Source organism: Numenius arquata, chromosome 2, assembly GCF_964106895.1.
Source record: "Numenius arquata chromosome 2, bNumArq3.hap1.1, whole genome shotgun sequence".
Taxonomy (NCBI): domain Eukaryota; kingdom Metazoa; phylum Chordata; class Aves; order Charadriiformes; family Scolopacidae; genus Numenius; species Numenius arquata.
Window position 1 is genome coordinate 75,935,054 of NC_133577.1, and position 57,127 is coordinate 75,992,180.

Sequence of the window (57,127 nt, forward strand, 5' to 3'; positions counted from 1 at the left end):
CCCCTCCAGGGCGACAGGGCAGCGCGGCTGCCACTCGGCGCCCTCCCCGCCTCCCATTGGTGGCGGCGGGCGGGCGGCGGGCGGGCGGCGGGCGGTGATTGGCGGAGCGGCCGGGGCGGGGCGGGAGGCCGGCGGCCGGGAGGGCTGCAGCGGCGGCGGCGGCATGGCGAGCTGCCGGCGGCTGAGCGGCGCGGGGCTGCGGGAGGTGCTGGGCCCGGCGCAGGGGCTGCTCTTCGACTGCGACGGCGTGCTGTGGGCGGGCGAGCGCGCCGTCCCCGGCGCCCCGGAGCTGCTGGAGCGGCTGCGGCGCAGCGGCAAGGCCGCCCTCTTCGTCAGCAACAACAGCCGCCGCTCCGTGGCCGAGCTGGAGCGGCGCTTCAGCCGCCTGGGCTTCCGCGGCGTCCGCGCCGAGCACGTCTTCAGCTCCGCGCTCTGCTCCGCGCTCTTCCTCCGCCAGCGCCTCCTCGGCGGCGGGGGGGACGGGGGAAACGGGGGCGGCCGCGTCTTCGTGCTGGGCGGCGAAGGGCTGCGCGGCGAGGTGCGCGACGCCGGCCTGCGCCTGGCCGGCGAGGGCGAGCCGGCCACCGGTCCCGCCGAGCCGGTGCGGGCCGTCCTGGTGGGCTACGACGACCAGTTCACCTTCGCCAAGCTGGCGCAGGCCTGCGGCTACCTGCGCGACCCGCAGTGCCTCCTGGTGGCTACCGACCCCGACCCCTGGCACCCGCTCAGCGACGGCCAGCGCACCCCCGGTGAGCCCGCGTCCCTTTCCCTGCTGCCCCGGGGGAGGGACAGGGCGGGCCGAGGCCGGTAGGGGTGCTAGTGGTGGGGTTGGCCTCGTTGGGGTTTACTGTCCCAGGCCTGGGTGAGGTGTTTCTCCGAGCATCAGGACGGGCAGGGCTCCCCTCACGCATCCCTGCCAGCTCCCCAAGACATGTTGCCAGCACCCAGCTTGCTCATCCTCTGGTGGGACCCAGGGCGCTGAGCTGCCCACAGTCGACACCCCGCTAGCCCACAGCTACTTCATTTTCTCCTCCTTCCTTCCCTCCCCTCCAGGGACTGGCAGCCTCACAGCGGCGGTGGAAACAGCTTCGGGCCGCAAGGCGCTGGTGGTGGGGAAGCCGAACACCTACATGTTTGATTGCATCGTGGAGCGTTTCGGCGTGGACCCGTCCCGCACCCTCATGGTGGGAGACCGTCTGGAGACAGATATCCTCTTCGGCAAGAACTGCGGCCTCTCCACCATCCTCACCCTGACAGGTGTCTCCCGCCTGGAAGAGGCGCAGGCCTACATGGCCAGCGACAGCGCTGCTGCCAAGGATCTGGTGCCCAATTACTATGTGGACAGCATTGCAGACTTGATACCGGGCCTGGATGAGTAGCAGTCTGTACATGTGAGGGCAGAGGGGTCGGGTTCCCCATCCCAGATCTCCATCTGTTCCCATTTCTCTCCCGCTGCCCTATTCCCTCAATTCCTGGTTTCTTCACATTCCAACGCCCTTCTTCAGGGGCAAAATGGGGTGGGGGGTTGGCAGGAGGGAGCAGGATTCAAGTTATCTCCTTTCTGCTGAGAGCTATCCATAATGGACAGAGTCCTCTCTCCCTCATATGCCAGCTGCCAGCATCTGTGGGAGAGAGCTGGAGGCCTTGAGGCTGACAGGGGGGTCAAATCAGTGTGTCCATGCGGCCTCTCCCCCTGCAGGGGTTAGGGACCGGCTGTCTTATTATTTTTCTCTTAGATAACCAGTGGCGGCCTTTTACTGCTGTCCCTTCACTCGTAACTCTCAAATTCTGAGCTGCATCCCTGCAGTCTTTGTGGTAAACCCCTCCTTGTCAGGGGACAGGCTGGTGTTGTCACCCACCCAGTCTCCATCGGTGCCAGGGTGTGTGGAAGGAGAGTGCCAGAACTCTGGAGCGATGAATGAGAGCATCGCTGCCTCCCACGAGTGAAAGGGAGCATCGCCTGATATCTTCTCTCCCCTGTTCCTTAGAGATGTTTCCCCTGCCACCCCCTGCCCCGACTCAGTTAATAACTGTGCCAGTGTCCATCTGAAGGACTACAGAAAGAGAAGGGACAGGTCTGAGGGTGGGATTTTTTTGTGCCAAACAGACAAGCTGTGAGTGCACACGGTGGGTCTGCGGTTGTAGCTTGTTTTCAAGCACCCTTTCCGAAGGGTCTTGTGAAGGAGAGAGGGCTCCTAGACCACGACAGCACAGCAGTAGTGAACTGTATGACTCTCCCCGCTTCCCCCTCCTCAGTGGATTTTGCCATAGTATGGTGAGAGAAAAGCGCTGATGGGAGTCTGTGCTCCAGCTGCTGGTGTGCAGGTGAGATGTTGGTGGTGTTGTCACTGCTGTGAATGTGTCGCAGCCCTCAAAATCATTCCTTGCTGCTTTGTCTTTCTACGTTTTGTTTTTTTTTTTTTTTAATTTCTTGATCTTATTTATCAAACTTATTTATTGTTCAGATACTGTATTATTTGTATAAACTATGCTGACTGGTTGCACCAAGGGGACAGGGGGTAGTGCCTTTGGGCCTCCCTTACTGTCCATGTCCCATGTTGATGTTCTTACACTCACCATGTGTCTGTATATAATAAAGTGTGAGCGTAGGCTGGAAACAGCCTCCTTTTTTTGCCTGTGGTCCCATCAAGATGAGAATGGCCCGGGTATCTTTAGATGAGGACATGGCAAGACCTTTTCTCACTCAAGGGGGTGCTGCTGGGTAGACAAGAGAGGGGTGGACAATGTCTTGTGGACAGAGCCTGCTGCTGGTTGCTGTTCTCTCTTTACTGGGGTCTCGGAACTGGAGTTGAGGGTAGAGGTGGCCGGTGGGGTTATGGCATGAGGCGCAGGGTCCAGCCAGGTGAATTGGAACAGTGAGCGATGCAATCTTTGCCAGCTACCTTTCCATTTCACAGCATGGGTGATTCTTTGCTGGGGAGTGGTGACTTCTTGTGCTGCACCTGATGTCTGCCCGCTGCTAATCAGGTAGAGCCCAATGATCTGTGTGGCCCTGCACCGCGGTGTCATGCTCTGCTAGGGCAGGGGTGAGGTGCCATCTCTATCTCCCACATGTAGCTTGCAGAGTGCTGAGAACTGCCCAGATAAGGTTTTGCTGTGACCCTTCTTGACTATGCTAAGCTTTGAGTGAAGGGGAGGTGGGTGTCATGGTACCCCTGGAGGTGACCTTCACTGGACTGTAGTTTGCCATGCCCTGCGTCCTCTCCCTGAGTTTGGCTGTGGTCCGGGGCAGGAGGGAGAAAACAGATTGGATAAGAAGAGTGTTTGAAATCTCTTGAATGTGTTTTGCCTCCCTTGCTCATATGGAAGCCAAATCCTTCCCTTTGTCTGTCAGACCCCTGTCTATAACGGTGGTGGTAACCAAGCATTGCATCTCCCACCTGAGAGATCAGCTGTTCAGCTGAATAACCAGCCTCGGTATAAGTTAGTGCTGTGTCAGCTCACGTGGCAGAACTAGATGCAACTTACTGGCCCTGGGATAATTCCAGGTGCTGAGTGTCTTCCCCTGCCCCCTTCCAAAATAACTTAGAAAACAGCCCTCCAAAACAAAAGAACATAAAAAGAGCTTCCTAAAGACTGCCTGGCATCTTAATCAGCCCCTTTTGTATGTGTCAGGTCTCTCCCTTTTGTCTTTCCCATCTCCAATTAGACAATCAGAGGACCGGTACTCCCTTAATGAGAGCCTGACCAACACTTGCATCATCAAGCAGAGGCAAGACCAAGACTTAATGTGTCTGCCAACTCCATCTGCCTAACCAGAGATACCCAGACCCTCATTTATTTTTGAGCGCTTTCGCTGTGACTTGGGGCCACAGCTGGGAATGCTCAAATTGCAGCCGCAAATTGCATAGGCTGACTACAGAGGAGACAGGGCACAGCAAGAACATCACCAGGAGATGCCCCCTTTATTTCTAGGGTGCTTTGAGGGTGAATGCTTCTTGTGCTCTCTGCCTTGTTTGCTCTGTCCTTTCTAGCTTTCCCAACTGGCAGATGGGAGGTTGGAGGCTGTGGTCTCCCAGGTTGGCATGCTGGGAAACAGAAGGGAATGCAGTAGCTCATCAGAGCGTTACAGCCTGTGTTGGGCCCTCTCCAAAGAGACTTTGGAGTTTGTCCTTTGGATCCCCAATGGTGAGCCTGCAAAGTATGTTTTTTTCACATGGCTGCTGCTGAAAGCAGAGCTCAGCAGAGGCGATGACTGATCGCTGTGTCTTATGACAGTGTAAGTTCTTTTTGATTTGCATCTCTCCCTGAGGGCTTTGCTATGAAGCAGAGGTGGACTTGGAGCAGAAGGGAAATAGGCTTTACCTGGCCTTTCCTTGGTTCTTCATGTAGCTGAGGGCACCAGGCAGGGGTGACCCGTGTCCTGTAAATGCTTCCTCTCCCCTGCAACGGAAGCAGAGGGATAGGTGTTGCCTTTAGCCGTGGGCTGCTCTTGCTTTGAATGGGGATGAGAACAGCACTACAGGGGTCCATCAGGTCTGCCAGGTTTTGGTTTTGTGTGGCCTTCCTCTGCTGCTATCACTCCTGCGCATAATGAAGGTGAGCATGAGCAGGTCTTATTAGAAAACTAGACTGGAAGGGTCCCTGAGGGACAGCGAGTTCTCCATCCAAGCCCTTCAGACATCTGTTCAACCCCTGACACTAAGGGGTCTCTGATCCTCGTGGGGGTCAGGCCTTGGTTCCCTCCGGGGTGGGTCTGGTGGGACTGCAGAGCACGTCTGCTGTTGAAACTGAAAAAAGTGATGGCTCCTGCCTGGGTAGGCTGATTTCTTCTTGTCTAAAGCAGTTTTTCTTCTTGGGTTGAGTGTTCAAGGAAGCAGTGCAGTTGCCAGAGAGCACAGGGCTGTGGAGAGTGGAGCTGAGGCAGCGCACGGGAGGCTGGAGCAGATGGGAAGCCTGGCTTGGTGTAGTGTAGGGAAGGGTATTTATTTTCTCACCTTCAGAAAACCGCATCGTCCTTTCCTGCCATGCAATAGAGACAACACTCAGGCGGGTGGCAGTCGATCCGTTACCCCAGGAACCTGGTATCCTTCATCCGTAAGTGAGGTTACTGTGGCAACCACTGCCTGGATGATGTCAGCAGCAACCTGCTGAGCATCGCCTGCTCTGGGCAAGGCCCAGGGAAAGGCTAGGAACGCCTGTGTTCCCCTGGCTGGGGGAGAGGCAACTTCATCTTGCCTCCTGGACTCCATCCATCCTTAGGCACGGATGGATGGAGGAGGCAGAGCTGCGAGAAGTCTTTCTGGCTCTTGGGAGCCAAATGTACTGAACATGATGTCTATGGTATGGAGCCATGCCCCATATACTGAGCATGATGTCCATGGTATGGAATATTACTTTTGTCCAGCTTGTCCTGCCTATGCTCCCTCTTAGCTTCCATGGGAAGCTGAAAAAGTCCCTGACTAGTGTAAATATCACCTAGCAACAAGTAAAACAGTATGTGTTATCAGCATTCCTCAACATTTTTCTCATACCGAATCCAAAACACAGCAGCTACTAGAAAGAAAATTAACTCTATCCTAGCTGAAACCAGGACACAGGTGCTTCCTATGTTCCTTCTCAAGCATACTGCTTCATTCCCCTTAACAGAATGGTCGAGGTTGGAAGGGACCTCCAGAGGTCACCTGGTCCAACCCACCTGCTCAAACAGTGCTCCCTGTGCCAACAGCCCAGGACCATGTGCAGGTGGCTTTTGACTGTCTCTGAGGATGGAGACTCCACAGCTTCTCTGGGCAGCTGGGCCAGTGCTCAGTCACCCTCACAGTAAAAAAGTGTTTCCTGATGTTCAGAGAGACCCTCTTGTGTTTTAGTTTGTGCCCATTGCCTCTGGTCCTGTTGCTGGACACTACTGAGAAGACCCTTGCTCTATCTTCTTTGCAACCTCCCTTCAGGTATTTATACACATTAACAAGGTTCCCCCTGAGCCTTCTTTTCTCCAAGCTGAAAAGTCCCAGCACTCTCAGCCTTTCCTCATAGAATAGATGCTGCAGTCCCTTAATCATCTTTGTGACCCTTCCCTGGACTCTCTCCAGTATGTCCCTGTCTCTCTTGTACTGGGGAGCCCGGAATTGGAGAGAGCACTCCAGGTGTGGCCTCACCAGTGCTGAGTAGAGAGGAAGGATCACCTCCCTTCACCTGCCGGCAACACCCATCCCAAGGCAGTCCAGGATACTGTTAGCGTCCTTTGCTGCAAGGGCACGTTGCTGGTTTGTGTTCAATTTGGTGTCCAACAAGAATCCAGGTCCTTTTCTGCCAAGCTGCTTTCCAGCTGGGTGGTCCCCAGCATTTACTGGTGCCTGGGGTTATTCCTTCACAGGTGCAGGACTTTGCACTTCTCCTTGTTGAACTTCACAAGGTTCCTGCCAGCCCATTTCTCCACCTTGTCAAGGTCCTTCTGGATGGCAGCACAACTCTCTGGTGTATCAGCCATTCCTCCCAGATTTGTGTCATCAGCAGACTTTCTGAGGGTACACTCTGCCTCATCATCCAGATCATTAATGAAGATGCTAAACAGGATCTGACCCAGTATTTACCCCTGAGGTACACTAGTTACTGGCCTCCAGCTAGACTTTATGCCACTGATCACCACCCTCTGGGCCTGGCCATTCAGCCAGTTTTCAGTCTGCTTCGCTGTTTCCTCACCCAGCCCACACGTCCATTGGCTTCTGTATGAGGATCTTATGGAAGACAGTGTCAAAGGCCTTATTGAAGTCAGGGCAGACAATGTCCACTGCTTTCCCCTCATCCACCAAGCCAGCCATTTCATCATAGAAATTTATCAAGTTCGTCAAGTGACTGATGCTTTAGGAAGACAACAAATGGGCCCAAAGATACTAGTTGGTGAGTAGATGCCTTTAATATGAGGAACTAATGATCATCCTGGCTGTTAAGTTGTTAATGTTCAGCCACATGACATGGTAAGAGACCTGGGAGGATCTGGAAGGTGTTGGGACTGGCAGGACAGAGGAGGATTTTTTGCATGGGAAAGTGCCTCCAGAGCCAAGAAAGGATCATGATCCTAGGAACTCGCTCGATACTTGCCCAACCTGATGTGAGAGTCCCCCCTTGCCAAGGCAGGCACCCTTGGCGCCACCCTGTCCCGCAGCAGCTGGAGCAGGGAGGAGGAGGAGGAGAAGGCGAGGAGCAGCAGCCTGTTACTGCCTGCCCTGGGGAGGCAGCCAGCGTTTGCTCTTCCTCCAGCATCGGTGTGGGTAGAAGTCCCTCCTCTGCAGCATAGCTTCCCTCTCCTCTCTCCTTACACAAAGCATTGCCCCCCCTCCCCCCATAACACGGGCTTTCAGGTACTCCTTTGCCATTCCCATGTCATTATCCATTTTTTTCCTTCCTTATTGCTGCCTCGTTCACTTTACGGACTCTGACCCCAGCAAACTCGCCAGGCAGCCCAGAAGACTTGCGTGGCTATACACGTCCAGGAACTGCCGCTGGGTTGTTGGACTTTGCCTGCCTGGGAATTGTGCGTGGATAATCTATTGGAAGTGTTCCTGGCGGACAAGCTATTCTGGCACTCCGTAAAATCCCTGGGAGATACTGAGCAGCTGAACCTGCTGAGAGCAATTAAAAGTCATTATTAACTCCACCAACTTAGAAAGTTGTACTGGTCTTTGTAGCTTCAGTATGCTGCCACAGCAAAGCACTGTCAGCTCTGCAAGCCTTCAGCATGGAGACAAGGGAGACGTGATGCCAGAAACGTTCCCAGGTCACAGGGCAGCTGCCTGGGACCATCCAGGTTGTTCTGCCCCGTGATTTGGCCTGCTAGATGTGCAGCTCCAGCAAACAGCAGTTTCCATTCTGTAAATAGGATATTGCTGAGCACTGAGATGCTCTCTTCACTTTTCATGGGTGAGGGAAATCTGTCCATCATTATCCATCAGGCTGCAAAGCAGGTTGTCCGAAGCCCCATGCCGGCCTCTCTGCTCACCGACTTTGCTGAACCTCTAGCCTGGGTCCCACAGAAGCTGCACAGAAAGTGGTACCTTGTTAAAATCCAGGAGCAGGAATTGCTTCCCTGCTTGATCTGTTTCAAGGAACCTGGAACAACTCAGATGATACTGTTTTCTGTTTCTTTACTCCGCTGTTGTGTATCACACACACAGCTGTCTGTGTGTGATTTAAGTGGTTTATCGCTGCATGGATGCCAGAGGAAATTGAGTCTTCACGGGCTGTAGATTAAAGATGTCCCACCTGCTAGAGCAATGTTGATTGTGACCCTGGCAAGATGTCCTTTCCTTACAAAACAGAAGTGTTACTGACTTGGTGTCCTTCTCTGGCCTAATATGTGGAGGTTGCTGATTCAGCTAACTTTGAGCAGAGCTTAGGAGCGGCGCCAGTCCCTATTTGTGTACTTCTGAAGTTTGGGGGTGGAGGTGTGAAAAATGGCAATATGCTCCCATTTAGCACTCCAGTACAACTAGGGGACCATGCACATGCCACAGCCTTGGCAACCTGGAGACTGACAAGTCTCATGAGATTGAGTGTCTGTACTCCTCCAGTGGAGAGCATACGCTGTGTTTAGGCTGAGTTTCCTGGTTCTCACTGCCTTATAATCCACCACAGTCTTATTAGTTGCCTTCCCTCAACAATTTCAGGGGTGAAAGGACCTGTGTCATTGAGCAATCCCACACTGTGTTTGACTCCTGCTTGGCCACAAGCAACTCTGAATGCCCTTGAGCCAACATTGCTGGAAATCTACCTGTTGGTGCAGGTTTTTGAGCTACTCTCTTCTCAGTTATCTGTTCAGGCAGCCTGATGTTAAGGATGCTCAGGAGGACTCTCTACAGAAGTGGTCTTCCTAATCCCAAACGTCACTTGTCACTTGCTGATGGCCTGGCGGCAGCAGCACAGTCCTTCCTACTGAAGCATGCTTGTTCCTCAGGTCATTCCAGGGATGGAGGTGGCTGGTCATTGCAAGTAGCACATGGTCCTGGCTGGCACATCTTTTAAGTCACAGGATCTGAGGCAGACCCCCTGGTGCTGCTTGCTGATGCAATACAGAACTCTGCCATTACTACTTTAGGTGTGTTGTAAGCTTTTCAGAACAGCATCTCCAGCAGCGGGATACAAACAGCAGCAGGAAAATCTGTCTGATCCCTGTAGTGACTTCAGAAGAGGCACAACTCCCTGAAAACAGGGTCTGTGAGTTACCCTGGGACGACTTCTGGCAACAAACCTCCAAGCTCAGCAGCATGGAGGTATTCTGTCCACTACCTGTATTTCCTCCTCCTGTCCTGGCAATGTTCTGCAATGCAGAAGAGTAAGGCACCTGCAAAGGATCATCCTTATCTGCTGCTTGTCTCTTGAACTCGGATGCTGTGACAGGTGCAATAAGTAAATTAGACATCTCTAGGAAGTCATCTGTCTAGGGCTTTCATTCTCCTGTCTCCTGGACTGTTGTTCCCTAGGCTGAAAATAAATCTAGAAGTAGGAGGCTTCTGCCTTGTGTTCCTGTTATGCTGGCTGGAGTGAATTGACACCAGATTTTTCTTTCATTTCATAATATTCACGTCAAATGTTCTCTTTCTTTTTTTCCTTTCTATTGCAACTGCCAGGGGCTCCACTCCCTGTCAGTGCCTTGTACAAATGGAGTGTGAGCTGTGCATCCCCACCATCATCCATCCCACCAAGACCAGTTGTCACCTTGTCCTTTAACACACAGTTGGGTGATACTTAGAGGCCTCAGTGCTGAGCACGGTAAGAGGAAAAATGCAACTGGATAGAAAGAAGCACAGCTGAAATTGATTTCCAGCAGACCTCACTGTCACTGTTGCCTGAGCCTCCTGTCTGTCTGTCTGTCTCAGGAGAAGGGAAGAAATGGGAGGTTCCACATCAGAGTTGCTCCATAGATCTGCAAACTCAAAGTAAGCTGGTGCTGCAAAAAAACCTGAGTTATTTTCATATTGGTTTGATGCTCAGCAACAGGAATGCTTTCACCATGAGAGAGAAGGCTGTGCCAGGCAGGGGCGCACAGCTGAAGGTTGGAGCATGGGATGGGATGGGATGGTCTGGGGTGTCTTCCTGGTCAATGTGAGCTCATTCACAGAAATATGGGTTGGTAAGTGGCAGCTGGATGGGAAGAGAGTGGGAAGTCCTGTCCCTTCACACATTCAAAACTCGCACTCCTCCAAATTGTTGAACAAGGCCCCTTCTCGAGAGCTGAAAAAACAGATTTATAACCACAGACAATTTTGGTCGATCTTCAGGCGTCAGCTTCTTTCCCTGGCCGGTGTCGACACTGCAGGGCCCCTAACTACTGCTGGCACCCTGGGTGCAGCCAGCCACCCTGCGGCTGCAGCTCTCCATTCCGGAGCTGTTTCTCATCACATCTCATCCCCGCTTCCCCTCACAGCTCCGGTCGGCAGCAGCTTGGTCACGCAACCATCTCTGCTCAGGAGAGGCTGGCTGCTGGTGAGCAAAGGCTGTGTCCTGGAGAGCACACGGCACACAATGTGGCTGACAGCCCTACAGTCTGCATCCAAGTCACGGCTCCCTTTTGTGCGCACTTAATCAGCTCCTTCTGTGCTGGGCTGCGCCAGGCTGTTGCTTGGCATCTTCTGTCATGCTTCCAGTTGCTCTTAGCAGGACCATGCCCTCCGTCTATGTTCTATAGTTTCAGTGCTATGGATGTATGTTTTCCAGCCTGCACATCATCCTCCCTTCAATGGTTGTCTTATGCAGTTTTTCATCCTCCCTTGATGAACGCCAGGCACCCTGCTTGCTGCTCCATTGGCTGTACCTCCACAGGAATTGTATTTGCTATTTTCCAGGCCTGTAGCATATTTTTTTGTCTATCCAAGTCAAAGGGAAGGAGGACCCAATCTCTTGATAAGGGTTTTACAGCAGCAGTTTCAGGTACCTAAATCTTTATGAATCAAACTTGAAGTCTGGAGCAGTGGGATGGGGAAAAGGGCCAGACTGGCTCTTGCAAGCCACCTGCAACCCTTTCCAAGGGGTGCAGCAATCCCAAATCCATGTGCATTGCGCCTTTCCAGGCCCGCGTGGAGGGCAGTGCCCCTTCTCCTCTGCAGCTATGCAGGTCTGGCCAGGCAGGAGGAAGGAGAGCGCCTGGGACTGTGGTTGCAGGATGCTGGGAAGCTGCACGTACACAGTCCTGCTGTTGTAAAGGCAACCCTTACCTTCATCCCAGCTCATTCGCTGGTGCCTGGCTGGTTTGCCCCCGAGGAGTGATGTTTCAAAAGGAGGAGGCCACAGACGCTCAGCTGGAGTGAGGCAGCTGCCACAACAGCAAGGCTGCCACCATGGCGTGCCCAGCCTCAAGAGAGCCAGGGCTGCGGTCAGGTGGCCCACAAGCATGGCTAGCAGCACAGTCGGGCTTGGCACCCTGGTGCAACGTGGAGAGGGAGCTCTCTGCTCCTCTGCAGGCAGAGCTGAAACACCCTGGCTGGACAAAGGCATACTGGTGAGCTGGGGCTTGTCAGTGCTTGTCCTGGTTGCAGATGGAGGCCAGGGACTTAGTCTACCCGCAGCTGGTATGGTGTTGAGATGTGACCAGCAGTGGGAGACTGGGAAGCCACCTTCGTGAGGTGCCAGGGGGAGGCAGGGCTTCCTCCAGGCACCCTGTTCTGCTGTGATAATGGCCAGTGTGCCAGCATTCTGCAAAACATCCACTCAAAACTGCTCTGGGGGGCGACAGAGGATCCCAGAACTGGGGAGGGTGCTGTGGCTACCAAAAAGGAGTGGTGGGTGTTGGCATGCCCTGAGCATCCTCCTCCCTCAGCTTGGTGGAGGCAGGAGCAGTGCAGTATGGTACATTCCCAGGGGAGGAGATGCCTTGAGAGGTTCTCAGGATCCCCATTCTCATCCTCAAGGCATCACTTGCTCACCCACCATCCTCTCTCCCTCTGGCTTAGGCCAGCTCTGACTCTGCCTCTTGTGCCACGTGCCTAAGCTGGTGTTCCCATCAGCTCTGCTGGTGCTGCCGAGGCTTAGTCCATGGTATTACAGCACTGGGTGATTCTCCTTAGTGGAAGTCACGGTGCTCCCAGAAGCATGTGCACACAACCCAGAAGGCTGAAAGACATTGCATTACAAAAGAAAGCAAGGAAGAAAAGCAGTGCATTTCACATTTCAGCCTCTTGGAGGGACCAAAGAGTATCTTATCTTCAGAAACACCCCCAGAACATGCAGGTACCCACACCCTGCCATGGTGCTGGGACTCTGTGGGGCTGGGCTGACACTCCCTTCCCTGGGCACTCAGGACAGAGAGAGGCTCTGCAAACACACAGGGGTGTTATTCGGCCTTGGGCAGAACTGTGCTGGGCCAAAAAAAATGCACAAGCATACACTTACGAGCTATTTGTGAGTCTCCCCTGAAAAGTGTGAGCATATGCCCAGCAAACCAGGCCACCCCATCTCCAGCAGCTCTCATCCCTGCCCAGAGAGTGCTGCTGGCACACTGCTTGCTGAGAGCCTGCTTTTCTCGGAAAATGTCCCTTTTCCCCATGGGGAAGTATCGCTCTGAGCCAGCGGCCACACTCCTGCTTGCAAGAGGGGTGGCCAGCTCATGGCACGGCCATGGCATCCTCACCCACTTCTGCTTCTGGGAATAGCAGCACAGAGCCCAGCATCTCAGTTTCACTCTGAGGGGTAAAACCATCTGTCCCCCAACTGAGCTGAGACACAGCCACTCGCCGGACACAGCCTGACCTTTCTGCAGTGGGAGAGCACTGGTTTCCAAATGGGGAAATGGCAACTCGGTGGGGAGTGGGTCAGCATCCAGGGCCAGTCCTGGGGAGCATCTCCTGGGCAAGCTGCATCACTTAGGTTGCCTACTTTAAAGAAGGTTGAGCCCAGCATTTTTGAGGCTGGCCTGACCCAAACTGCAGCAAGCCTGTGATTCCCAAGGGTGGATATGTGTGTGGAGGATTAGGTTTCCTCCAACAGGGATGGTCCAACTGGCCCAGTGCCCTGGGCTTCACTGCAGACCTGTACAGACACACTTTGGGACTAGCCTTGCTCAACTAGGGTCTTATTATTAGAATCATAGAATCATAGAATCGTCTAGGTTGGAAGAGACCCTTGGGATCATTGAGTCCAACCATCTACCCTACTCTACAAAGTTCTCCCCTATACCATATCCCCCAACACCACATCTAAACGGTTCTTAAACACATCCAGGGATGGTGACTCAACCACCTCCCTGGGCAGTCTATTCCAATGCCCGACCACTCTTTCTGTAAAAAATTCTTCGCTAATGTTCAGTCTAGGTTGGAATGAGGAGGCCTTGGTTCTGGGGACAAGGTTTTACCTCCATGTCCATGGACCTTTTTCTCCAGGGCTGAATGGCACTTCCCTTTGTCCCCCATTCTTGCATCCCAAAGCATGGGGTGTGATGGCTTCAAAGCATTAGACATCGCTCTCTGGGGAGATACAGTCTTTCTTTAAGGCATTTCCTTCACATGACAGCTAGCAGCTTTACAGGTGGAATAGTCTTCATCCCAAATCCCTTTATGTGCCCAACAGGCCTGGAGAGCTATGGGAGCAGAAGGTTGGAGACACCTGACGGCTGCCCCACCAGCATCCCACCACCACATGCAGCTGGATCCAGCGTAATCAAGTGATTGCAGCAACCTGGCCTGCCTTTTCCTCTGGCCAAGGGTTTGACAAACCTGAAACACACCCGTCCAGTCCCATTGCATTGAGTGAACTGGTCCCAGCACAGATCCTGACCTTGCTCAGGCCACAATACATGCAGGGCCCAGGAGCAACAGGTTCGCTGTTCCCAAAAGACAGAGTTGCTCCAAAGAAAGAAAGGCTGCTGTCAGTTCAACCCCTCTTGCATCTTTCCAAATTCTTTAACAGCGTGCAGTACCTAAAGATCCTCTCAGTCAAGGCTCAGCTCACAGGGCTTCCCTGGCCTGTCTTAAGAACTTGAACAGTTCTTTTTCAGGGAGTCTCAGCCTGACGGACACAGGACAATGCAAGAAGAGATGAAGGCTGGTGTTTGCTGAGACCGGAGTCCTGTAGCACAGCACCCTGCTCTGCCAGAGGGCTGCCCTGGACATCTGGGGATGAACATCAGTCCTTGGCTCTCTGCTCCTTTCTCTCTGATTCATCCCCAGAGCTGTGCTTGGAGCAGCAAGGATGGACGCACTGACTTTGGCGGTGTTCCTTGGAGTGTCCTGCCTGGGCACAGGGAGGTCAAGCCACTCCCTTGCCCTGAGGGGTCCCTGCAGCCAGGCAGTAAGCCTGAGGCAGAGGGACAGGGAAGAGGTAGCCCGGGACGTGCGGCTAGGCAGCCTGGTAGCAGGGTGGGATGCTGCATGGCTCAGTCTATGTGGAGGTTGTAGCACAGCTCAGTAGTGGATGTTTTGGACAGAGAGATTTCCAGGAGGTGCCAGGTGCCGTCTGGTTTCCCTGCCATGAGTGGGATCCATGAAGGGCTGGGGGAAGGAAGAGAGCGGATAGCAATGAAGTGATGGAGAGTTTGAAGGAAGTCCAACTGAGACACCCTGAGAAACAAAGCAAGTAATAAAATCCCAGAGGAAAACAGTGCTCCATGCCCGGCCAGGCCCACTCCTGGAGCTGCCAAAAAGGCATCCTTGGCTCAGAGGCAAGGCAGTCATAAACGAAGGGAGAGATTTCACAGGGAGGGAAGGTTTTACCTGTTGAGCAAGTTCAGGAGTACCTTCGCCCACCAGCTGGGAGTGTTGAGAACAGTGGGGATGTGAGGTGGGCAGTCCTCCCATCAAAGCCTTCAGCACAACAGAAGGAAGATGAGGAGGAGGAGACGGGGAGCAGCGGCAGGAGCATTTGTTTTCTCTGTGGTATCCAAGTCAAGAGACTGGCTGGGCCATTTGGAGAGGGGACCAATCCCTAGGGAAGTTGGCAGGCTGCTTCTGGTTTTGGCTACTCTCCTTGGACTCAAACCTTCATGGCTGGAGAGAAGGTCCTGTCCACTTGCAGGGCTGGCCACCAGCTGCCCTGCCCCACCAGCCCTGACGGGTCCTTCTCCCAGCCTCCTGCGCCGCTCATCCCCGCTCATGGGCACAGGTCCTCCTCAACTTGCTCAGCAGGTCAGACCTTCCCTGCCCACAAAGCTGAGCTTGCACCCCTAGGGCAATGGAATAACACGACATGTGGGGCAAGGCCCTGTTCTGCTCTCTGCTGTTTTTCCTTCCCTTTCCCCCAAATAAGCAGGCCGCCACAAAGCGAGACAAACATCTTTGTTTCCAAAGTGGGAAGGACTGTCAGAATGGCACGTCTCCCTGCATCTCATTGGGGTTAGATAAATCCCTGAGGGTCATGGGGAGCCCTGCCACGTAGCACAAGCCCTTGCTGACAGTGCTATTGTTAAGAAGGGGTGCATTTGGGGGGGCTGGGGTTTTTGCCCCCTGCTTGTTTCTCTCCAGGAAAGTCACGGCCGATGCCTGCTTGCCCAGTGACACTTCCCGCTCTGACAGCTCGCATCCTGAACAGGCACCAGCTTGGCACTCACCAAAGGGTGTGCAAGGAGGCCCCCATTTCTGGACCTCTCCACGTGCCCCTGGGCTGGCAGGCACCCCAAAGGGTGCCAAAACTGAGCTCAAAAAAAGTGGTCTTCTCTTGGGCCTGCCCAGCACCAAGCGCACACTGCTCCAACCCAACATCTGCACCCAGCAGGGCCCCTTGGGTTGCTCCTTCCAGGAGCTCGTGGGTGGCAGAGCTGGTGAAACAAGCCCAGGATGCTCACCCTGACCCAGCTGGGAGATGCCTCGCCCAGAGGTTGGCTTAGGGCTGGGTCCTCCAAAGGGTCTGCCCCCCTTGGGGTGAGTTTAACAACAGCAGACCCTGTAGGGACATTGCTTTCCCTCTAAGGTTACCTCCTTATCATGGGCTTGACCTGTGGACTTCTCGCATCTCCCCATCTTCCCTTTGAATGGGAGGAGGTGCATTATATTACAGCTTGAACCAGCCTGACTAAATTTAACCAGTGCAGGCACCAGGAGAATCTCCCTGGTTTTCCCTGTTCGGTTTGGTGAGAATGGAAATGTCACATTCTGCCAGCTTCTGGGGAAAATGCCCTAGGGCCTAGAGGCTGACACCTCTCAGATGTCTGGGGTTTTTGAAGCTAATCCACCCTACACAAGAAAACTCTTAGACTGTAGGACTTAAGGCCTTGGACTTCCAGGGCGAGGATGGACAGGAATGAACAAGACCTCTAGAGCCAGGGGCGCAGGGGACACCATGTGAACCATGTCAGTGTGATCTCTGATATGTTGTCACCAGCCCAGGGTCTGGGACAGGAGGGTAAGTCAGGCAGGTTCAGTAACCCTGTTGGGTAACCACCATCAGTAGCTGCAACCAAGAGGAAGTGATAAACGGCCCTCTGTCTAGAATGGAGCTTCGCAGGGGTCCCACTTCTGCTCCTTGATGCTTCTGTCTCAACTGGCCCACAGGGATGTGCCCAGCACCTTCCTCCATCCTCAGGCACTGCCTTCTGCCCTCCCTTTATGGGCTGCACTCCCTTGCAGCCATTTACTTTGCTTTTGCCAAGAAAGAAGCTTTCCCAGCTCTGGGGGATTCTCAGGGATCAGCAGCCAGAGCTGTAAAGGCTGAGCCTCTCACTGGTGCAAGGGCCCTTGCCCTCATGGTGTACCTGCTGTGGGGTGAACAGACAGCACTGACCTGCCCCATGATGCATGCTCCACAGACTGGCTATCTATGGGGCTGGCTAATGGACCCTCCCTTACCTTCCATGCTATAGAGAAGAGCAGGCTTCATGCTCAGGTGAGCAGCACTTGCCACCAAATCACTGGTGCGCGGATGCTGCAAGTGAATGTCCATCCTTCTTCCCCTAGGCTCTTGCTGCAAAGAGGCTAAGCAGAAGCTGACACTACGTCTAATCAACCTCTTGCCCCAACCGTGGCTCTACTCCGTGTCGAAAAATTTCCCAACCAGCAGTGCATGGGCCAGCAATGCTTCATAAAATCCTCAAAGCTGTCCCACAGAAAAGCCTCCCCACCTGTGCACATGGCCAGGCAGTCAGTTGGCATGTCAAGATCTGTGCCCTCAGCCAAAGTTTGTCAGTGTTCAGCATCAATGTCCATCATAGTGAGAGCAAGACTACAATCCTATAGAGCAATGCCATGTTGTTTACTTGGGTGTTAAGCACATCCCTCCTTTTTCCCAAGTCACCTAGTTCTGCTAGGATGTGAGCTGGTCAGTGGCTTTCTTCCAGAAAAACTAGATGGTCCTTTGTTTGGGAAAGGCTGAGGAGCACAAGGTGGAAGAGAGGGAGACTATGGCAGTGCTGCCACTGCTGCCACTGCTGAACTTGTGATCCTGACAAAATTGTTGTATTACCAGCAACAACTGCTGTTGTGAACCTGCCCCAGCTCCAAATCCGGAGGAAGGAACCAAGGAGACCCCAAGTGTGGATTCTGTCTTTTACATAAGGTGTGGACAGTTGACACCTGGACTGCGCTGAGCACCTGAGACTGGCTCTTCCTGAGCAATGCAGGAAGGCAAAACCCAGATTTGGCATCGGTGGGGTGCTTAAGAGCCTGCTCTCAGCCTGAGGAGCAAGAGCAAGCCAGAGAGGACAGAGGCGAGGAAGAGCGAGCTCTTGTGTGGTATGGATGGGTGTGCTTACTTGCAGGGGTAGAGGTGGCTCTGCAAAGGGCTTCCTCAGAGAGATCCGCTTGCAAAATCTCCCGAAAGAGCAACACAGCCTCACCACAGTAGTGATGTCCATGTACCCACCAAGCACAGAGGGTGTCTGGGCCCCACTGCAAGGGGGGTGGGAACCAACAGCGTTGCAGGAGATGACGCATCCCAGCGCTTCCCGCTGCCTCCAAACCACGATAGCATCAGAGGGGAGCGTCCTGCGCTTTCTCTCCCCAAATAGTAAGAGCCTTGGGGAAGGGAGTGTGCCAAGCCCTGCCGAAACGCCCTCCCATTTGAGCGGCTGATCCCGGCAGATAACAGACAGCTTGCTAGCAAGAGGGTAAGTGTTCCAGCTGGCTGCAGAGTGGCAGGTGGCAGCTGCCTAACGAGGCTCTGTACCGCCTAACTGTTTGGGGCACCAAGTGAGGGATGGCACATGCAGCTGACACCCCTGAGGGGGTTTTTTACGGGGTCCCCAGTCAAGAAGTGGAGGAAAGTCCCAGGGTATGCTGGTTTTGTGGACAGGAGGATGTGTCCCCATTGGGGAAAGATGAGCTTTACCACCTGTAGGACCCCAAGGGAAGGCAAGAGCCTGTTTGCCCAAGGCAATCTTCTTTTCTCCAGCTCCTGCTCCCTGGCAGGGCCCCACTGCCTCTTGGAAAGGCCAAGTTGGCCTTTTGCCTGCCTTGGTTTCAGCTCAGCTGTGCTGATGCCTTGTGGTCCCATGTGGTTTGGAGTCTCTCCAAGCACGAGATGTGCCCCTAATGCTGGCTCATGGGCCAGCTGCAGACGAACACGTTTGCCAAAGCACATGCAGTGTCCCATGCAGGGTACATCTCAGTGAGAAAAACCTGACATGCTCCAGGCTCCCCGCCAGCCTCACCTCCCAAGCAGCACTGATGCCATTTCTGCTGTGTGTGGAGACTAATATCACATCCTACATCCTAGGTACCACTTTGCATAGACAAAAAAAAAAACGAGGATGTTTTCAGGCTTCTTTGTCATTCCTGCCAGCAAACCCTATTCAAGGCAACCCTTTTCTTCAGGATTATCATTCCAGACTGGTTTTTACACACATCACTCGCTGAAAAATAGCATGCGGCTGAGTTTCGGTCTCAAGGGTGTTGCAGGAGAACGTGCCTGTATTCTACAAACATACTTCTCCTGAGCGCTGTTTCTTGGCAGACCTGAAACCTGCATCTGGGTTGCTGTAACGTGTTCAAACACGGTATCCACTTACAGTTTGCATATTAGGTACAGAAACAAACCTCTGCCTAGTGAGTCTCAGAAGTTGCTTTAACAGACAGCAACCTGAGACAGGGAATATGTCTCAGCAGGTCATTTCTAGGCTCGAAATAGGTGCAATAAATGGCAGGTTTCTAAGGCACTGCAAGGACACCAATTTGGGTATTACGGCAGCGCACAGCTGGTGGCCACAATCAGTCGATAGCCTGCAGCTCTCCTGCTCCAGCACATCAGTGCCAAAACACCTGGCCCTCCCATGTGGAGCTGCATTTCCTTGCCCTTGAACTCCCTGCACTAGCCAGCATCCCAGGAATATTCCTTAATGTCATATTTTAGCACAATATTCCCTTTCTCTCCTGCAGTGGTGGCACTGGGCTTATGTTGCAGGCCCTCTGGAAGTCATTACCCAATGTCCAGACAAGCAGGGGCAATGTTTTCTCCTCTATAGTCCACATTTGCTGAGCTTGTAGCTCTGCTTTCAAAATATGTCATTTCTTAAAGGTTAGGTTTGAATCACAGTGCCTGGACAATGCATGCTGCACCCCAACTAATTTTCACTTCTACATCTTCCTTTCTTTCTATGTCTTCAACTTGATTTATTTAAAGAAAATCGGGAATTCACTCCACCGATCAGTTTGATTTCCCATTTTCTTTAAATATTATCAGTTTCAAACCGTGTGCCATAGTTGTGTGAGGTCCCTAATTGTACTTTGCCTACAGGAGAACTTGAACCTTACTCTGTTCATCTTCCATCTTTCCCTGGTCTGCAGTCCCCTTCTGGCTCAGCAGCAATTGCCAGACCTGCTGCAAGGCTTTTCTTAACCTGCATCTGCGGCTCTTGAAAATCCTCTACGTGCAGCAACCACCCGGTCAGAGCTGCGTCGTTGCGAGGAACCTTTCTGTGTCAAAACCAAGAAAGAGCTTTCCTAAAGCATGAGGCTGACCCTCCTTGATTTGCCTTTGCTGTGCCGCCCTGGGCCAAGCGCTCTTCAACTGAAATGCAAGTGGCCTGAAGCCTTCCCGACCAGTCACCGCCTGGCTGGGATTAAAGATCTGCTAACTCCGCCACCCTAAGCCTCACAGTCAGGATTGTGCTCGTCCAAGTTAATCAAAGGCTTGGCGCTTTTTTGCTGTGCTGGCAGTATTTCTAGCACTGTCAGGTGAGGAGTCCTTCTGCCTATCACCCAGGCAGAGGAGCTAACCTAGATCAGTTGGTGACTTCTTGCTGTTCTTGCATGCTAGAAGGGCACCCGAATGGCATGGACCAAACATCTACAGGCCTGACATAGGCTGATCCGTGCTTCCCACAGCCACAACCCAGTACCCAGTTCCCTCTCTGCCCTCCTGGCCAGGCTTCTGTGCCCATCACTCAGCCACATGGATACCACCCTGGCTGGCAGATCAGGCGTACTCCCTTCCCTGCTGTGCTCAGGGAGGGTTTACACCCCAGAGGCAAGAGGAAGCCCAACGTGAACAGACAGAAGTGTGGGGAAGGAGGTGGAGAGCACAGATTTGGGGAGCTCCTGGGATGAACTTTGAGGTGTGTCTAACACATCCCGGTGTCATTAGCGTGAGCAGGAGTCATTCCCGCTTCCCCAAGCTGTAATTTCAGGCTCACCCGGATAAATCACCTTGTCCAGGTACCCTTTGATAACATTTTCAGGACTATCTTCACCACTGGGGAACATATTTCCATACTGATTTAATGAAAGCAGAGATTCTGGAGTCAGCAGGAGCCGGAGCCTCACAGACAACTCCTAATCCAGGAAATTGGATGTGGTTGGAAACGTTTCAGCAGGCAAAGCTTGGGAGATCCTGCTATGGCTCATTCCTGACGTGAGGCTTTGTGTCCACAAGATAATAAATCTGAGTTTAGTGCATTTAATCCTGAATTTAAAATACCACAGCCCACATAACACGAAGTGGCTGAACAGGTACAAAGACGCTCTCCCAGTGGAAAGATGTTGCAAATCGCTGAAGAGTAATTGCAGCTGAAAAAGGCTTTTGCCAGCTGGAGAGCAATATATACAGGTGGACTTTGGTCACGTAGTCCATTGGTTTTCCAGCCAGGCCCTTTCCCAGTCCTCCAAGGTCATGACTCAGGATGCCCCGTATATCACTGCATCCCTCACAAGCAGATTTGGGGGCAGATCTTCCCTCTTTTGCTTTGGACACTTGCCTGCCTGGGCTGTTTCTTTGGGTGACTGCCAAACCACCTTGGTTAGAGCCACCCAACAGCTCAGCCCAACAGTTCAACTCAACCCCATAGCTGCGTGCTGGACTCCAGTCCTCAGCACGCAGGACCAGTCTGGGTATGCTGAGGTATACCAGTGCCTATCAGCTAGACCAGAAGACAGGCCCTAAATCAAAGCTACTCACAATGATGAAACTCACCCTTAGCAATCATGTTTCCCTCTTCAACCTCAGCTGAATTACAGCTTGGAGTTTGGGAGGGGTAGGGATGTCCACAAGGAAAGGTTGGAGCTCAAGAAACCGTGCCATTTCAACATGGAGAGATCAGCATGGGTTCTTTGAGTGTCAAGGAGAATGCAGGAAGAACCATGCTTCTACTCAGAGAGGCTCTGGTAGAAGAGCTACAATGAAAACCATGGACAGCCCTGGTAAAAGATGGGGGTGTCTGGTCCCTTCCGTGGGAATGATGAGTCACAGCCAGCATTGGGGGATGAGCCCAGGCCCCAAAGGCAGCAGCAGTTCTTTGAGGACTGTTTGGGATTGCTCACCATACAAGGGTAATTTGCACTTTCCAAGGAGGAGTGAGCAGCCAGAGATATTGTGCAAGGAAAGGCTAAAGAGAGGGTGATGAGTTGCTACCAGGAGCCAGGCTGTCTCTGAAACACCAGCCATGGCGAAGGTGCCCAGGGTCAGGACCTGAGTGGGATGCCTAACCTCTAGCATAGGACGTGCTTGGTGGGGTCTTTGCTGTGATTTCTGGCCTTGCACACATGTGCTGGCTGCAAATTTGGTCTGCCTCTGCTATGGCAGTTGGTTCTTCTACACCCCTTCTCCTGGCTCCATCCTGTCCAGGATACACAATCCCAGTCTGGAGAACTCAGGTGCAGATGAAAACACCACCTGCCTCTCCCTCACAACTAGAGATGAGGCACTGCTGAAGTAATATCCCACAGACATGACTCCCTTCTCCACACTTGCAGCTCCCTCTGGCCAAGAGTTTGGCATGGCCAAGGGCACTGTTTGCAGCAACAGCATCAGGTCAACTCACTCCCTTTGGCTTGGGCAGAGAAGATCTTTTGCTTCCCAAGGTACGATGCAGATCAGTGTCTCTCCCTGTGATACAAAGTAAGGATTTGCAGCAGAGCTCTCCTAGTGAGCAAGAGCCTGGCTGGAAGGGTGGAGGAAAAGGGACCTATCCCACTGCTGAGTTCCCTCACAGTGGGGTAAGCCTGTGACACCAACGGCTGCTGTGATCTATCCTCATGTTCCTCTTCTCCATCCTTTGCAGATCAGATAGGACAATAACCTGCTGGCACATCCCCTAGCTGGCTGACCCACCTTACACTGATAAGGAATGAGGTGATGGGAGGTGAAAGTTGCCAGCTCCAACCAGCCTGGCTCTGCCGTTCTCAGCCCACAGTGGCTCTTCCTACACCACATTGCTCCTGAAAATAATGGGCAAGCACCTCTGCATCTTCAGTGTGGTGGAGCAGTTGTCAGTGCAGCTGGGGATACCATCCCTGTCTGTTGTGCCATCAGGGTGAGCAAGGACCTTCCCTCCCCTGAATTCAGCCATACCTTGTGAGGATGCTGATCCTGGAGCCTTGGATTTTGTCACCTCATCATGTTGGCTCCAACCCAGAGGCAGGAAGGGAGATATGACATTGTACTGATGGAGGTAGCCTGTGGCCTGAGGCAACAGGACACTCCATAGCCCCCTTGCCTGTGGTGTTATCTTGTCATGCTAATGCCATTTAATTCAAGGCTCCTTGAAAGCCAGCAGAGACACCTGGACTTCCACCAGACAAATACAGGCTGCCTGAGGTAGACTCAAGTCTGAAAGCGGAATTTCCTTGATGTGAATAGCCCTTCCGGTGTTTCCTCTGGGATGGTATCCCCTCCCTCGTTATCACCTGTTATCCATGAGCTGGTCTCTAATCTTCCCAGCAGCATGTGGAGGAAGGTCCCTGGACAGGTATGACTCAAGAACCTGGTGGCTGCTAAGGCTCAGTTACAGTGCCAAGCTGCCAGAAATGTTGCAGGAAAGGCAGAACTTACCCCTGACCTTGCCCATCTCCAGCTCTAAGTGAGCAAATATCTACACGTTTCCCTTCCCTGTCTAACATAATTCTTATAAGGGAAGAGTTCCTCCTAGTCCAGCCCCTGCAGCCTGCTAGACTGTGGCTCCAGCAGCAGCTCATCTCCTTGGAGAGGTGTCTGGGGTCTTTTTCAGGGGTTTAGTCTCACAAAATCTTGGATTTGAAAGGAACTGATTTAATTACACACACACCCTGGGCAGAGGGAAGCTGGCCCTAGCTACTTTTTCTCTTGCTGGTATGGAGAACTTCTCCTCATCCCACACCACATGGAAGGGATCAGGCTCAAGGGTTGAACCCTGAGGCAGGTTTCCAGAGAGGGGGGGGGGAAGGAAGAGCGGGTATGTCAGAGCAGAGAAGCCCACTTTGCCCTTTACACCAGCCCCCTTTTGTCATGGGCAACCTGGCCAAAGGCTAGAGCCTGTCTGTAGTGGTTTAACCCCAGCCGGCAACTAGGACCACATAGCTGCTCACTTACTCCCCGCAGAAGGGTAGGGAGAAGAGGGAAAAAAGGAGGGGGAAAGGGAAAAAAACCTCATGGGTTGAGATAAAGACAGTTTAATAGAACAATATCAGAAAAGGAAAATAATAATAATAATGATGGTAAAAGAATATACAAAATAAAGTAATACAACACAAGTCGCTCTCAGCACCCAAGTATCGGTTGCCCAGCCCATCCTGAGCAGTGATCGCAGATCCCTGCCCCCCCAGCCAACCCCCATTTATATACTGAGCATGACATCTATGGTATGGACTATTCCTTTAGCCAGCTTGTCCTGTCTATGCTCTTGCTTAGCTTCTGTGGAAAGCTGAAGAACTCCTTGATCAACGTAAATATCACTTGGCAACAACTAAATCAATATGTGTTTTCAACATTCCTTTCATATCAAATCCAACACGCAGCAGCCACTAGAAAGAAAATTAACTCCATCCCAGCTGAAATCAGGACACCGTCCATGCCCTCCCCAGCTCCAGCAGGCAGGAGGATCTCCCTGCTACCTCTGCTGGCATTGATGGCACCAACTGGAAACATATAGGAGTGACAGCCTCTGGGGTTGTGATTGATGGGGATAAGAGTGATGGGGATTATCACGTCCTCAGCAGAGGGGGAACTGATGGGCCTCAGAAAGGGAAGAAGAAAGTATTTCAGTGTGTTTCAGATCTGGGCCTCTCAAGGAAATCACAGAGTGTCTTGTGATTTAGAGACGAATATGCAAGACAAGGAGAGCTTTCAGCCACAAGCTTGGCCCACTGCCTGAATTTTTTCCCTCCTCTTTCAGTGTAATTACAGTTGAGCCATGTAGTAATTGGGTAACTTTTTCCAAAGGAATCCTTTCACCCAGAGTGAATCATACTTGCCACAAAGAGAACATAGAGGTGGAAAAAAGACATATAGATCCTATGGTTTATTGTGATAGAGCATTTTGCCCCCATCCCCTTGTTCCTCAATCCCCGAGGTGTGTCCAGGGTAGATGCAAGAACCAGGCACTGAGCTTTCCTGGGTAATCCCTCCCCACCCCTCCAAGACAGCTTCCTCCTGGCTTACTGTGCCCTACAGCCAAGACAAACTGCATGGTTTTGAGGGCTTCTAGAGGTTCTGCAGAATAAAGACTATTTTCCCTTCTTTGGTTCCCGTACCTACAAGAGTGGATGCTAAGGGCTGGGTCATCAGCTGGGCAGCCTCTGGGAACAGTAAGGCTGGATAGTGCAGCTGGGTGACCCTGGATCCAGCCTCAGTCATCTGCTCCTGGGGTTTCACCTGGACCACAAAGAGTTTCTAAGGTACTCTGCGCTCAGTGATATTTCTTCTGCTCCTGATTTAGCCAGAGCTGAAGAGCCCAGCTCCCCTCCCAGATCCTTCCCACCAAGTCTCAATCCCTCTGACCATTTTCTGTGTGGGATAAAAGCCTTGGATAGTAAAACACTCATTGTAAAACTATTTTCCATTGGCTTCATGGCCACACACAGCTGGATCTCCTCCTGGAGTGGCCGGCAGCCTGCTTGGAAGGGTTGGGTTTAGCATCCTGGAGAGGAGCCTGGGTGAGGGTGGGAGGAGGCAACTCTGCTTGATAGGTCCTCCCTCCCCCCAAAACCAACCCCTCCCACCCTTTCCTCTGGCTGATTGGCAAGTGGGGTGGAGAAGGGCTGGGACAAGTCAACTCTCCATCTATTTAAAGGCAAGGGTGGGGCTCCTTCAGCTACTCGCCTGGGACTCCTGCACCTTGGTGGAGAGGAGCACTAGCCTGCAGAGCAGCACCATGTCTTGTGTGAGTAGAGAAAGGGACGGGGCTGCAGGGGTAGCTTTGCTGGAGGTGGTGCTTGATGGAGCTGGACTGTGGGGAAGGTGTGAGGGCACTGTCCTCCTCCACTTGCTCGTCAGCCCCTGTGTCAGAGGGTCTGCTAGAGCTGGTTGCCTGCTGCTGGGGAGGGGGAATCTCTGCTGCATCCATTATAGAGGGCTGACTGCTATTTCTTGTTCTGGTGGGAGTGGTTTTTTTTCCCTGCAGGATCCCTTTGGGGAGGTTACATGGGTGGTCCTTGCTGGGCTGGCTCCCAAGCCGGGGTAACCTGTTTTACAGCAGCTCTGCTCTGGGGAAGCAACTGCAGTAATTTTTATTGCTCTCTGAGCATCTCTTCTGGGCAGCCTTGCTGCTTGCTTGCTGGCTGAAGTTTTCATGAGTCACTGAATCATCCTTTCTCTTTCTTGTGAGGAAATGTGCTATACAGAAGTGTCCTTCTGTGAGTGTCAAGGGCTGCTGGGGAGATGCTTGTGTCAGAAAAGTGATTGCACTTTGATTAATCATCCTCAGCCTAATGAAAGATAAATTAATCACAGAGTGTCCCAAGTGCAAGCTTATGTATTAAAGTGGAATGGGGAAAAGATTCTTAATACTTTTTGGGTCTTGCTTCTGCTGTGATAGGAAATGGGGACATATGGGTTTACCAGGGTATCTTAGTTCTCCTAGAGAGAAGGTGGGGTAAGGTGCGTATGTGGAACAGGAAAATGTTCTTGCAAATGCTGAGCCTACAAAAAAAACCCAAGCCCCTGGGAGCTGGGGAATAAAGCATCTGAGCTCCTGGACCTTGTCAAGGCTTGAAGTTCAAATCCAAGCTAGGGGAAGGGAGTGGAGGCTCCATTGCTGCTCAGCCAGGCTTGTGTGGGATGATGTGAGACCCACAAGGCACATGGGTGTGTTTGGGACAGGGTGGGTGTGATGAGAGCTTGCAGGTACTTACACTTTACCCCTGTGAAATACAAATATGTTGATGAGAGCAGCAGGATAAAGGTTGGGAAATCAGGCACATGTCCCATGTGACTGGGGCAACTTCTCTGGGATGTCCCTGGTGCAATGCCCTGGGGGAGGGGAGCTTCCCTGTCTCTCCAGCGGTCCAAAGCAATGCACTGGCTTGCAAGGCAGCAGGGAGAGCTGCCAAGTCAGAGCAAGTGAGCTGGCAGGTACTGAGCCTAATGTCTCTGCCTCTTCCTTCCTCAGGGACCAGTATGCACCAACTTGGGTCTCAAGCCTGGCCAGCGCCTCACTGTCAAGGGAAAAATTGCACCAAATGCCAAGAGGTAAGTTGTGCCGTGCTCCTCAGGCATGGCCAAGGCACCACACTGAGTTGTCCTCTGCTGGTGGGAGACAAAAGGAATCCCTCTCTTGGGTAGGAGAGAACCAGCTCTGAAAGGGGTTAACACCAGCAGAGCTTCCCAGTGAGTCACTGCTTAATGCATATTGCAGATGAACTCTACTGCCAAGGGGCTAAGCCAAAGCAGATGTGAAGCTCTAGCTGCACGCACTGGCAGTGACCACATCCTCTCCAGTGCAGTGTAAAGGAAATGAAAGCTGTGTTTATACTGAGATTTGGTTGAGACCGTCCTCAGAGCCATATCCTCTCTCCTGCATGAAGATGGCCCAAGAGAAGGGGCACTGTTCCACTGGGCAACAGGAGATTGTGGCCCAAGCAGCTGGGAGGTCATGGATGCTCTGAGCCACAGCTCCAGCTGGTGGTGCAAATGGAAAGGCTACATGTTGCACTGGGGGGTCTCAGGGTGTTGAAGTCTGCTTTCACCCAGTGGAGATGCCTCTCAGCTGCTGGTGGGGAAGGAAAGCTGTAAGAGGGCAGGTGGGCCTAAGTGGAAATAAGCTGCTAAATGTGCAGTGATCAGGGTGGCTGGGGAACCCAGGGAAGCCTCTGCAGCAGCCCCCAGCCCTTGAGCAGGTCTGTGGCTGGTGGAGTCTCTTGAAGGGTAAGGTGGAGCCCATAGCTGCTGTACCAGCACTAGTAGCTTGGGACAGGAAACATCCCAACTCTTCCCAGTGCCTTTGAAGTTTGGTAGTGTCAGAGCGAAGCCTTCTGAGCTTTCTCTTGCCAAATAATATGCGTCCTCTATTCTCATCTGACTTAGAGGCCTGGAGGCAAGGTGGACACTGGGCTAGAAATCTGCTTCCTCCCACTGCCATTGCAGATGCTTTGGGACAGCTAATGACATGGTAATTATTTCAGCTCCCAGCAGTGTGGGGAGAAGGCGGTGGCTGTCAGGCAGGGTGCAGCACCAGCTAACTGTTTGGGGCTGAAAGGAAATCTGTGAACAGCAACTGACTTTGGAAGCTGGTTTGGGTGCAGGATAACTCCCTTGAGAGGCTTGTAAATGCCTTTCTCTTGCTAAAAGCTTTGTGGAAACTAAGTGGTGTCTCTCCCAGGGATGGCACTGTGGGACCCTATCACCTTAGCAGAGGAGAGTACCCCTTACTGACACAGCACCATCTTTTTAGGGAAGCTGTACAGTTTAGGAATGGGTTACTCTCAGCTGGGCTTGAAGCAACAGACCCAGTGACATTCATGGTAATGAGCAACATGCTACCATAGTACTGATTAAAACAACACTGATGTCTTCTTTCTCTGCAGCTTTGTGATGAATCTGGGGAAGGATGCTTCCCACCTTGGGCTTCACTTCAACCCCCGTTTTGATGCTCATGGTGATGTGAACACCATTGTGTGCAACTCAAAGAAGGTGGAAGAGTGGGGTGCAGAGCACAGGGAGACTGTCTTCCCTTTCCAGAAGGGTGGCGCAGCAGAGGTGAGGCCTGGATTGCACTCTCTGTACATGACCTGGTGAAGGGAGGGTGTTTGGCACAGGGCACCCAACAGCAGAAGCTGTCAGTACAGGAGGTGGCTGGCTTCTGCTTGGCCCACGCCACTATCCAGGGCTCAGAGCAGCAATGGAGGGTGAGGATCAAACATGCAAGCTCCATCTAGCTCGGATGGATGTCACTATTGAACTGGGCAGGTATCTCTTGAGAGACCAGAATAACACTCCTGCTGTCGAAGAGCAGGTTATGCTGCTGAGTGTGCTCATCCTGCAAGGTGGAGGGTGGCACAGCAATGCTGCAGAAGGGAAGGGCTTGGGCATATCTTGACAGAAACTTTCCCTGACTCTTCCATTTGTCTTGCAGATCACATTCGGCGTCAACCAAAATGATGTGACAGTTCACCTGCCGGGCCACCAGTTCACATTCCCAAACCGGCTTGGTCTTGCTGTCTTTGACTACTTTGACACACAAGGGGACTTCACACTCCAGTCCCTCAGCTGGGAATAACTTCCCCTGACACTTCCATATCAAAGATACAGAAAAAGCAATCAATAAATAAGAGTTTTGGTCTACCTAGTCTCAAAATGTTTCATACTGCAAGTCCGCATGGGTTGGTCACCTTGCTGGATGGGTCGGGGGAGGAGGGTGGCCAACTGCTTGGTTACAACATGTGGATGGGATTGTGACAGCCTTGCCCCTTAAAGTCATGGATGAAGAGGAGGGTCAAAAGCCTGGGAAGGCAGTAGGTAAAAAGCCTAAGGGAGAGTCTCAGGAGGAAACAGTGGGGCTAGATGTGATTAGTTGGGGGAGTAGAAGAGTCCCTTAGGCAACGTTTCCTGCTCCTGAGGTCTATACTGACACCTTACCCTGCCTGAATTAAAAAAAACCACACCTAAGCATCCCTGGCTGGCCTCAGACAGCCTTGAGTTGCTGTGCTAGGTAAACCTAGTGGTGCACACAGTGAGGAGAAAGTTCTCAGTTGTACTAGCTTTGCACTGCACCCCTCTGTAGAGGCTGGTCTAGATCTCCTGTGTCTTCTTGGGACCTCTTGCTGCTGCATGGGGAAAGCAGTAGAAAAGGATGCCTTGCTGGGTGTGGCAGAGCATGCACTGGGCTCCTCATCCAAATCCATTCTTCCAATAGCTGCAGAAGCCCAAATGTTGTTGGACCATAGCTCATGTGGCACATAAAGGCAGTAACCTGGAGGGGTCTAGTTTTATTCTGCCCTATGTGCATGCCTTGTCTGTTTTTCCAGAGCTGAGAGAGGTAACAATGCCCATCTGGGGTGTGGGATACTAAGGATTTGTCCATTATGCTTTTGTTACCCCTTCACCCATATTAGCCCAAATGAGCCTAAGCACTTCTCAGTCTAACCTGAGGCTAGCCTCTGAGGAGACTGAAGATGATGAGGCATGTTTGGTGCTACAGTATAGTTCTCACTGGTTGTTACCCAAGTTGTCAGCCAGCAGCTGCCTTGGGGGCTCTCCTAGTCTAATGCTACTTTGGTAGCAATTATTACTGCTGTTAGGCAGGCTGTGCCTGGTGGGTATAGGAGAGGTGGGAGCTGCCCTTTCCACAATACACAGCAGCTGCCACATAGGCCTGGGATAGAAGAACCCAATCTCTGGGTCCTCACTTCCAGGCTTGGCCATGAGCAACACAAAGCACAAACTATTTGGTGTCCTACAAGGACTCCCTGCAGGCCTGGCCAATTACTCCCATTAAGCAGTTGCAGAGCAGGCAGAACACAGGAACTTGCTCCTGTGCCAGCAGCACCTCCTAGGTTTGTTCCGTAATTCATGAGGCTTTGCCAGGTCCTGTGTCTCAGGTACCTGTGTAGAGGGAAGCTAAGGAGGAAGAGAGAGAGGACTTGGAGACAAGGGCTCAAAATGGGCTTTTGAGCAGGGAGGCAGGAACATTTGGGATGTACAGGCACCATGAGGCTCTGCAGCTGGATCTTTCTTGAAGCCCTGTACTGCCCAAAGCCAGCCTGGTCTGGGTGATCACATCCTGCTCTTTAGGGCTACATCTATGACAGTGAACAGGATATCTAGCACTGCCTCCCTGTGTGTAGACATGACTGGGAGACAGCATAGCTTGGGACCTCTTCCTATAGGGTGATATAGATGAGGCCATCCTTTCTGGGGATGAGAAGCAAGTTTAGCTGTATGGAAGTGAGCCATGCTAGGCTAGATGGCCTCAAGGCAAGAGACCTGGCCTGGTTTATGCAGTGGTGTTCACACAGTCTGGCAGACTGGGGTACATTTGGTAGGCCAGAGAGTTGGGGATTTCCTCAACAACAGCAGGGCCATAGTGCTGGCGATGGCCCCCTCCATGAGCTGTGACGATGGACATACTGCGGAGCTTTCTCCTTGCAGCTGCCACTGGTGGGCTGATCTTGAAAGCTGAGCAAATATTCTGACCTCCCCAAGCTGTACTTCAGAGCAATCTCGCAATGTTTCTTTACTGCACATTGGAGTCTTTTTTTAGAAAGACTCTTCAAAGATTTTTTCGTGGAGAGTGGGGGAAGAAAGCTGAGTGCAAGCTTTACCACAAGAGGCTGAACCTTATTCAGGTCTCCTGCTAGCGTGGCTGCTTCTTGAAGTGACTCACTGGTCCTGTGAAATCTGTGACTCACTGTTGTCCTGACTTTGTTATGGCTCAGCCAGTTGCTAGCGAGGAGGTGAGGGGTGGCGAGGGTTCCCCAGATGTATAATTTAGATATATCAAGGCTGACTGCTCCCTTCCACCCACTCCCCACCTTGCGCAAGGTGGAGGCTGGCGTGCAAGGGCTGAAGGACCTGAGGATGGAGTCAGGATCCTCGAGACACACATCCTCCCCACAGATGAGGAGGGTGAGCAGCTTTGCAAAGGGGAAGGCACGAAGGGGAATGTACCGCAACGATGACGGAAGACACTGCACGCTGGCACGGAAGGTGATAGACTTTTATTTCTCCACTCAACCCCAGCTAAAGGCTGGGAGATGTTCCCAACCTGGGACATTGCTCACCCCTCGCCTTCCCCCACAGACCCTGATGACTCCCCAGTAGCTGGGGGGATGCTGTGGCCTCCCACTGGGCCTGCTGTGGCCTCCTGGGAGGGTGCTGGTGGCCGTGCCGTGCTCGTCCCACTGTGGCCAGGGCGACGGCGGTAGCTGCCGGCGAGCAGGGTGTAGAGGAAAGGGTTGACACAGCTGTTGCCATAGGCCAGGCAGGTGACGCCAAAGTTGAGGTAGGCCTGGGCAGTGGGAGTGATGCCCAGACCCTCACCCCAGTACAACCTGGCCAGCTGCCAGGCCCAGAAGGGGAGGAAGCAGGCCCAGTAGGCCACCACAATGGCGGCGATCCTGGAGAAGAGCCGCCGGGAGGGGGTCCGGCCAGCCACTGGTAGCCCTGGGCCCCAGGCGGAGGACCGGTACACCTGGGCCAGGCGGGTGTAGACAACACCCAGCACCACACCAGGTGCCAGGATGCTGGTGGCAAAGAGCACTGTCAGGTAGAGCCGGAAGGCTGCCGGCGTCCAGGTGGGGATGCAGATGCGCTTGTGGGGGCCGCCCCCCTCCCGCAGCTGGGTCATCACCATCATGGGGGCTGTAAGCAGGAGCGAGAGGAGCCAGAGGACAGCACTGGCCAGCTTGCGGTAAGCGTTGCCAGCCCACCTGGCCTGCAGCGGCCTGGCCACCGCCCAGTACCTCTCCAGGCTCATGGCGGTCAAGAGGAAGATGCTGGCATGCATGGTGAGGAGGTCCAGGCTGAGCAAAAGCCTGCAGCCTGCATCTCCAAAGAACCAGTCATGGGCGAAGTAGGTGCAGACCACAAAGGGGATGGTGGAGAGGTACAGGAGGTCAGCCAGGGCAAGGTTGATCACGTAGACCCCCAAGGAGCCTGCTGAGCGGCCTGCCACCCTGCCAGAGGCCACCACCACCGTGTAGATGTTCCCCACCATCCCAGTGAGGCACATGATCAGCAGCACTGCACCCAGTGGTCCTGTGACCGGGCTGTCCCCTCCCAGGACACTACTGCTGTCACCCCCACCACTGCTTTCTTCCAAGAAGCTGCCACCCTTGGGATCCTCTCCAGGCCCTGTGCTGATGGGGGAAGAATCACAAGACATCTTTGGGTAGGGCGAGCAACAGCAATTCAGGCTGTCAGTTCCTTCCCTCTGCCTTCCCCCGCCTCGCTGGGACACGTCTAGCCTTAACACGAGGGGGAAGAATGGTGAGAGTTCAGCAGACATAGGGTACTCCAGAGATGTCTATTCCTCACCTCCAGACGCCCAGTCCATTTTCCAGATCTTGTCCATCGCAAGCTCTGTCCAGTAGTTTTCCTTAACCACTGAAGGGCTGAAAAGGGGACACCTCCCTCCCCTTCAAGATGGATAGGTGCAAAATAACCTCTGCCAGCCAGGAGGAAACGTCTCTGGTCTTCCCCGGCTCCTTGCTTGCTGTTTCTCCAGCATTCGCTGGGCCCAAGGAAACCAGCAGACTCGGTGGAAAAATAGATTTCTTCTCCCAGGTCTGTGTCCTCTGCTCAGATAGACTCTGGAGAAGTGGGCTCTTCCCCCCTGAACCAGCCCCTGGAGAGTCGCCTTGCCCACTGCACTGAAGAATGTGTCTGACTCACAGCTTCACACACCGGTGCGAATGCAGTCCCAGTTTATACTGGGCTCTTAGCCACTAGCTGAGGAGCCATGCTGGCTCCCTCCTCTTTCTTACAGACATGCTCCTTCTTCCCCAGTGCCTTCCTCCACCTTCCTCCAGCTCCCTCTTCCTTCTCATTCTTTTTCTTTTTCCCATTTCCCATTGCACCATATTCCTCATTTGAAAGAGGAGATAACTAAAAGACAAGACTCCGTAATGCAGCAGTGGGTAGAAAGCATCGCACTGTGGCTTTAGAAGGGAAACAAGGGCCAGCCCTGAAAATGCAATAGGCAGGGAGCTGCCACACTGCTCTCCTTGCCCCTTTTCCAGGCCAGGCTGAAAGAGCCTGTCCCCCACTCCCTTCCAAGGACATCAGGAGCCTTTGAGGTGCAGATAATGAACGTAGCCCCCAGGTTTGCAAGCAAGCCCACCTGATGCCAGGATATCTCACATTTACTACAACCAGGCCCTGCTCCGCCCTTGTCCCTCAGACAGCAGCAAGCTCCTAGAGGCTCAAAGGGCTGGATATTTTAGACCCACTCTTTCCTCCCTCTCCCCAAAGAGCATCCTCCTCCTCTAAGCCTTCCCCCTCCTTCCCTCAAACCCCCAAGACCTGCTGCATCGGCCCAGAGCAGAGAGCAGAAGTGTGTTAGGTAGGCACCATTGCCTTCTAGCGGGGCATCACTGCATGACACCTATGCCCCCACACTTCTGTGCTCAATGCTATCCTGCTCTTCACCCACATCTGAGTCTCATTCGTCTCAGGAAACAGACACAGTGGGGCACAATTTTCAGAGCAGAGACAGATGTGCATGTTACCAAACATGGTCTGCTGTTAGTTCTCAGGGGTTTTCAGACCACTCCAGCCACACTCTTTTGTATCCTCAGTGTACTAGCTTCGTTGTGGCCGAGTTAAATGCCTCCACTCATCTCCAGCTGCAATAACTCGGCAGCAAACAGAAGGAAGCATCCCACTGGTACTGCCCTCACTGCAGTAGGACCCAAGCACCTTCCCAAGTAATGTGCTGCATGGAACAGCAACAGCATCAATATGACCATGCCACAGGAGTGGGCGTATGGCACATACAGCATTGACAGAGGGAACTTCAGAGCTCAGAGATAACCTCTGGGTTATCTGTATGAAATTTTAGCATGGTTGGGTCACGCTCTCTACTCTTCTTCCCAGAGAACTGAATATGCAAGTTGTTTAGATGGGGCTTGAGCTTTTTTTTTTTTTAATTCACTGCCTCGTTTTCACATTATCAGAACCAAAAGGCACTTCATTTTATAACACAAGCTTTGCGATGGCCTTTGGTTTTTGGGACAGACATGCTCCAAAGGAGGAGATATCAGCAAACTGCAGTGAAAATTTATTTTTGGGTGGAAAGCTCCATTGTGCCCTGACAGCAGGATGAGGGATGCTGCTTCTCATCCCAGAAGTTGGTGCTCCCAACAGGTTGTGGTGGTCTCAGCACAGAGCTTCTCCCAGAGAAGCAGTAGGAGATGATGACTTTGCTCATTTGGCTCTGATGGGAAGATTCACAGTCCACATGCCCCAGGAAATGCAATGAAAAGCCATGACTCCTTGCTCTGCTTGTCTGTGCTTTTTTCCAAGAAACAACTTCATGCCTTAGCAGTTAGCAGCTCAGGTTGTTTAGGAAGTTAAAATAAATTACAATGGGATTTTTTTATTCATTTCTTTAGGAGCTAATTAAAATACTGGTTGGCTCATTAATTCCAGTTAGCTCCTCTTAACACACTAGATGCCTCCTCTCACACTGCCTGTGTAAAACTGCAGACACATCAGATTGTACAGTCATCAGCAGAACTCGGCTGGTCCTTCCAGCATGGGAAACACAGCTCTCCCAGGAGAGCTTTGATCTTCAAGATATGAATCATGGGCTGATTTAGTGGTTAGAACTAACTGTTACTAGAAGGACATGAACATACAGGCTACTGCATAAAATTGTATATGTATGTAATATACAATATATACACATGTAATGTATAGGGCAGAATGAAAGTGCCAGGCCTTTGACACACAGACAATGAGGGAGCAGAGATCCATGTATTATTAACTTCAGACAACAACCCCTATGCTCTAGTAGAGTCAACCAAGAGTCCAAAGTATGTATCAGACACACCATATACTGCTCTCTGCCAGACCCAACCTCTCTCCATTGGTTTGACTAGAGACTCAAACTTGACAGCTGAACTTCAGTGGCATGAATATCCCTCACAGTATCTTCCCTAGGGTAGTATTCCACCTCACACCACTTTTTGTTACGTGCACACACACACATTATCCACATACACATAAGTATATATACACACACACATTGTTTTTGAGCAGGTCTCTTAATATTTTCTGTAGCAATCAGAGGAAGGTCTCCACACAAAAGTGGTCTGAAGCAGCTTTCAAGCCTACACATGGCAGGAGGTTGTTAGATTACATCACTTAAGTGACCTTTCTCAACTACAGCTCTAACTGATCAAATATCTAGATATTTCACATCTCTGTTGCCAGCAGAGAAGCCGTTTCTTGTCTCTCCTAGGCCAGCAGCCCCTGCAACCCACTGGGGCGTAGCTCCAGGCAGGCAGCTGTTTTCTTGCCTAAGGTAGGTGGCTGTCTGCAGCTTCGTGCAGGAGTGACGCTAGGTCCCATGTCCAACATAGCAAGTGCCAAGTTTTCAAGGCCCAATTGACAGGCAAGGCCCGCCAGTGTCCAGTCAGATCACAGCAATTTAACAGTGACAGGTTGCACTGAGGATTCAGACTCACAAAGTCTTGAACTTGAAAGGAAGCAGCTTAATTTGGTCCCCAGAACAAAGTGTAACCTCTATGGAGAAAAAAAGTGCTTCAAAGGGTGCTTCAAGAGCACCGTGTTTCTCTGATATCGATCTCCTCTCCTCTCCTGACAGCCCACCCAACAGGAACAGGTAGAGTTGATTCATAGTGAGGTTCCCACATGGCTTCCTAGGACTTAAACTTGAAGTAGGCTTCAACTGTAGTGGAGGAAAAAGGTGGTGCATTAGGGCAATACCCTGAACCAGAATGGCAGAAGGGGAAAGAAACATGATCCAGGCACTTACTTGCATATTCCTGTGGTGTCATGGCCTGGTTGATGACACTAGTGAAGGCTGCAATCCAGTCCAGCTGGTCAGTCTCCGTCTCACAGGTGAAGAGGTATTCCCGGTCAGGAGTGACAATGGTGAGGCCATAGTGCCAAGAGAAGTTGCCCTGTGTCCCCGAAGGCAGTCCTTTCTGGACGCTGTAGCCATTCTCTCTGCTGCCCACAAACACCTCACCCTTAGCAAACGCATCCTGCACATCAGGAGGGAAAGAGAGGGGTTTATGGAATCCCAGAAGAACCAGGGAATAATAGCAGTGCACCTAAGGGCAGGAGGAGAGTGGGTGAGGACCAAGGATGTAGCAGCAAAAAAGATTTGGAGGTGGTCATGGGATTCAGAAGAGCAGGGAGGCCATGCTCAAAGGCAGCAGAGGAAAGGAAAATTTAAGAGCGTAGATCTCGAGAGGTCTGAGAGAGGAACTGCTGCTCCTGTCTCTCCATGTCAACCCCCATGTCACCCTCCTCCCCATCACCACCTTTACACCGCTGCCCTCCGTGTCCGCATTGCCTGCAGGCAGTGAAACAAACACAGAAAGCATGGGATGAACAGTGGGATGGAAAGGGGAAGACCTAGAGTCCATTCAGAGCAGCTGGGGAACCTTCAAGCCTCTGTGACCCTGCCCTCAGCACTGTTGCCCGTGGCTGCCAGAGGTCAGATCTCGCCCTCACCAAAGGGTCCTTGAAGTACATGAGCCTGCGGTGATCCAGCGTGAACCAGCGCTTCTTAAAAGCCTCTCTCTGCTGTGAAGGGAAGAGGTGACATATGTAAGGGGACAGTGCCCTCTGCCGCGAGACATGCAAATGGATACCCAAAATTCATCCCCACAGCTTGAACCAAGCCCCTGCCTTAACAGCAACCTCCTCCACACCCTTTCTGAGCTGATGAGAGGGAGGATCAGTATCGGGTTTTTCAGTCCCCAACTGCTGTCCCCAACTCATGGACTTCTATGAAGGACCCCAGAGCTGAGACAGGAGAAATCTAGACGCTAAATACCTGTAAGGTCAGGCACACACAGACACATGCAGAGAGATCTGTTGTTCTGGGAGAAAGCAGGGACTCTGGCTTCATCTACTTTCACATGTGTCCTTCCCCTTCCTTTTATTCTCCCCTCCCTTGGTGCACACACACTGTTCCCACGGGTGTCTAAAGATTCAGGGGGGAATGGGGAAACAGCAGGAGAAAAACATTGAAGTAGGGAAGGTGAGAGGCTCTCTGTGAGGTCCCTGTTAGATTTTTTTTTCTCCCACAGCAGCTCACCTTGGGACCAGTCTTCTCCATGTATCCCTCCTTCAGGAAGTTTCTTGTCAGACGATTTTTAATCTGACAAAAAGGCAAGGGTAACATTCACTTTTCTTTGTTTCTTTGCTACTCACTTTCGCCCCCGACCCTTCCTTCTATTCCCCCAAATTCAGCCGCCTTTTAAATTCATGTTTGCAGAACTGTTAGCCAGGAGTTACTTCTGCCTTCAAAGTGCCTAGAAGCAGCAGACAGCGGTAGTTCTCTGGCCATCACAGGCCTTTTTACACACACTTTCTCACCCCTCTATCTAAGCACTGCAATTTCCACTTCTGTACCCAGGGATCTAATAGTAACTAATGGGCTCTTTTATCGCATAACCGAGTACCAGCGGGAGACTCAGCACTGCGCTCTAGTGCTGCCTTACCTCATTATCGCTGGCAATAGGAAATGCTACCTTCAGGTAATGGAACTGCACGGAACGAATGGCATTGAACCAGTCTACTACCTCCTGAGAACGGAAAAGGACAGGACAGAAAGCTTAGCCAGAGCAACAGTGAGCTGCCTGAATTCACCCAGCTGCACCCAGCCCTATGTTAGCTACAAACAAAGCCAGTTCTCCCTCCCCAGCACCTACAGCATCTCCTTCACACACACACACAGAGCCAGCACAGCTGCTCCATGCCCTGCATGCACAGGCAGCACATCTGCACATCTTCTATGGCAGCTCCTCCCACACAAACCACCTCAGCCAGTGCTCCTGCCCTGCTCCCTGCAGCAAAACTCTCTCACAGACACACAAACAGAGCCAGAACTCCCACCTTGTTACCTACAGCAACTCACGTACACACACACCCCCCCTGTCCTAGCCATGCTTCAGACTATTCAATAGCAGCAGCTTCTCAAACCACCTCAATTGCTTTGCAGTGTTTGATGCTAAAACAAGATACCTTTCCACTTTCATGGTAGACAAATATATTCCGGGTCTTGTTGTCTTTGAGATAGGTGATCTGCAAGCCGTTGGGATTCCCAATCTTCGCTGGCTGGAATGTAGCATTGATGACATCTATTTTAACGTTGATTTTGGGTTCTTTGGCCTGAGAACAGAACAGCGTTGGTCATACATGAGCAATTCCAGTGGGAAAGAGACCTGAGCTGACTTAGTGGTGTAAGGCAGGGTCAGAGGCTGTTAAAAGGTAATAACTGCTCCTTCCCAGCAAAACTGTTGTAGCACACGCTCCCTTCACTGTGTGGTATGCTTAAGCCCAAACAGTGGCCCAGCCCCTCCAATTTAGGTTTGAGCCACGGCTACTGTGGAACTGCCAGTGAGTCACTAAGAGTGCATCTGACTTTACAGCTGAGCCAGTTTAAAGGCTACCTGGCCCCAAAAGGAAAGACCCCACTCCTGCTCCTCCTTATCCCAAACCATTCCCTCCCTTGCAACAGCATCCTTGCACTTGCCCCATTCATTTCAGGGAGATCAACTAGCAGAAGAGTAGCCCTCCTCAAAACAAAAAAACCAACAGGGTTTTGCCGACTTGGCTCACAGTAGGGTGAGGCTGTTCCCAGGGATGGTGCAGGATAGCCGGGCAAATGGATAAGGGTGAAGTGAATGATAAGCCCTTTTATCAGCAGTGATGTGGAAAATGTCACCCTGAGAGTAGGAAGGGGACCCCTCCCCTCAGTGACACGTTTCTGTTATCACCCCTGGCCTGGGATGAGCAAGGCAACCTCAGAAATATGCACAGGAAATAGAAACGTCTCCATGACCCCGCTGCCCTGGGTGGAGTATGCACTGAGGTGGGAGCTGACCACCATAACTCACATCCTGCTTGGTGAAATACTTCAGACATCCCTCTCTCTCAGACAAGAGGAACTTGCGGGGTAGGAACTGTCCGTTGTCACGGCCTCGCTTCCAGAGGATGCCTTCCTTCACCCCTAGGAGCAGAAAGGCCACTTTTTAGAGCATTCCCCCACAGGCACGGTAGGCATCAGAGAGCTGCATGCAGCCTGGGGTCCCAGCCACACCTCTGGGATAAAGCACGTGATGGACTACTGATGAGAACAAACACCTGAGAAGGAGAGGTCTCACCTCTTGATTTACAACTGAAGATGGTGGTGTTCCTGGGCCTGCAGAGCCGATAAAGAGTCACCAAAAGCCATTTCCAGATGCTTCCCACCTCCTAGTCTGGCTCCCACTAATGCCTCTGACAGCATGAGAGCCGTTTCTCTGGTGAATATCAGAGCCCTGGCCCACGCAGACCCTGGTGTGGGACCAGAATTTTTCCCACTTGACTCTGCAGGCCCTTGGGCTCCAGCGCCTTGTGTCACAGCAACGGAAGTGACATTTCACAGGCAACTGCTGTTGTTGGAGGGGGTGGCATGCAGCAGGAGAGAAATTCCTTACTGCAGAGGTCTAGCTCCACCAAGACAACAAATGTCTTTGAAAAATGCCAGCTATTAACACCAAGCTTGGAAGCAACCCATGGCAGTGCTAACCTACGCTGCCCATGGTTTAAACTTCCCCAAAACAATGCCCTGTAAGGACCAGCTGGGTTCTCAGGACTACATGTGGGATTTGCAACACTGACACTATAAGCTTTCTCCTTATGGTGCTCAAAAGCTTCCAGCGAAGGCAACAGGCAGGATATTTTGATGCTCTGCTCTGCTCTTACCATCAGAATATGGCAGCTGTTTTCCTGGCTCGGTGAACTCTTTGCGTTCATATTTGGCCCGTATCCACTGTTCTCTCAGCACTCTGGGGGGAGAGATGACAGGTATCTCAGAAACAAACTAGAGGAACCCAGACCTGGCCCTTCCCCCTTTTCTTCCGTATGCAGCAACTTACTGGCAGTCGTTGTAGGTTGGCTGGTAATAGTAAATAGGGATGTGAGCCTCATATGTGGCTTTCGTCACAGCATTCCCGTGCTTGGCCAGAAACTGCAGAGTGAGACAGAGAGTTAGTGTCTTCCCGTTGATGCAGACTCATGCTGGGCTGTTTTTTTTCCTGACCCACTACAGGGCTTAGATGCACACTGAGCTCTGATGGAGCATTCTTTTTCCCGCCCATTGCAACATCCCAGCAAAGTCTGGCTACAGAAAGGTGGGTCTCAAAGGTCTTGTCTACTCTCAGAAGTTACACTGATTGCACCCGAATCAACAGAATGCCATAAATGTCACTTCCATGGGGCTGGGTGCACACACATTCAGTGGATTTGCCACCATGCCTTACATCTCCAGGGAGACCAAGTTCAATGACAGCTCTGCAATGCCATCCCAGAGGACATTCCAAACCTCTTTGCTCTTCTCCAAAAAAGCAGCGAGATACAGATTATTTTCTTTGGATCTCTGGAAAATTTTTTCAGTCCCCTGAAGATTAATGGATTGAATGGGGTGTAGCAGGGAGAAGTCAAGTTCCCATAAATGCCATTTTTTCTCAAGAGATCACATTATATCTGGAAACTACTCAGAGCATGGATTTCCCTAAGATTTTCCCCTCGGACTGCTGTAACCAAGAGGAGACATTGAAGCTGGACGGTGATGGCGAGTGGGAAATGAAGCAACAAAGACCCCGAGCCTTGGCAAGATAGGTTGCAAGAGCTCTGCATTTGCCATAAAGTAGCAGGACACAGGGAGACCCATAAAGCAAGTGCATCATCCCTCTCCCAGTGGGTATCACTTAAGTATCCAGAGCACGAGCAGCAAAGGGAACTATGTATCAGATTAAATCTCCAACTATGTGACACCAGAGGGCTGATTTTCCCAGGACGTATTAGTGTATGGCCTAGACCCAACCCACCTGACACACGAGTGGGGATAAAGATCTCACCTGCACCTGAGCATCATCCCAGTGGTCCATCTTCAGGGATTTGACTTTGCTGATGCTAGGGATGTTGCGGTGAATTCCCGAGCAGCTGAGGCATATAAAGACACCCAAAGTAGAGGATGCCCAGTCAGGATCTGAGGGTATAAAAAAGGGTATGACTAGAGGTGGTAAATTCCCCTGGAAGACATGCCTCAACTGAGAACATAGTCCAGAGAAACAGAGAGCTGGGTGACCCCAGTTTCATCTGAGCTGGTTAATTAACACCCAAGGTACAGGCAGGAAAAAGCATAGCTATTAGTCCCTCATTCCCCCTGCTTCAACCATTTCTTCAACCTTGGAAAAACTGCAAAGTGCTATGTGAACTCCCTCTGCATAAAGGGTCACCCAAGATGAAACTGAAACCACCTCTGGGAAAAGACTCCAGGAGCTGTTTAGTGCAACACAGCAACCCCCCAACAGTATTTAGCTCAGGAAGTGGAAACCAGCCTTGAATCCAAAATTCTCCAGGGAGAATTTAAGAAGGTAAAATGGTACTAATTAGCCCAGTCTTAATTTGGCTTGGGTGATACACTCTACATGTCCCTTTTGGGAGTTTTAAGATGGCTTTTTTTAGCAGCGCCTGTAGGACCTCAAACTGGAGACCCTCTCAAGAGGGTGAGCCCCTCAGGAAAGAAATCTCTGAGGTGCCTGTGGCAGGTTGTCAGTTCATAGCTGAGTCACGGAGGAGACAATGCCCTCCTGAATCACACCTTCTTTCTGAAGCAGTTTGGATTTCACCAGGAGCTTTCCTGTCAGGTCCTGACTGGGCATGACCTTGATTTGTATTTGAGATCTGCCACAACTGCAACCCACGCTGCAGCTCCACCACCCCTGTTCATCTGGCACTACCATGTTCCTGTCCTTCTTCCCACCAGCGCTGTGGCAGCATCTCCTTCCTCCTGCCTTGCCAACCTCCAGAGAGAGGAAGCGAATATCCAGAGACAGCAATGCCTCTCCTCCCTCTCTGCCCCAGGCTCCTGCGCAGTCAGATGGCCAGCACCAAGCTGCTGCTAGAGACCAGCCCCAGCTCCCTGCTTCTGACTCTTCCTCCAGCAGCCCTCGAGAACTCACCTGGCTTCCCACAGTCTGCACACAAAGAGTTTTCCGCTCTTCTCCACACCTCCTTCAGGGCCTTCATGCTCCTCTCATTGCCTCCAGCCATCATGTCTGAATGCTTATCCCTCTGGTCAGGGCAGGGCTGGACCGAGAGGGCAGCTGCCTGCGCCTTCTGCACCTGTGGGCCAACCTTCTGGGTGGCCCAAGGGAGAAGGAGCCACCAGAAAGCCACCAGAAGCTCTTGCTGACAGGAAGGCAGGAGAAGCCGTGAGGTTAATGGAAGGAGTGCGGAGGCCTGATGGTGCACCTGAGTCGGCTGAGTGGAGGCAGGGACTAAGGGGCTGAAGGCTGAAGTGCACCCAGACTGTGAGTGAGGAGGAGGAGAAGACCTGCCCCATGGGCGTGGAGGGAAGTGCAGCAATTAACCACAGAACTGGTTTTTCCGCATTTCTGCTGGTGAAAGGACAGACCAGGAAAAGAGCGTAAGCAGTGAGAGAGCTGATAAAGGCCAGGCGGCCGTGGGCCAGTGGCCGCCCGGCAGTGGCAGGGCTTGTCATGCTCTGTGGGCTGGACCAGTGGCCACCAGGCAGTGTCAGGGCTTGTCATGCTCTGTGGGCTGGACCAGTGGCCACCAGGCAGTGTCAGGGCTTGTCACACGCTGTGGGCTGGGGGTGGTGGCTTTGGCTGTCTCCGCTGATCTTCGGGAACTTCCACCAAAGTCAGCTGGCCACCATGCAAGCATTACACCCACTTTTAGGGTGAGCACTGGAGGGCAAGGAAGGTTCAAGAGTTCAGCCAAAGTCACTCAAGCCAGCAGCCAAGAAGACGGCAGTCCTGGTGCCCCCACTTACTCATGCTGGAACCTGTCTCTGCCATCAACTACAGACACCATGGCTGCTCAGCCAGGTCCTGCGCCTTGGAGACTCGGTGTCAGAGCCATCCCTGCATTTGCCTCCCTGGGCTAAGAGCAGCACAGGTGTCACTGACAGGTGTCACCAAGCAGTGACAATAGCTTGATATAAACTCTCAGACCTTTATTGAAGAAACGCAGATGTTAAATATTTGGAGGAACGACCTTTATTAAAGAGATGCAGATATAAAACAGTTGGAGGAGTAGCAAACTGGGTCTCAGGGTGAGAGATCGGGTGCTAGGCTGGCCCCAAGAGCCTTCTTCCAGGAGGAAGGTAAAGAGAAGCTGGAGGCACCCAAGCCTGGAGGAGTCCCATGCCCGCCCCAGGCTGGATGCAAGGGCTGACAGCAGACACCTGCAAGGTCCACCATAGCAACTTCTCTCTCCTGGTCCCAGCCTGGGGGTAAAAAAGCACACTAGGAGCTTTACCCCTCACTTTACCCCTCACTAGGTGATGGGACACACACAGGCGTCACACACCGCTGGGACAAGAGGACCCGATTACCAGCCCCACTCTGCTCCTTCGCATCGCCCCGCAGCCAAAGCAGTGGCCCCAGCGTGCTCTTCCTGCGCCCCACAGCCCACCGCCGGTGATGCTCGGGGTCCCCTCGCACCCTGGGGCTGCTCCGCCCTCAGCCCAACAGCGGTTCTGCCGACAAGGACGGCCCCGCTGGGGACGCCATGAGGAAACCGCCCCCTCAACCCTCTTCGCCGCCACCAGGCCCGGCGGCACAAAATGGCGGGCGGGGCCGGGGCCGTCCCTCCCGGCCGAGCGACGGCGGAAGGGGCGGGCAGCAGCGGCAGCGTGGTACCGCCATGGGCCGCAAGAAGAAGAAGAAGGGTCCTGGTGGCCGTGAGGGGCGGCTAGTGGTGACTTTTGATGAGGAGAGGCGGAGGTGAGGCCGGACGGGCCCCGGGGCCGCGGGGAAGGAGGCATCCCCTGGTCAGGGGGTCGCTAAAACCGGGGGGGGGTGTGTGTGTCCGTCTGTATTGCTGCCGGCAGGGAGTACCTGACCGGCTTCCACAAGCGGAAGGTGGAGCGGAGGAAAGCGGCGCTGGAGGAGATCAAGCGAAAGCTGAAGGAGGAGCAGAGGAAGATGAAGGAGGAGGTACCCCCGCACACATCCCCTGTGGCCCTTAATGGGAGAAGGGCATCCCCCTCCTTCCCGCCGTGGCGGACGAGGAGCGGGACAGGCCGCGGGGCAGGAGGGGTCTTTGGACTTCCCCTGCCCCACTTGCAGGGGCACGGGCGGCTGGAGGGGCAGAGGCGCCTCAGTGACTTGTTTCTGTCCCTCAGCGGCACCAGGAGTACCTGAAGATGCTGAGCGAGAGGGAGGAGGCCCTCGGTAAGTGCTGGCTGGTTGCAGGCGCTGGGCAGCGGGTGGGGTGGGAGGTGGGTGCCTGTGGTCTGGCACCCTTGGCTGGGTGGTAAGAGCTGGAGCAGGGGTGCTCGCACACTGTCCCACAGTGCCAGCTCCTGGCTTCTCTCATGTCCCCATGGGATCTGAGCAGTGATGCCCGCAGCCCTCTGGCCCTGGTGGGACAGGGGGTCAGGTGGGTTGCACAGAAAGGAGTGAGCAGGAAGACATCTCCAAGCTGTTACCAGGTCCCCTCTGCTGGGAGAAGGAGCTTGCCCTTCATGATTGTAGTGCCCCTCTGCTCGTTAACCCTGCATGCAAAGGCTGGGTCCTCCCCCTCAGCGTGGCACTGTAGGAAAAAAAAATGAGTGTATCTTGGGAAAAGTTGGGCACGTTGCAGAGCAGGATTTCTTGTCTCCCCAGATGAGGCTGATGAACTGGAGCACTTGGTGACATCACGGACAGAGTCTGTGAATATCGACCACCCGAACCACGTTGTAACAGTGACCACCATCAGTGACCTGGACCTCTCAGGAGCGCGCCAGCTGGGACTGACCACCCCTGTGGTAAAGCCTCTTTCTACTTCTCTGTATCAGCTGTAAACACTCTTGGGGCTGGCCTGGTACTCCCTCAATATACCCAAAGACGTGCAGCTGCATGGGAGCAGGGATTAAAAGGGAAACTCATAACTTTACATTCCTCCACAACTTATGTTGGGCCTCTAAAGAGGAAGAGATGTCCTACGTGAACAGCTCACTCCAAACCTCCCTGGAATCTTTTGCTAGTCTCGGATGACCTTGTTTAAGTGAAAGGTACTACAGGGGTGGATGAGGAGAATGTAGTATTTTAAAAGCTGATACAACAAAAGCAGGAAGATCTCACACTTTGCTGCATGGACTGTCTTCAGCCTCTTTCCTATGTCCTTTCCAGGAAAAATTACTATTAGCACAAGGAGGGATTTTTCTCTCCATGATCCTGTGCTTGGACCACAAATAAGGAAACCACTCAGTTCTGGTTACAGCTGCTTATATTCTCAAAACATATTGTAACTCGGATCTCACATTTGTTTCATAGAGGTTTTCAGACACTGGTTGAGTTGATCTTTTTGATCTTCATGACTTATGGCTGGATTTGAGCTCTTTGGGGAAGTGTTTGCGTTTTGCAGTTAACCTTTTATATTTATAAGGTCAACTTCTAAAATTTGAAAAGCCACTTAAAGAGATTTTAATAGTAATTTAAGAAAAAAGCTGAAACCTTTAATTCATACTTTAGACTTCAGGTGCATGACCTTAAGATCATGCTGAAGTTTTTGGATCTTAAGGTGGATTACTGTAGGGCTTCTCACTGGTTGTCCCTTTCTGAGGGACTGTGATAAGAGACCTTGAGATTTGGACAGCAAGGGATATAGAAAATAAAAAAAACACTTCATCCATGACTAGATGGGTCACAAAAGAGGATGAAACCAAGAAGGCAGCGGAAACACTGGAATCGCAAGACTGCCTGTTCTAATGTGTCTATAGGGTTTTTTTTTTTTTATCTTTTGCTCCTTTTTTCAGGGAAAAAGTGATGGATCAGAGGAAGAGAAAGGGGAAGAGGTGGTGAACAAGCCTGCAAGAGCAATGCCCAAGAAGTCCAGAAACCCCTTCCTGTCTGAAAAGTATGTATAAATTTATTGCATTCTTTGCTACTAGGCTCTGGAAGCTGATCAGGAGGATCTTGCGTTCCCAGATCAGCCGTGTGGTTCGCAGGAAGGGAGGGGATGCTGTGGTGCCTGGGTGTCTGTGGGCAGGAGCCAGCAGAGGGCACTGGCAGAGCACAAGCCTGCCCCAAACTCTGTTCTGATTGCATTGCTCCCTGGTGACAGCTGGAGGAGGAGGAGGATGCAATGCAAGGTGGGCTTTGTCCTGAACTGTTTGCCTAGTGCTTCTCGGCAGATATTGCGGGTAAGGGTGTATTGTAGGGTGCAGAGTTCGTCTCTAGGGTGAAGGTCAAAAGACCCTAATGTTTAAAGCTTTGGCATTCTCCACATTTTTTAGTATCCAGGATTTACAACTGCTTTGAGGATACAGAGAATTACTTAACTCTGTGGTGGCTGGACAGCCCACTGCTCAGAAAATTCATTTTGGTTGTTACTGCTCATTGTAGACTTGCAAGTTTTCTGCCCTGCCAGGATGATGCCCAGCCCAGTGGTGTTCCCTTGGGGCTTGCCGTGGCTAGCGTCCGTTCCTGCTGAGCCACACAGGGCTCTCCTGCTGTTGTGGTCTCGCCTTGTTCCTGCAGACTCTGGTCCCCAAACGTTTCTCTCTTCCTGCCCCACACAGGATCTCTTCTCTTACTGCCACACTGCACATGCATAGCAGGAAAAAGACGCAAAGAAAGCGACCCCAGCGTGGGCAAGGGCCATGCAAGAAAATGCAGAAATCCAGCACAGGGCGAACCACTAAGACTCAGCGACGGAGGCTGACGGGCAAAATGGGCCGTGACCAAGATTAACGGAGAGAACTAGTGCTTGGACCAGCAGCTAGGACAAGTCTCCACATCTGGCCTGCTGCTCTTTGGGACCTCTTCATTGTGGGCAAGGGCCTTGTTTTTGTTGCCCTCTGACCAACAGTGAGCCCAGTTCAGCCTTTCTCTCACCTCCTGAGTGCTTGCTGGGAGCACTAGATGGTCTGCCCATTTATTTCTGCAGGGATCTCCAGCAAAGTGTCTGGGTACCACGGAGCCTCTAAAAAAACTTCTGCTGGGGGTCAGATTCTCTATTCGATGTAACCCTCCTGTCCTTGGGCCTCCCCTTCCAGAACTGATACTTGGCTTTACCAAAGGAGAGGATCTGGAGCGGAATGTGACAGCCATGCCGACAGGGCAATTTATGCGACTAGGAAGAGCTCTGCTTCCACTTGTGCGTCAGTGCCCAGGCACTTCTGCTGCACAGTGAATCCTTTTTTCCATGGAGACATGGCATCATCTTGTCTCGTGTTTCTTCTCCAGTGCCACACCTGAATGCAGGGGTTTTTTTTTTTGGTTTTTTTTTTTTTGGTACCTGTTTCGGGTGAAATTTGGTAACTTTGTGAATAAATCTTTGTGAAGTCATTTTGCTAACATAAAAACCATTTGTGACCTATTTGAAGCATAACAGCAACTCTGCTAATGCCAGTACCGGCTGGGAAGAGGGGAGCTGATTTCTGTTGCTTAAAGGATATTGGAATCTGCTGGTGCTTAGGAAAGGGAATAGCTAGGAGCTATTTCTGTGGTAACACAGAACCAGCCAGAGCAGGAATGGCTCATTCCATTGTCTGCTGAATGTGCCGATCTTAATTGCGATAGCTCAGAGGAGTATGAAATGCCCTAATGCCCTTGCTCTGTGTGTGTGTGGCCCTCTCTGGGGTGGGAGCGGCAGAGGCTGCCCTTTACCTCAGGGCTGCTGCAGTCAGCAGCAGTTAATTGCCTTTCTTCTTGAGACCTCAGTGTATGTTTTTTAGCATGGATGCCTTCAGCAAGGAGGGGGGGGGAATAAAAAAAAAAAAAGGTTTGCACAGTTGAGGAATGCTGGTGGCAAAACTGGGAGTGAATCCTGAGGAAGAGAGTGAGCCTAGGCAGCATTCTGGCTTCTGTCCTCCAGTGTCCCTAGGAGATGGTGACTATTCTGTCTCTCACAGCCAGGCCCCCTCCCTTGCCGCGTGTACTGGCAGAGAAATGATGAAGAGAGAACAGGCCTGTGTGGCCAAAACCCACACCAGAAAATTGGCAACCCAGCATTGGGCAAGTATGTAGATCCCTGATGCCAGAAATGGGAGGGGGAAGAGTAAACCGGTGCCTGAGGCTTCATGGAGGAACATCAGAGCAACGCTGATGGCCACCAGCTGCTAAAGCGAAGGGGGCCAGCCTGGTGTGTATCTCATCATTTTTTGGAGCATGCGCATGCGAACACACAGAGATTCTTCAGAGTGTGTTGAGGAGGGATGTCTGATCTCAACACTGAGAGCAGCTACGCAATTTCTGCTAGTGCCTGTCCTCTGGAGGGAGCTGTGTGACACATGCTTGTGTTGGGGTCCTTTTGCCACCTCTCTTTCTCCCCTGAAAAAGGTAAATGGCAGGGAAGTAGATACCAGAGCCTTGTGTGCTTGGGCTCAGAGTCCCATCCTGAGCTGCGGCTTGGTGCTCTCGGGCACTAATTCCGAATAACCCGGGTCATGTCATGAAAGTGCGGTCTGTGTGGTCTCCTCACCTCCAAAATAGCTGTGGTGATCTCTTGCTCATCCTTAAAGGCCACTGCAAAAAGCTCTCGGGGTTTAATGCATGACCTTGCCCAACTCCCTGTCTCACCTCGGGGTGTTGGGTGTTTCAGAGCCGCAGGAGCACAACTTGGGGGCAAGGCCAAAAGTCAGATGCATCCAAAGCATCCATGTGCGGGGTGCAAAGCATTTCTCATTCTGGTTTGGGAGTCACATGCTCTAGAGCTCTTCTGCAGTGGTTGGGCTTGAAGGGGGATGTAGGAGGGAAGGAGAGGGAAGTTCTGTTTGCAGTGGTGCACCACGCCGAGGGGACTGCGGCTCGAAGCTGGAGGATAGTGTGTGACGCCCTTGGTCTGGTGGTACAGCAGCTTTCCCTTTGCTCTGGGACGTAGTGGCTTGCAGAGTGGCTGTAGGGAGAAGGTGACTTGCACTCGCCCCAGCCGCAGCAATTTGCTCTGGAGCTGGAACGGCTGTTGTTAAGGAAATGTACAGATCATGTGTTTGTGAAATCTGTTCAAGCCTGGAGTGTGAGCTGTAGGTTAGGTTGCCTCCTGCAGCCTGTAGGCAGCCTGGCACAGTAGTTGGGACAGCGCTGGATTGCCTCTTCATAATCCTGCTGGGATGTTAAGAGTGACTGACCTCATTAGCTCTTCAGTGTTTCATAGAATCATAGAATGGTTTGGGTTGGAAGGGACCTTCAAGATCCTCAAGTTCCAACCCCCCTGCCATGGGCAGGGACACCTCCCACCAGACCAGGTTGCTCAAAGCCCCATCCAGCCTGGCCTTGAACAATTCCAGGGATGGGGCATCCACAGCTTCTCTGGGCAACCTGTTCCAGTGCCTCACCACCCTCACAGTAAAGAATTTCCTCCTAATATCTAATCTAAATCTCCCATCTTTCAGTTTAAAACTGTTACCCCTCGTCCTATCGCTCCACTCCCCGATAAAGAGTCCCTCCCTCTCTCTCCTGTAGGCCCCATTTGTTATTTTGCTGTCTGGTGATTTAGAAGAACCTCTTTTTTTTTTTAGTTTGTTTCCCTGGCCCTAATAACTTCTGAGCCTTTCTCAAGTGTCAGCTGAAATCTCCAATGGCCTCTGCCATGCTCTGAAGACTTCCAGGTCCAGCTGGAAGTTGTGTTTTCACATTAAAAAGAAAAAAAAATAAAAGGAAAAACTGAGAACAGAGCTGTTAAACCCTATAGGGCCTTACCCATCAGGATTGTTCGCTGCGCTATTGATTTCTCTATTTGATTGATTAAAGCTTTATTTTGTAATGTAAATTACTGGCTCAGCCCCAGCCTGCTGTCTGTGTTACGCACAGGGTGTGCAGTCGGGCTACCCCAGGGTATATTGGATCAAGGATATGAGCTCCCAGACGCAAGTTACTGCGTGAAGCATTCACCAGACGCATCATGGTTCATACCAGGCCGTAGCTTCACATTTTTCTTGTTTGCTGCTTCCCCTTGTTTTCAAGATGGATTTGAGCATTTTTATTGGTTTTGGTTTTTTTTTTTGCCTCCCCCATGCTGCTCACAAACAAGTTCCAGCTGTTCAGGAGGAAGCTGCTTCTGAACTGAAGGTACCTGCAAAAATCAACGTGCTGGTGCAGCCGCTGCTCCGAAAAGGAAAAGCAGAGACCACCCCCTCCCTGTCCGCTCCCCCTTCCATGGCCTGTGCCAGGGGCTTTTCACGCTTGGTTCCGCAGCGAGGCCACCTCGGGCACCTGCGCCTTCCTCCTGCCTGTGCCCCGGGGCTCAGAGGGAGAGACGCGAGGCTTTTTGACGTGGGCTGCCACCCTGGGGTTTTCCATGCGTGATGGCTTTTGCTGGTGAGGCTGCGATTCTGCACGCATGCGCGCGTGGAAATGTAATTGGGATTACGGAGGATCAAAACCAGGCTGGGAACCTGAAAGGTCAGACACTTCGGGGATGGGGGAAAAAATAGGAAGGTGGTGCAAAGAAAGCATAGCTGCAGCGTGTGCATGAGCTGTGTGGTAATCGGTGAACCATGTTTATTGCTGTCAAGTAACGTTTCAAGCTCAAGGCTGTGCCCAGTACAGTCCCGCTGCTGGTTCCAGCTCTGTATTCCATAAATGAGCTGGGGGAAAAGATTACTGGGAGAGCGACGAGAACTTTTGGGGACTAACGGAGCTGAATAACTGGGATTGTCTGGGAAAGGCAGGTTTGAAGAGAGAGTTGCAAACTGCCTTCAAAACACAAAAAGTGAAATTAAACTTCTTTTAACCCTCACCAGGAGTGGGAAGAGGAGGAGGATGAGTTGTAGCGGGAGCAATGGAGGACAGACATTGAGCACGTTTCGCTAGGAGCAGCGAGGCTCAGCCGGGGCTCATGCTCGGCAGGTAAAGCCCAGGCGACACAAACCTCTCTGGGGAGTGCTGTGGGTAGGGATGACCTCCCGTTGGAGCCGTGCTGGGGACACGGTGACGGTGGCCTGTCTGAGCGATCGCAGATGAGTCAGCTGCTTAGGGTTCGAGTTAATTAATTCCTGGGGTGATGCCAGCGGGGGGATCGCTTGTGGCAGACCCTCGGCAGGCGATGAGGTGGTCCCGGGGAGGAAAAGCAGGCAAGAGGCCGAGGTATGAGCGGGCAAGGCGGGGGGATGAGCCGCTGCCCGCTGTCCCCTCCCAACCCCCGAGGCCACCAAGCCCGGCCCGGCCGGGTCGATCGCCCGCCGGCTGACACCGGCACGTGGGTGCCATAGCCCCGCGCCAGCGCCAGCCACTCAGAGGGCGGTATTCAAATCACTGCTGGGTGGCGGCCAATGAGAGGGGAAGGGGCGGGGGCTCGCTGCCCGCAGTTCCCACGGCCGGCTTCATTGAGGGGGGAGCTCGGCGGGCGGCGAGGTGTTGGGAGCCATAGGGAAGCTGAGGTACTGGGGACACTGGGGCGTACTGGGAGCACTGAGTATGGCTGGCTAGATGGCTGCATGCGTGCATGCCAGAGGCCCTGGGGATCACAGCATTGTCCTGGCAGTAGTCCCCAGGGATTTGGGGAGCAATGGTTTGCCCATCAAGCAGTGGGGTGCCATGGGCTCCAGCCACGGGTGGCACTCCATGGGCAGGGGTGGGCAGCGATGTTGGGGTGTCTTGTGCTGCATCGCTGGCAGGTGAGTGCTTGTGCTTTTGTGTGGCTTTTGGTGTCAATGAGTCAAGAAAACGTGCCCCAATGCGAGGATGGAGGCTGCAAGGTTGGCACTAGTGCAGCTTGCTATATTGCAAATGAGTGCACTGACAAACAAAAGTTATAGCTTGGTTTTGGCACTGACAGTTGGCCCTGGTTGCTTTGGGGAACAGCCATAGTCTTGATCAATTGCTATGACTCAAGTGTCCATGTTTAGGGGAGCAGTGGCATATTCACATCAGGGATGCTGGACTCATTCCATGCTGATTTCCCATCTTTCTGTTGGTGCCTCCTCCAGACAAATTAAGTGGAGCCCTGCCAGCACAGATCACATCCTCAATCCAATGACTTGCTTTCAGATCCTGCGGGACAGAGGAGGTGACGGTAGGCAGCTTGCTTGTGGAAACCCAGAACAGAAGTGTGGACCCCAGCTATTGTGCTAGCAAATGCTTGGTGCCTTTCACAGTTTTGCAATCAACTGTCCTACAGGTCTCAGAAATTTTAGTGGGATCAACAAGTTTAGGAAAACTCTCAGTGGGTTTCAAATTTCCTAAGCTGCTTATAGCTTTATAATCAATATAGTCAAGAAGAAAGTTTTCCTTTTTGTGCCCTTTAAGACAGCTTGAAGGAAGAAAACTTTCATCAAACAAAATAGCAGGACGTGAGCATCATTCCCTCTGTTCACAGGGACTCCAAAATTGGGATGGTGTCAGCAGTCATTTGAGAGTGCAGTGCAGCGCCCCCTTCCAAAAGATGTCTCTGCCAGAGCATACCCTTTTATTATCTATAATTACATGGATCATACTGATGGCTTTGCACCTGGATGCTCTTTGAGTCCAGTATTACCAGCTGAGAGCAGCAAACTTCAGTCTGGGAATAACATTCCTGCTTCCACAGGAGCCTGAGGCTGGGGAACCAAAAGCTCTGGTTTTCTGCTGCTGTTCCTTCCTCCATTTCCTCCTGGCTGCCCCCTGGTAGCAGCCCATCAGCCAAAGAGCCTCATCCCTGCTATGGACAATGTCTGGTTCGGTAGATGATGTGCCCTGCATGAACTTTGAAGCCAACATATTTGCAAAGAGCCTGTGCCAGCACTGTTTCCGAGCCGCAGGGGCTCACCAGCATGCTATCCAGGTGAGCTCCTCCATCCCACCTGGAGGCTATGAATACTTCATTGAAGAGTCCTTTGTTCCACATTGGGACTCCATGTGCCTTTGTAGAGATGGAAATTCCTAACACAAAGGCTGAGCCTAGCTTTCTAGATGTCTTTGGGGGAAGGCTGCATGGGGAGCGAGTCTTCCTAGGCATGGGAATCTACCATTTAGCTGGGCCCAGACCCAAGCTGGGAGCCACCTTAGCTGGGAAGGGCTGGACACTGGGTACAAGGGGCTCAATAGATCCTGGAAGTGAAAGCAAGGGTGTTGCAGATGCAAAGCTACAATGAGGGAAGGGGGGACTGGCAGAGTAGGGACCCACCCTGAATTAATCTCTACTTGATGCCTCCCTGCATTTACAGCCTACCTCACCTAAAATGTGGTCCTGGCGGATGTCCCTGTGGCCCCAGGCTGTCGTCTTAGGGCTGGGGCTGAGTCCTGTTCCTGGGGCAGCTGCAGCAACCTGTTCCCAGAGGGGAAAGCAGGAGGGGGATAAATCTCACAGGATGTTGAGTTCCAGATACCTTGATCCAACACGGTCCTTAGGTGCAGGGCTGGACACACAAGCTGCTTGGTTGCCCCTGGCTGGGCAACAGACGGTTTCATGTTCACGGAGGGTTTCGTGTTGTTCGCCGTCCTCCAGGAGCAACTGGCCTGGAATGATGAAATAGTAATGAGCCTCCCTCTCTCTTTCTCGCCCTCTCCCTCTCTCCCCCTGGCCCCGGGCCCTCTAAGGTTACCTCAGCCCTTCACCCGCGATCTGCTTAGAGCCATCGCCTCTGAGCGAATCCCAGGGCGGGCGAGACGCTGGAGGGAAGGCGGCGCGGACAGCCAGCTCTCCGGAGCCTCCCCCCCTGCTGCTCGTAAGCCCCGCAGGTAATGGGGCTGGGGAGAATGCTAAGACACCTACAAGTTCTGACAGATAGAGGCAGGGGCTGGGGCTACAGCCTTCTCTGCAAAAATCACCCTCCCTCTTGGCTCCGTTGCTTCTCTTTCGGCTATCCGGGTGGTGAAGGAGGGCGGCTGCCAGCAGCATCAAGGCGGACGTGAGGGGGGGCGGTTTCCCTGAGCCCTCATCCGTGTGCGCTGTCTCTGGGATGCCTGCAGCACTCAACATCAGATAGGAGGATGCTGGGCCTATCTGGCCTCCTGAAGTAGAAGAAAAATCTCAGCAGTGGGCTGGGAGAGGCATCAAGAGCCCCAGAGGCCAGTCTGCTCTCGGAGGAGGCAGAAGCAGCAGGCATTTCCAAAGGGCAGCCTTCCTCCTCATCCTTGACACGCTGAGAGCTCCATTGCATCCCCTTCTTCCTCGCAGGACCATGCCGTGGAGGTCTCAGGGTGCAATGCGGGCAGCAACGCAGACCCAGGTGGGCCCTGGGACGCCCTCCACATTTTAGCCCCCCAGTGCGAGGTATACGTGTGTGTGGGCCCAGCGGAGGAGACGGAGCGGTGAGTACCAGCCGGGAGCCACACTGCTCCAACGAGCCCCCTCAGTGGGAAGAGTGGAGGAGGGGGAGTGGGAAGCCAAGCAGGGAGAAATCAGATGCCTTCTCCCTGATGATCTGCACACTGGTGTCTGGGAAAAAGGGCTGAGCAACCTCCATGCCATGCCCTCTAACTGGGTTTCTCATGGCTGTCGCAGGAGAGGCCAGGGGGCCACCAAAAGAGTCTCCTTCCTCCTTACTGCCTCTACAGTGAGGCTGGTGGTTCCAGGATGGGCTCTGTCAGCCTCTGCCCATCCAGTAGAGAGAGAGCCAGTGTGGCTTGGGCTGCTGGTGCTGCCACCCACCCTTGAGCTCTGCGGGCTGTGCTGACCACCAGCTGTCCTCTCTCCCTGCCCCACAGCTGGCACGAGAGCAGGGGATATCCCCCGCTCAGCCCCGGAGCTGAGGGTGAGCACAGAGAAACGGGCACCGACCCCAGCGCCTGTGCCGAAGCCAACTCCGCACTTGCCAGGGTGAGATGGGGATCTCTTGTGGTTTGGGTTATTTTGCTCTCCCCAGCCCCCTCAGCCCTTCAGTGCTGCTTCTGCTGGGCGCATTCAGAAGGTCCTGAGATGCAAAGGGGGATCAGCTGAGACAGTCCGCACAAAGGAGGCTTTCCCCCTAAAGAGCACGAGATCTGCTCTTGGATCTCCTATGTGGACTTGCCTATGTTGTTTCTTGCCATGCCCATTGATGTTGGGCTGGGGTCATCTTATGCTCACCCACCTCCTCTCCTGGTTCCTTTTTACCAGCAGCTTTGGGCTGAACGGGCTGTAACTTCTCATATATCCTCTTACCTCCTTCCAGCCCACAAAAGCTACTGCTCCCTATTGCAGAGATCTGCCCTATCTTGTCTCCCAGGATGGGGAAATGACCCGGCTGTGGGACAACACTTTGGGATCAGGCAAATGGGACATGATGAGCTACACGGGCCACAAGGAGGAGGTGTGGCCGCGAGCCCCGCAGGCAGACAGACCCAGGTGGGCTCAGCCCATTCCCTCTGGATCCTGGGTGAGAACTGAGGGCCAGGGCTTTAGGAAAGAAATCTGCCCACTGAAAGCAGGTACACTTGATTTGCTCCTGTGTGAGATCCTATTTCTGGTTTGCTTTCTACCCGGGGGTCTCTGAAGTTCACAGCAGACCTCTATTTAGATTTAGCATCTCTTTACCCAGTTCTGGTCCCAGGAGGCATTCAACAACCTCTGCAGGTGCTATGCAAATGCCCAAAGTCTGTGATATGGCATCTCTGTGTGTGCTGACTATGAATTGTGGGTCTCGGGGGTGTTCTCTGTCTGCATGGTTTGGAATGCCCTCGGCTCACAGTGCTGTGTCCCAGCACTCCCACCCTTCCTCGAGGGAGTCTGGGTTTTATCTCTGCCCTCCTGGACCGTTTCTAGCTCTCCTCCGAAGACCTGCTTTGCCGTGGACGTGGTGGCATCCCGCATTGCTCGTGCCTCCCCCAGTAACGGCCTTCTCCCCGTCCCAGAGCGCCGTCCCACCAGCCAGAAGCCCGAGGAGAGCTGGCCGAAGCACCGCATAGAGAGCGGCTATTTCTCCCTGGAGCACCGGAAAAACAACCCTCCCTGGGCATCCACCCCACCGCGTGCCCCCACCAGCTCCTCACTGGCCCACAGTGACCCGGTGGGCAGCGGCGGGCGCCTCACTAGCTCCCAGGTTCGGGAGCCCTGTGGGCACCCCAGTAGTGTGGGCACGGAGGGGCGGCACGGGCTGGAGAGGCAGGAGTACACGGTGCTGGCAGACCTGCCCAAGCCCAAGCGCCTTGGCCAGCGGGATGCTGTTGACCGCTGCGGCTCCCGCACACTCAGCCCCGGCCGGGTGGAGGTGGAGAGGATATTTGGCTGCGAGCGCAGGTGAGAAGCAAAGGGTCTCTGCAGTGGTCAGAGGAGGGGAGATCAACCGACCCCCTGTGCTGTTGGGGGGGGCCTCACCTCCAGAATCGCCACACCATCTAGCCCTGATGGCAAAGCTCAGCTTTCAGCTGTGCTTAAATTTCCCGTAAAGCCAGGGTTGGGTTTGGGATCAGCGATTCCTGGCTTGGGGAGCTCCTCCATTGTGACATGCAAGCAGCTGAGGCCATTGGAAAGGTAGAGCGAAGCTGCACTGCTGGAAGTGGAGGGAGCAGCCCACCCTCCTCATCCTCACAGTCACCTCCTGGAAGCTGCAGGATGTGCTGTGGAGCAGGCCAAGCCACAGAAAGGGGGAAGAAAAGAGGGGATCCCTGCTCCCAGCCTCAGTGGCTCCCCAGGGATCCAGAGTCCACTGTAGAAGCAGCTCAGGAAAGGACAGGGGATACAAAGAAGTACCCAGTGCTGGGTCTTGGCTGGAGAAGCAAGAGTGGCACCAGTGTCGGGGCAGGAGGGGGTGTAAATCGGGACCAGGAGAGTGTCCTGGGCAGGTGGGTGGTATGTGAAGGACCAGATAGAGGGAAGCTAAAGAAATAATGTGAAGAAGACATGGGTGAGGCAGCAGGACGTGAAAGCTGGTGTGGTTGAAGTGATGGGGAAAGGGAGAGGCTACAGCACATGCAGTGTCTGGGGCAGGCAGAGGTCTGCAAAGTCAAGCTTAGGTGGAGCAGGGTCTGCAGGGGCTCTGCTGCCGAGCTGAGCCCGGTGGCAGCCAGACAAACTATGTGTG

At 52.8% G+C, this 57,127-nt stretch overlaps 5 protein-coding genes across 5 annotated transcripts; 3 read left to right on the forward strand and 2 right to left on the reverse strand.

Annotated features, from left to right (window-relative positions):
- The first annotated feature begins 163 nt into the window (after positions 1-163).
- PDXP (pyridoxal phosphatase) lies at positions 164-1,379 on the forward strand. The gene is made up of 2 exons (XM_074168979.1): positions 164-749; positions 1,054-1,379. The coding sequence occupies exons 1-2, from the start codon at positions 164-166 to the stop codon at positions 1,377-1,379; spliced, it is 912 nt and encodes a 303-aa protein (XP_074025080.1).
- A 23,928-nt stretch (positions 1,380-25,307) lies between these two features.
- On the forward strand, positions 25,308-28,841 carry LGALS1 (galectin 1). Its single transcript, XM_074168563.1, has 4 exons — positions 25,308-25,444; positions 26,672-26,751; positions 28,086-28,257; positions 28,634-28,841. The coding sequence occupies exons 1-4, from the start codon at positions 25,436-25,438 to the stop codon at positions 28,775-28,777; spliced, it is 405 nt and encodes a 134-aa protein (XP_074024664.1). The 5' UTR covers positions 25,308-25,435; the 3' UTR covers positions 28,778-28,841.
- Positions 28,842-31,276: 2,435 nt separating this feature from the next.
- On the reverse strand, positions 31,277-32,506 carry LOC141479570 (urotensin-2 receptor-like). The gene has a single exon (XM_074168813.1). The coding sequence runs from the start codon at positions 32,504-32,506 to the stop codon at positions 31,277-31,279; it is 1,230 nt and encodes a 409-aa protein (XP_074024914.1).
- A 3,379-nt stretch (positions 32,507-35,885) lies between these two features.
- On the reverse strand, positions 35,886-42,569 carry LOC141479035 (arf-GAP with dual PH domain-containing protein 1-like). The gene is made up of 12 exons (XM_074168017.1): positions 42,505-42,569; positions 42,213-42,375; positions 41,106-41,236; positions 40,125-40,216; positions 39,952-40,034; positions 39,102-39,214; positions 38,227-38,373; positions 37,704-37,787; positions 37,298-37,360; positions 36,709-36,780; positions 36,002-36,233; positions 35,886-35,914 (listed from the first exon to the last, which is right to left on the reverse strand). The coding sequence occupies exons 2-12, from the start codon at positions 42,304-42,306 to the stop codon at positions 35,886-35,888; spliced, it is 1,140 nt and encodes a 379-aa protein (XP_074024118.1). The 5' UTR covers positions 42,307-42,375; positions 42,505-42,569.
- A 1,333-nt stretch (positions 42,570-43,902) lies between these two features.
- On the forward strand, positions 43,903-47,567 carry NOL12 (nucleolar protein 12). Its single transcript, XM_074168822.1, has 6 exons — positions 43,903-44,003; positions 44,111-44,216; positions 44,405-44,453; positions 44,889-45,031; positions 46,022-46,122; positions 46,787-47,567. The coding sequence occupies exons 1-6, from the start codon at positions 43,924-43,926 to the stop codon at positions 46,956-46,958; spliced, it is 651 nt and encodes a 216-aa protein (XP_074024923.1). The 5' UTR covers positions 43,903-43,923; the 3' UTR covers positions 46,959-47,567.
- The last annotated feature ends 9,560 nt before the right edge of the window (positions 47,568-57,127 follow it).

Bases quoted from the DNA above. Each gene is read 5' to 3' on its own strand.
- LOC141479570 (XM_074168813.1), bottom strand. From the start codon at position 32,506: ATGTCTGCTGAACTCTCACCATTCTTCCCCCTCGTGTTAAGGCTAGAC.
- NOL12 (XM_074168822.1), top strand. From the start codon at position 43,924: ATGGGCCGCAAGAAGAAGAAGAAGGGTCCTGGTGGCCGTGAGGGGCGG. The intron at 44,454-44,888 runs GTAAGTGCTGGC...TTGTCTCCCCAG, and splicing joins CGAGAGGGAGGAGGCCCTCG to ATGAGGCTGATGAACTGGAG. The intron at 45,032-46,021 runs GTAAAGCCTCTT...TCCTTTTTTCAG, and splicing joins TGGGACTGACCACCCCTGTG to GGAAAAAGTGATGGATCAGA.
- LGALS1 (XM_074168563.1), top strand. The intron at 26,752-28,085 runs GTAAGTTGTGCC...CTTTCTCTGCAG, and splicing joins ATTGCACCAAATGCCAAGAG to CTTTGTGATGAATCTGGGGA. The intron at 28,258-28,633 runs GTGAGGCCTGGA...TTTGTCTTGCAG, and splicing joins AGAAGGGTGGCGCAGCAGAG to ATCACATTCGGCGTCAACCA.
- PDXP (XM_074168979.1), top strand. From the start codon at position 164: ATGGCGAGCTGCCGGCGGCTGAGCGGCGCGGGGCTGCGGGAGGTGCTG. The intron at 750-1,053 runs GTGAGCCCGCGT...CCTCCCCTCCAG, and splicing joins CGACGGCCAGCGCACCCCCG to GGACTGGCAGCCTCACAGCG.
- LOC141479035 (XM_074168017.1), bottom strand. From the start codon at position 42,306: ATGATGGCTGGAGGCAATGAGAGGAGCATGAAGGCCCTGAAGGAGGTG. The intron at 40,035-40,124 runs GTAAGTTGCTGC...CTCTCCCCCCAG, and splicing joins CCAACCTACAACGACTGCCA to AGTGCTGAGAGAACAGTGGA. The intron at 36,234-36,708 runs GTGAGGGCGAGA...CCTGATGTGCAG, and splicing joins TGTACTTCAAGGACCCTTTG to GATGCGTTTGCTAAGGGTGA.